Below are 71423 nucleotides of genomic sequence, written 5' to 3' on the forward strand. Positions count from 1 at the left end.
AAAAAAGATACTGCCCTACTCTTCTTTCTCTCTCTTTTCCGGTGTTAGGGCCGTAAATGCCCCCACAGTAATAGACTGAGATCATGGAAGAACTAAGCCTGGGGGAGCCCATTCCATGCTGCTGAGACACATGACCCAGTTTTGGACAATGCTGAAGTGCTGGGTGACCACTGCTCAGGTCAGCAGGACTTCAGAGGCAGGGGACAGTGGGGGGACCGTGGGAGGTAAGTCCTGCTGGGGGTGGGAAACACCCTCCCAGTGTGCATGGCAGGGTAGAGCAGAGGATGTCAATAGAACACTCTCTAAAACAACTTTTCTTTTAACTAAAAAAAAATTTTTTTTTTTAGTTTCAACTTCTCCCCCTTCTATTTGATCTCTTGCTTCCAGGAGAGCCCCCATCTTTCTTCCCCTTCCTTCCTTATTTCTTGCACCCATGGAAGGCATGTTGAAGAGGTGAGCAGGGACCCATTCTGTTTTGACACTCACAGGTAAAGCGGGATCAGAGGCATGGTTAAGAGACAGAGATGAGAGGAGGGACATTACGAGCATCACCCAGGCCAGAGCAGACCATGTGTCAGGCCTGCGTGGTCAGGAGGACCCGAAACGGAGTCATCTGGTGCTTGCTGCTCTACCATCGGATCCTACCTACAGGCTGCACCTGGTCTGCATTTCTCACAGGATGGACACCTCCCACCACAGTAAAGGGACATTGTTACACTTTTTGCCAAAGATGACAGAGAAGCTGGGGTCTGCTCTGTTGGGGTCCCCTGACACACGGTCATGGTACGACCAGGAGTTAGGGGCTCAAGGTTTGGAGCATGTTGGGATTCCCGGTGAGGCATCCACAATTGTCAGAGGGCCAAGTTTGTATGTCACCTGCTTCACGCCTCTCCTCCCCACACACTTGACCTTGTAAATGCTGCATCTATAAAATCTCAGACTTGGAAAGAACCTTAATAGGCTAAATGCTCTCCATTGTGTCTTTCTAATTTGTGATGGTTTGCCTTCCTCTTGGACACTAATGGCTGGAGCTCACCGTTTCTAGAGGTAGCTCATTCCGTAGGTAGTCAATTCATAATTAGAATGTTCTCTCTTACAGTGATTTCTAAGCCCTATACCCGTATCTTCTGCGCATTAGTCTTAGCTTTGCCCTTTGAAGACACACAAAATAAATTCACACACTTTTTTTCTCTGCATGCAGCTATCCGATCATCCTAAATTTTCTTTCCTTCAGGCAAATGCCTGGAATACTCCTGCCATTTCTCCAAGCTGAGCTTCCAGACCCGTCATCAGACAGGCATATCTCATGGGTGTATGGGCCATACCTTGTACTGGGCACCCCCACTCCCCAGACTGTCCCAACACTCTCCGGGAGTGAAGGATGTCTACTTCAAAGACCCACATCAGAGATACAGCCCGAAGCTTGTTGACTGGTGGGATAGCTTCAGTCCATTCTCAAAGAAACTGCCCTCCTCCGGTCAACCCAAATGCTAACATTTTTAAAAATTATGATAAAAGACACGTAACATGAAATTTATTGCCTTGGCCATTTTTCAGTGTGCGGTTTGGTGGCATTAAGCACATTCATGTGACTGTGCCACCCCCATCCGCATCAACCATCCTCAGGACTGTTTATCTCGCCGAACTGAAACTCCGCCTTATTAAACGCTAACTCCCCATTCCCCTTTCTTCCCAGCCCCTGGCAAACACAATTCACTCTACTTCCTGTCTCTGTCAATTTGACTACTCTAGATTTCTCATGGAAGTGGAATCATACAGTTTTCATCCTTCTGCGATCGACTATGTCACCTGACAAAGTGTCCACAAGTTCAATTTACATTGTAGCATGCATCAAAATTTCATTCTCTTTTAATGCTGAAAAATACTCCATTGTAAGTTCATACTACGTTTTGCTAATCCATTCATCTGTTGATGGACACTTGGGTGCCTCCTCACCTTGACTATTGTGGAGAACGCTGTGAACCTGGATGCAAAATGCCTCTTCAAGTTCTACCTCCAATTCTCTTGGGTATAAACCCAGGAAAGGAACTGTGAGCGCTATTTTGTACTTGCTGCTGATGCGCTGGGTTTCCCTAGCACTGTGTTTGTGAATTTCACTTTTTGAAAGTGAAAGACTTTCCTATGGAGTTACCATTTCTACAAATTGTTCTCATCATCTTACCCTGTTGAGAGAATTAAACCTATTCACAGAAACTGCTTGCCATTTATGCCTAATTATCATCCGGCACAATAGTGATCATTTACATCATTATCTCTATGTCTGATTAACTTGCAAGGCTCTGTGCCAAGCACAAGATTTGTTTCTCACAAAGCTTGGTCACTTGTCTCCAAATTATGTCAATTAACGTGAGCACCAAAGCAGAAGGCAGTTCCATGCCTCTCGCATCCAACACACCCCCTTCCCAGCCCACCCTTGATCCCCTCTTGCGAATCCTCACCCTTTCCTCTGTGTTTTCTTCCATATTCCGAATTTTTTCTGAGAAATGCATGGGTTGACCTCTTCCATGCTCAAGTGGTGGGGGGGGTGTCAGAGACGTCAGCTCGCACTCACATGGTCACAGGAGGGAAGTAGCCAGTCGACAGAAGGCCTAGGCTGCACATTGCCTAGATTGCTAATTTCTCTGATGACAGGTGAACAACGTGCCCAGAGCAGTGGGCCGAGAAGAGGAAGGGAGGCAGCCAACCTCAGTCCTCAAGATTCAGGTCCACTTTGAAAGCCAAAACTACAGAAATACTTGCACTCCTCAGCCCACCCCCACCTCTAGGCTCCAGTCGACGGTAACATATGATTTAAAAGTATTTGGGTTTTGGAGGGGCGAGGAGTGGGAGGTTGGGTGAGCCTGGTGGTGGGTATTAAGGAGGGCACGGATTGCATGGAACACTGGGTGTGGTGCATAAAAAATGAATTCTGGAACACTGAAAAGAAATTTTAAAAATAAATAAAAACTAAAAAAAAAAAAGTATTTGGGATTCCTTGGCCCAGTTGTAGTATGGACCCGGGACAGAGTCTAAGTCAGAGAAGTGAAATACAGGAGGCAATGGCAAAGTCATCTGAAGAACCCTTCTAATGATTTGTCAGGCTCAGCATAATCCAGATGCCTACTGTTCCAGGCTGTCTGTCAGTAAACAGCTGCCTCAGAACTCACTGGCTGAAAATAGCAACCGTGTTATTATAGCTCATGAGTTAGGTCCGGTTTAGCTGGAAGAATCTCAAATATGTAAAATATTTGTATTTTGCACTGTAAAATATAATAGTATTTGACAAATAGATCGACTGCATGGAAAAAAATTTCTGCAGAATATTTGAAAACTATAAAAATGTACACGAAATAAAAGTCACCTATGTACTCCACTATCACTCAAAGACGACTTTTGGGAGCCAGCTGATGTATCTGAGACTCTGTACATAAAACTGTGTATCTTCAATACATAAGCACGTAGGCTTCAGTATTCTTCAGATCCATCTTTCACAGCTGTATATCTATGCTGTAGAGACACCATAATTTATTTAACCAATCCCGTACTTGAAACATTTTAATTGTTCCCGATGCTTACTCATTTCATAATATACACATGCATACGTATTGCATATATAATAATATCCATGTATTATTTATGAATAGCCTGTCTATAAATCTTTACCCGATTATTTTTTTCTTAGGACACATCATGGAATCACCTTGAAGCACAAACGCTTCAAGGCTCTGGGAATGTATTGCCATATTGCCTTTCCAGAAGGGTGCCCCTGTTTTCACTCTCCTCCACGGTCAGGTGGCTCACTGACTCTGTCACCTTAAAAGAAACACTTGGGAAAGCTGAATTTCTTCTGTTCGTTGGCACACTGGGAACTTGCTTCCCTCTTCACGTTTTAAACAGCGAGAGTTCAGAAAGGTGACTTTCCCAAACTCTACTTTACTCTCAGATTCTTTTGCGGGGTTGGGGGTGTAGATCTCTATGACCCAAGGTGCCTTCCAACCCTGCGGTTTTGATATTTTCACCATCACCGTTGGCACCACATCGCTAGAGGCTTGGGCCAATAGGCAGACGAAGGAGGGATTCCAGAGCTCGCTATTTGGTAATACAGGCCCGGATTAAGACAAAATAGGTGGGAGGTGTGGGTGGGAGCAGAGGCTGGGACAGCCAGCGCGCTACCGGGTCACACCCGGCCCCGCGTCCGCCGGGCTTCGGTTACAGAAGCCGGGAGGGAGCAGGAGGTGCCTGAGGCGGCGGCGACCCCCGCCCACTCCGCGGGACCACGCGATGGGTGGGGGCGCCCGGGCCGCGCGCTCAGTCCGGGCTGTCCGGCCAAGTTTGCCTCGCGGTCTCAGCCGACTCTCGGGTTACCTGAGCCGGCACCCACGTCAGCGCCACATCATCAGGGCCTTTTATATTGCGGGGAAGCAGGAAAAGAAGGAAGAAAAACCTCTCCCGGGCGAGCCAATCGCAGGCAGACGCCGCCGCCGGGGAGCGCGAGGGGCGCGCGTGGGGAGTGGGCGCGGGCCGGGGGCGGGGCCGGGCCGTCTGGGGCGGGGCCGAGCGGCGGCGGGGCGGGGCCGAGCGGCGGCGGGTGGCGGGCCGCGCGCGGGCCGGTCTGCGGCGTGGGCCTCGGCTGTGGTGGTGGCGGCGGCGGCGGCGGCGGCGGCCGGGGGGGAAGATGCTGCAGTCCCTGGCCGGCAGCTCGTGCGTGCGCCTGGTGGAGCGGCACCGCTCGGCCTGGTGCTTCGGCTTCCTGGTGCTCGGCTACCTGCTCTACCTGGTGTTCGGCGCCGTGGTCTTCTCGTCGGTCGAGCTGCCCTACGAGGACCTGCTGCGCCAGGAGCTGCGCAAGCTGAAGCGGCGCTTCCTGGAGGAGCACGAGTGCCTGTCGGAGCAGCAGCTCGAGCAGTTCCTGGGCCGCGTGCTGGAGGCCAGCAACTACGGCGTGTCAGTGCTCAGCAACGCCTCGGGCAACTGGAACTGGGACTTCACCTCCGCGCTCTTCTTCGCCAGCACCGTGCTCTCCACCACAGGTAGAGGGAGGCCCGGCGCCCCGGCCCCTCCCCCGGGCCCCCGCGGCGCGCACCGCGGGCTCCGGAGCCGGAAACCCGCGCGGCGGCCACCGAACGCGCCTTGGGTGTCGCCACGCGTAACTCCGGGGAGTGGTCCCTAAAGCCTTCGGCCGGGGTGTCTAGGGGGACTTCAGGGCCCGCGTCCGGTTTTCCGCGGTTCCCTGCCCCTGCCTGTTGGGTGGGGATCTGGAGCATCCCGGCCGCCGCGCGGCGGGGCGAGGGGATGCTGGAGCCCGTCCACCGCTCCGAGTGCGCGCACGGTCCTCCGCCCCCACCCCGCAGGGCCGAGGCTGAGCTCAGGGGTCACCTTCCGGAGGGTGCCCCGTCCCGGTGATGCATAGATTTCTCGCCTCTTTGCTCTTTGGGGAGCGGTTGTAGGGGTGGCCGGATGACATCACCCTGCTCTTCGCGGGTGACCTCTGAGCGGACTGGCTGATCCGGTTTCTTTTCGGAGTCGGAGGAGGGGTGCGGGAAGGGAGCATCCGATCGCCTCGGGTCTGGCGAAATGGGGGCACCCTGATTCAGCAGTTTTTTCAACTTCAGGTGTGCGAGGCCGCCCTTAAACTTCGCAGCGACACTTCCCCGCCCGGCTCACCCCGTAGGACGCTCAGGAGTGGAGGAGCGTCCTGGGGTGCGGGCGCGGTCGGCGCGTGCCCCGGGGCGCCCTTACTGTGCGGGATTAGATGAATGAAGGCTGGATTTTCCCGGCGGCTAAGCGAGGCGCACCCACCTGGTTGGAGATATTTATAAACTGGTATTTGAGCCCTGGAAAGTCTATCAAAGAACGTTCAGCGAAGTCCCCTTTTTTATCCAGGAGATGGAATCTTTCAGCCGTCCGTCTTGGCTGGAACAAGGTCACGCACTTCCTAGTTACCTGGGCAGTCCTGGAATCCGGACCCCGGGTGACCCCTGCTAGGATACCGGGCCCGCCCCACCCCCACCTCCCGAGCAGGTGAATCAACTTTGTGTGGCAACAATTCTTCCTTCACTCCACCCGCTCGGCGCCTCCCAGGGTTTATTTGTAATGCCCTTTGGGCTAAACCCGGTTGAGTGTTTTGGTAATAAGTGGTACTAATAGTACACTTGCCATATAAATCCTGTAAAACAACGATTTGGAAGTCTGGGGTGCATTACCAAACTGCCGTGAACAATTCTAGCTTGCTTTGTGATATTCTAGAGACTGTGTTAAGCTTCGCGCTAATCAAGAATGCTATCTTTCCCACTTTGCCAACACCATTCTTTTTTTATTTTGACAAGGGCTGCCTCCATTGTCTTTGTCGGGCTCCCATCCTCCCATCATTTAAGTCACCATGCTTTTCCTTTGAAGTACATTTGTTCTTAATCGAAAATCATTCTCTGCGGCACTGCCCCCTCCCCGCCCCCCCCCCGCCCCCCCCCTACAGAAGGTCTTAGAACTGGGTCACAATGTTGAGTAAACGTTATCACTTCTAGTGTTTTCTAAGTATTGGTATTTTAAAGGCAGAATCAGGATAAGAACAATATTAAGTGTTTGCTTTCACTGGGTGGGATTTTTTCCATGACTGACACAGCTCATGCCTAATCTCATCACATTAAATTAAATACAATTAAAGCCATTGAAATCTCAAAAATAGGAGTTTACATCTTGAATAGAGAGTTACTTCCCAGGTTCCCTCTCCTCCCTTTTTGAAAATTAGGAAAACTGCAGGTCCTGGGTTTTTTTTTTTGTTGTTGTTGTTGTTTAAAGTGGGGATAGATGTCTTATTATTGGTATTCAGATTACATTGTAGTTCCCAGGAAAGTCTGTTTTCACGCAAAACAAGAGTTCACTTAGGAAATCTGTGCAGGGGGCACTTAAGGATACACTAGATAAAAGATGTGCCTCTTGGTTTGTAAAGTCAGCAAATCAGTGAATTGTTGTCATTGGTAGAATTGACTTGATTAATTCAAATAGAGTTCCAGTAAGCTTCAGAATTTTCTACATTTTTGTGTTGACCCAGGATCTGGCACATTTTGATGTCCCAGGTGGTAGCAGCACACGGGTGTGGTGGCACGGGGTCAGACGGTTTGTCGAATGAAGCCAGTCTGCTTCATTACTAGAAAAATCTTTTCTGGAAAAATACCAGACAACTTGAAGCGGAATTGTGGCCCATGCTTCGCTTTCAGAGAGCTCTAAGGCATGTTGTGGTTCTGTTTGTTTAACTCTTCCAGCGCTGCCGATGGCAAATCTCTGAGCTCATTGTCCCCCAGTCTCTCAGTACAGTCAGCCCTGGCTTGCCCAGAGCCTTAACGGTGGGCATCACAGAGTTGCTGTTCTTAGTAGAAATCGCTGTAACACAGGAACGTGAATGGGCTTAGGCCAGAATGTTCTCATCTCAGAGAGTACCAGCTCCCATTCCTGTGAGGAACTGGTCGAGTCTTGTGGCCTCTTTGGAAGAAGACTTAGGTTGGTGATTCAGGGATGTTGACTTGAATCTCTGCTCCACAAGGACCCCGTGAATGATTTCAAACAACCAAATGTCTCTTTACTTCTCTTGGATTAAAAAAAGATACAGCAACACGGACATGGGATCTGTGTGGGGATGGGAGGGGAAAGTGCAAATACCCTTTTACCTTTCCAGAGGGAAGAGCTGTATAAAAACAAAAGGAGGCATTATAGACTGAGGTATTTCCCATATAACTTTGATACTCCGGTTTTGTTTTTTGCTTTTTCTTTTCTTTTGTTTTGTCTTTTTCAAGGATGAAGGGACATGTAGGTGACACTTGGGAAGTAAGAAATAATGAGGAACAATTTGTCATGTCTGTGTACTGTACGTTTGCTTCTTTGTTCATCCCCTTAAGCAGGGTTCTGTCATGCTGATGTTTGGTAAAAATAGAGTTTTGTGGGCAGGTGACTCTCAGGTGGCTCTTCCTTGTGCTGTGTTGTAAGTAGGGGTCCAAGATAGCTTGGTCTCGGTTATTGTCCGCTGTCAGCTAGGTGCCTTGTATCAGTGATGAAGTTCTAGAACCTAGGTGAGGTTCGGTGGGCTGAGGTCCGGAGCCGATGACCAAGAAAGAATTCTTGAGACATCTTTGGTGCAAAATGGTGGTTTATTAGAGCGCGGGGACAGGACCCGCGGGCAGACGGAGATGCTGCCCCGTTATCCTGAGGAGTGGCTGATTATATACACAGGAGTTGGGTAGGTAAGGACAAAGGGGGTGATGTTAGTCTCTAAGGAATTTTGGAAGCAAGGTCTCCAGGACCTTGAGGGGCTAGCTATTGTTGGGAGAAAGGTTATTATTACTAGTAGTAAAAATCTTCTTGTGAGACCCTTTAGATGTATATCAATGGGCCGTATGCTGGGGAATGATTCTCGACACTATCTTGGAGATCTAGAGATAAAGTTTCACATTTCTCCTATCAAGTGTCCTTGTTAGTGAGATTTGGGTTTAGAAGAAATTTAACTTTGTTTAGGGCTTGAGGAACTGAGTTATTTGCCTCTGGAAATTGTGCTATTGATAAGGTAACTTATTTGTTGTAAATCTCTAGGACATTGGTAAACCAAGGGAGACGCCTGTCTTGCAGGATTGTGATCTCTGCAAGTTAACTATTTGTTTCTCGCTTATGGAAGTCAGGGGTGCCTGAGGAATGTCACACACATTACCGAGGGGAGTGGGTGGAGAGGGGGTGCAAGGTGCCAGCTTTTGCTTTGTCATCAGCCAGCCTCCTGCTCCCTCATCAGCCTTATCCCTTTTTACCAAGAGAGGTTTCAGAACTCTTAAGCGCTCAGAGGGATGCCTGGCTGGCTTAGCTGGTTAAGTGACCAACTCTTGATGAACTCAGCTCCGGTCTTGATCTCAAGGTGGTGAGTTCAAGCCCGGCGTTCCCCGCATGGGGCTCTGTGCTGGGTGTAGAGCCTACTTAAAAAATAAATAAAAATAGGGGCGCCTGGGTGGCTCAGTGGGTTAAGCTGCTGCCTTCGGCTCAGGTCATGATCCCAGGTCCTGGGTTCGAGCCCCACATCAGGCTTTCTGCTCAGCAGGGAGCCTGCTTCCTCCTCTCTCTCTGCCTGCCTCTCTGCCTACTTGTGATTTCTCTCTGTCAAATAAATAAATAAAATCTTTAAAAAAAAAAATAAAAATAAATAAATAAATAAATAAAAATAAAGCGCTGAGGAAAGGAACTCAATCTGGCTTATTTTGCATGGCCTTTGGTTCAGTTAGGCAGGGAGCTGCTACAGCATTGGCTGTTTTCAGGAAAGAGAAGTTGGGAGAAAGAAATGGGGGTGCCAAGTTGACCCTGAGTTTTCAAACTCTTTTCATTAGGAGAAATGGGTTACTGTTTGCAGCAAATCCACATGGAACTTTTGGAAGCTAATAGCGGTGGGCAGATGATGGTTTCTGGGCCACATCTTTACAGTGGCAGAGTTGAGTCTTTGTGACAGAAACCACGTGTGTCCACAAAACCTAAACGTTTCACTGCTTGGCCCTTTGCAGAAAAAGTTTGCCCAACCCCGCTTTTAGAATGAGACTTGGAAGGAGCTCTGAGTCAGGGGTGCTCAGTGCTCCGCTTCCTTTTGGAAAATTTTCTAGAAGACCGTTTAGCATCTGAGACTTCCTTGTGCTGTTTTTTCAGGGGCATGAAGTTTTTAAATTAGTTGCTACCATCCCAACCACTTCCAAAGCCAAAATGATTATCATAGGATGACTGCCCCTACCCCCTTTTATAAATACAAAGCCACACCTCAGGTTAGAATTGCCTCATCTAAAGTGGGTGGCAGATGTTGTGTTGTATGTGGAACAGAAATGCCAAGAAACAGACAAGCATACTATCAGCTGGAAGAAATCTGAAATCCCTCGTGCCCAAGTTTGCGTTCCTTATTCGGAGGAAAGCCTTAGGGCTTGGTTTTGAGCCTTTATATCTAATTCTAACAAATTTAGTCATCTGGTTTTGAAGCCCCCAACAGATTCAAGAAGGGAACAGCTATGGGCAGGCCTAAGGGAAAGGTTGCGAAAAGACAAACACTTCAAAAATCAGAAAAATGAAGTGATATTTTGAAAAACCAACTTGCATTGAACACTTTATGTAAACACCTGTCTCGAGGTATCGGTGTCGTTATCCTCACTTCAGAGGCCGCAGCTAAAACTTAGGTTGAGTGACCTTACCTACGTCAAAGAACTAGAAATGGAGTAGCCTTGATTTGAATCCCGATGTATCTGGGTTAAGAGGTTGAAATTTGCATGGTGTCTAGCAATAGGAGGTTGTTATGGGCTGAGTGCATCTCCAGAACTCGTATGGTGAAGTCCTCACCCCTGTACTTCAAAATGGGACAGTGGCAGCGCCTGGGTGGCTTAGTCATTAGGCATCTGCCTTCGGCTCAGGTCATGATCTCAGGGTCCTGGGATGGAGTCCTGCATGGGGGGTGGGGGTGGGAGGGGTCCTTGCTCAGCCGGGAGCTGCTTCTCTCTCTGCCTTTCTCCCTGCTTGTGTGTTCTCTCTCAAATTTAAAAAAAAAAAATGTGATTGTATATTTGGAGATAGGGCCTTTAAAGAAGTGATTAAGCTAAAATGAAGACACAATGTGAAGGCTTCATCTGCAAGACAAAGACGGAGGTCTCAGAAGACACCAAACCTGCAAACACCTTAATCTTGAACTTCCGGCCTCCAGAACCTTGAGAAAATAAATTTCTGTTATCCAGGCCCCCTAGGCTGTGGTACTTTTTTATGGAAGCCCCAGTAAATGAACACAGAAGTGCTGTTTTGTGTGGGGTTTTTTGTTGTTGTTGTTGAACTGAAACAGACAAAAACAAATAAAGGAGCACAAGAAACAGCATTTTTTATTTTTTAATTTTTAAAATTTTTTTAAAGATTTTATTTATTTGAGACGGAGAGGGAGAGAGCAGGAGTGCTGGGGAGGAGCAGGGGAAGAGGGAGAAGTAGACTCCCCACTGAGCAGGGAGCCTGATGTGGGACTCAATCCTAGGACCCTGAGATCACAACCTGAGCTGAAGGCAGACACTTAACCCACTGAGCCTCCATGGCGCCCTAAGAAACAAAATGTTTATGTCTTTGCTATTGCAACCAACAGCTTCATATGCACGAATTAGACATCGTTATTTGAAAACACAGCAGAATAATTGATAACCCTGAATTATCAAGAATAATATTTCAGTATGTCTCTATTTAAGAAGGCAGAGAAATGTGTAATAAATCCTAGAAACATTTCCACCTAGTGATAGACCATGTCCTGGTGCTCACTATATAAGCCCATCCCTGTCTATAAAACATCAGTTCTTTAGCATTTTGAAGGTTTTTTTTTTTTAAACTATAAATTTGCTGTTATCTATGCCTATTTTATGACCTTTGGAACATACTGTTGCCATTATAAATGACAATAACGCGAAAGAAATTACGCATTTGTTTTTATGACTTAACTGTAAATCTTGTCAAGAATGTAATTTTCTATGGTCCCAGTAACCTAGTGGGAAATCTGGTGCCTTTCAGGGCAAGCTGTTTTATGACGCTGCTCCTTGGACTGCTGTTGGTGGGGAGAGCATCTGCCCTCCCAACGCAGAAGAGGACGCTAAGTTTGGAGTGTGTGAAATTGTCGGTGCCTGATTGTTTTGACCCATACAGTGATTTCATGTGGTTCAACTACCTACAAGTTGGTTTCGGGGACAGAGAGACTGTCTATATCCTACCCTCTCTTTGGCATAGAATTGTGCTGTGCTAGATTTTATTCTCAAGAGACATCATTTGATCCCAGCTGGAGCCAAATGCATGGGGTACTGGGATGTCTGACTTCTCTGCTGACTGTGCCACGATCACGTTGGGTGTGTTCTCTAGTCTCCCAGACTCCGTTCATGCTCTGACATCTTTATTCAATCTTGGCAGATCCTTGTCCACAGAGTTGGTGGGCACTCTCTGTGGGTGCAGGGCCAAACCCCTGACCCAAGGTTAAAATGAAGACTGGGGTGAAGATGGGCGCCTGGGTGGCTCAGTAGGTTAAGTCTCTCTGTCTAAGGCTCAGGTCATGATCTCAGGGTCCTGGGATCGAGTCCCGCATTGGGCTCTCTGCTCAGTGGGGAGCCTGCTCCCACCCCCCGCCTACTTGTGATCTCTGTCAAATAAATAAATAAATAAATATTAAAAAAAAAAAAAAGACTGGGGTGAAGGGGGATTTGGAGGCATAGAGGAGATCGAGCTGGAAGGACTGTGATTCTGTCCCTGGGCATGAGTCAGACCAGCAGTTGCGCATTTTCTAGTTGTATTCATGTTCCGTTCTTTAATCTGTGAAACAGAATCAGATCTTATACCGAAGAGATTAATTGAGCTGTGTTTGACATGGGCAGTGTTTCCTCACCAGCTACTGTCTGCCTGCTTCTGGGGTCAGATTCTAACTGTTTGCATGGGGTACTCTGGCCAAGGTGGACTTGCTTTGTGAAATGAAAGTGTGCGTTCTGAAGCCTGTGTGGCTTTAGCTGTTGGTACCAGGCGATGAACTTTCAGGCAGAAAGCTGCCCAGGGACTCAGTGACCAGGTAATGTGTAGAGTCAATATGAACCTGGCTGTGGGGGCGGAGCTGAGAAGACAAAAACATGCAATAAAAAAATGCTTTGATTTCAGAATGTGGTCAGTGGGTTGCACATTAGAAATAAGAACTGAAGAACAGACTTGTCGAATCGCTATGTTGTGCACCTTTAGTAATGTAATGCTGTCAGTGTCGTGTGTCAGCTGCACCTCAACGAAAAGGAAGGCAAGAAGGAAAGGAAAGGGAAGGAGGAAAAAGAAGGGTGGGAGGCCGAATTATCAGGCTTGTGTCCTGTTAATGCTTAGGTGGCACAGGGGCCCAAGTTAAGCTGTTTACTCAAGGTGACACCTGTCGTCCAAGTGTGCACTGAGGAGGGGAGTGGAGGGGGCCGTGGGGGGGGCGCTCGTATCCCAGGGAAGAGTGCTGCCCTAGGGAAGGCTGAGCTGGGCACCCACAGGGTGGGGGCTGCGCAGAGGTGGGCTCTGCTTCCTGTCTTCCCAGGGAGGGGGGGTCCCTGCTCTTTCTCTTCTGCCTGCTGGTCCCCATGACATCCGGGACATCACCTTATATTGAAATATCCCATTCTTCCTATTAGAGCACTTAGGAAGGACCTTGGATGGAAATGATTCGTTTTCATGTCTGTCTCCCCGAAAGAGAGGTTTCGAGAATGAGTGCTGTCTTGGCCTCACGCTGCTTTCCTGGCACTCAGTAGGATGTCAGTAAGTACAGAGGAGGGCATGTTTCTTCCCGTGTCTGAATCTATGTCCTCTTCGGTAAAAGGAGGACATTTCTAAAGCCCTTCCTGGTTTTCAGGAGACCTTAGATCTGATTTCATTGTCTTGATAAGGAAACAGGCTCACGTTGCTCCAGTGGCTCCTGTATTTCTGTAAAGATAGCCCTATCTGAGGGCCTTGTGTACACACGTACACTGTGGAAGGCCCTGAGTAATCTGCAAAAAGGAGAGAGGCACGCATTCTTGAACAAATATTTTTTGAGCACTTAGGCTCAGGAGGAAGGACGTACGGTAAATAAGATGACTAAGTGGGAGATGACTAAGTGGGAGATCATCGAAGACACATCTTGGTCTCTGCCCTGTTGTTCCCGGCACAGAGCTTCTAAAACCTTTGTAAGTTCCCGATTGGAGCACCAGGAGAGCCTTCTGTTCTATAAGGCAGCTCTCCCTTGCTCCGGGATGGGGGCTGGTCACCAGACAGACTGAGCCATGATGAGAAGCTTGGAATTTCCAGCCCCACTCTCATCAGCCCGAGAGGGGAGAGGAGCTGGAAACGCGGCTAAGCCTCTGTTGTGTCATCATCAGGGAGCCTCCATAAATAAATATCCTCCATAAATATCCCAATAGCTCGGGGTTCAGGGAGCTCCTAGGTTGGCGAACAGATCCGCACTAGGAGATGGACACACCTCCAGCTCCACAGGGACAGAAGCTCCTGCACTTGGGACCCTCCCAGCCTCGCCTTCCCTACCTCTCTCCCTCTGGCTATTCCTGAGCTACATCCTTTTATGATAAACTGGTGACCCAGTGACCAGACAGTTTTCCTGAGCTCTGTGAGCTGCTCTAGCAAATTAACTGATCCCAGTGCAGGGATCACGGAAACTCGGATCCGCGGCGGCCAAGTCAGAAGCACAGCTGACCACCCAGACTTGACAGGCGTCTGAAGTGGGATGGTCCTGTGGGACAGAGCCCTTCACCTGCGGGACCTGACATGGCCTCCAAGTGGACAGCGTCAGAATGGGGTCGAATTGCAGGGAGCCAGCCTACCACTGTCTGGAGAACTGTTCTAGAACAGAGTCCCCGCATTGGAGGTGTGGCTAGAAAGCCATCGTGACTGGCACTGAGTAAGACAGCATGTGACAAGGTCAAAGAGAAGAGAAGGGGGCAGATGGAGCAGCATGTCCTCGGCCACTGCAAAACTTTGGGCTTTTCTCTGAATGAGGTGGAAAGTCCCTGGAGAGTTTGCGGGAAAGGGTAATGTGATCGGACCCAGTGTTCTACCACGGTCACTCAGGCCAGTATTGGGGGACAAGGTGGAAGCTGTGGCCCAAAGTGAGACATTTGCAGTGCCCCAGATGAGGCCCGTGGGTGGCTTTTAGAGCAGGTGGTGGAAGTAAGTGGGGAGAGGTGGTCAGATTTCAGATACACATGGATGGTGGAACCAACGGGGTTTGCTGATGGACTGGATAGGAGATGTTGGGAAAAGAATTATCAAGACTGAGTGCAAGGTTTTTGGTCTGAGTCCTGCCAGGACACAGAGAAGGCCAGGGGAGGAGCAGGTTTTGGCTGGAGGATCTGGAGCTCAGCCGTGGGCACGTCAGACTTGAGGTCGCTACTGGGTATTTGGGGTCCACACGAGGCTGCACTGACTCTGACGTGGCCTCATGAGGCAGGCTCGTCCTGTAACAGCTGTGATGTCAGTTTACATCCCGTACACCATTTATCCGACGGCCGAGTTTAAGAAAGCTCTTGAGGGGTGATATCTGAGCTTGGCCTTGAAATCCTGCGTCCATAGGTAGAGATGAAGGAAAAGTGTTCCAGATGGATCAGGCAAATTTTCTGGGTCGAGTTGCCATTTGATGAACACTAAATATATAGTAATTTTATACACACACACACACACATATACACACAAAAATATATATATTTAAAATATAGTCATTTAAAACACTTCAACTTCCAGGAGGAGAAAGAGTATCTAAATTTCTAAATTACTATTATGTAAGTCTGTTTGGAAAACTGGGGGGGTGGATGGAAGAGAAGTATTTGCTTCTTTTTTTGTTAAATTTAACAACAGGATATTTAGTATTTGACATAATAGTTCAGTTTAAAATTTGCCTTAGATATAGTCCAAAGAATAACAGTAAATAAGTATCTTCCGTGCATTTTTTTTAGGAGCAGCTAACATTAATTACCAAGAAATCAACATAGGTCTTTTCTGTTTTTAGGGAATAAATAAGAAAAACATAATTTTTTTTCCCCACGAAGGACTGATCTAAGCATTTTATCAGGAGGTCTGTCAGCTTCAAAAAGACACATTTACAGTTTGTAACAGATGGTGAAAAGATCACGTGACTCTGCAAACCACCTGAGTACTTTTCATCTCTCCGGTTTGGCTTTAAGTTTGCTGGATTACCGTTTGAAATGATCCCCTTCCAATAACATGGCTCCCAGGTACTCAATTGAGGATCTGACGTGTGTGCCTTTCGGGTCCCAAATGCCCTATTTTTGATGTCGCCTGCGCCTGTGACCAACAGGAGGGAGAGCCGACCGTTTGACGCCAGAACTGGAAGGTTAAAATGCTCCTGTAGCTAAAATTCTTTAAATGTTTGAACACTGGTTACCCGGGTGTTCAATTATTTAAGGACTGTGGTTCGGGGATTAGGTTAATTCAAGGCACCGGAGAAACTGTCCAGCTTTGGCCGCCTGTCCCAGGGCCTCCCCGAGTTCTGAGCTGGGGAGGAGACCCCGCCTCGTGACCTATCTACCCCCCAGCCTACCTGCCCCCGAGGGTCGACAGGAGCCCCGCCCACGGGCAGCCTGCACAGGTGCACCTCTCCGAGGGAGGGGGCGGAGGCGGGAGGGGGCGGAGGCGGCCTGAGCTTACACCCCAGAGCAGCCGGGAGGAGCCCTGCTGTGCCCTGCTGTGCGGAGCGGACCAGCAATCTGTCATCCGCGAGGCTGGGCCCACGGTGCAACTCTGCAATGCATTACAGGTTTAAAAATTGAACCAACAAAGGTAGAAAGAACAAAACTAAAATTACAAAAGAAAAAAAGAAAAGGCAAAGTGCTGTTGGTTGGTAGTTTCTGGAATGTGACCTAAATCTGCATTTGTTCTTCCAGCAGCTCTGGCCAAACACCTATGATTGGTGAAGGTAATCCCAATGAGGCTGAAGAGACAGGTTTGCCCCTGAACTTGCTTGTCCGTTTTCCTTCCTCCACCGTCGCCCAGCTGCGTGTCCTGGGTGCTGATGTGCCCTGGTGGTCCTCCCCTCCCCTGGCCAGCCTGTGTCCTGCTCCCCGGGGGCTGGCGGGGCTGTGTATGTCTGGGGAAGCTGCTTCTGCCATCCTGCGCTGTCACTGCTCGGTGTCCTAGCCCCTGCACACAGCCGCTGAGGGCAGGAACGGCACAGAGCAGTGTCCCCTCGTAACCAGGGGGGTGGAGGGGTGGATTTCCCCTCAGGAGCCAGGGAATGCTGCCGTCGAGTAGGATGGTCATGATACCAGACTGAACTAGTCCTGAAAAGTACGGCCTGACTGAGTGAAAAGTGAGAATCGTGACTTCTTTTTTAGGGGACAGGTTACAGCCCTATATAGACTAAGTCAGATGTCGCTTAGAAATGTTTTCTGGGGAACTTGAAGAAATATGGCCCAGGGACGTAAGTGCAGGCTGGTACACACCAGAGGTGCAAAAGCATCGGCCTATGGACTGAGGGGGCAGCATCAGCCTATGGACTGGGGGAGCTGGGTTCCCTCCCCGCGAGTCGTTAGCCACACACACTCGCTGGTAAGGTCTGTAGAGTTCAGTCGTTTCGTCTCGATTTGATGAAAGGGCCGAGAAAGATCCTCTGTGGTCTCTAAGCTTCTGTGGCTCTAGTGTCTGGAAGGTGCACTTGCCTGCCCGGTGCCCAGCAGGTGAGGACACATACAAAGCGCTGGGAAGGGATAAGCCCTGACCTTGAAAAGCCTGCAGACCGGCGGCGACGACTAAACCATCAAACGCAGGGAGAGCTCATGGCTGAGTTGACTGGGGCCCTGGCAGCAGCTCTAGGATTTTGAGGGGTCGACCCGTGTGGGGTGCTCCCTGCTGGCCAGCGGCAGCCAGGAGGCGTAGAGGTGGAGGCAGAGGGCTGCGACCACAGGAAGCTCTGGATCAGCGAGGGCAGGGAGCCACGTAGCTCCCGACCCACGCTGTGACAGTGCGGCTGTCTGCCACCCGGCTGGAAACAGGGAAAGCTGGAGTCGGGTGTCCTGGCTCCCAGGCTTTGGGCTCCGTGGCTCACCCACGAGCCGCCCGGCCTGCAGAGGAGTGAGCAAGGACAGGGCAAGAACGGCCCAGAGGACAGCAGAGCATGAAGGCAGAGTTGCAGGGGTGAGGTGGGGAGAGCCAAGGGCAGACCTCCCACAGGACGCCTGGGCAGGCATAACCGGGACCTCCTGGGCCTTGAGGTGCGGTGGGATAAGAGAGATGACCCCGAGCTAGCAGAGCAGGACATTCTCAGCCAGAACCCCGAGCCTCACCCTGAGGCCCGGGTGAGAAGCCAAGTTGTTGCTGGAAATGGGACTGTAAGTTCTTTCTAGGTGTGTATGTGGCAGGGAACATGGAAGGGAACAAGCACCAGTTCTGTCCCCCTTCCCCTCCTCACACATGCATGGCTGACCAGATGCCCGGCTTTGGGTGGGCTTCTGGGGGCCCCGGGGAGCCGTGGGGAGCTGGGTCCTCTGCCCTGCTTTCTCAGGGACTCGGCCAGGAGATGATAGAAGCCCTTGAGGCTGTGGCTATGGACGTGATTTGTAATTAGGATTTCAGTTCGTTACAAATGGGCATTGCTGAGTAGTTTGAGAAAGTTCTAGTAGACTAGCCATTGCCTATATCATGCTCTTGCTGTTCATCTGCTCTAAGTCAGTTCTTCTTTGACCTGCTGAAATCCCCATCGTAGCCCAGTGCCCGAGTAGCCAGACTGTAACTTAGTGAATATTTTGGGGTTCAAAGAGCACATATTGTAAATATAGTTCTTTGCATTTTGTAATTGCTCAAGGTAATTTCCTAGTGCATGGGACCCAGGATAAGGATGTGTGGTTTCTCTTTAATCTTTAGGATTTTTATTTTTTTGCCTAAGGCTGTCCAGTATTCCAGGTCTGTTCTGACTTCATGGAGAAACTGGGATAATGAAACTGCTGTAGCACACTCAGAAATGCTTTGAGCAAAGGGCACCACTTAGCGTACCTTTTTTTTTTTTTTTAATTGGGGGGAGTGGCCGAGGGAGAGGGAGAGAATCTTAAACAGGGTCCATGTCCACCGTGGAGCCCAGTGTGGGGCTCGATCTCACGACCCTGAGATCATGCCCCCAAGCTGAAATCAAGAGTTGGACGCTTGACCAACTGAGCCACGCAGGCGCCCCTAGCATAAATCCTTAAATTTACAATCTTATTTTCTTTCTCATTAGATGTGGTGTTGTTGTTGTTGTTGTTTTAACTGCACACACATTCATACCTACAGAATTTTCTTTCTCCCTTGTCACCTTATTTGAATGGTGTAGACTCAAGAACTAGGTCCATATTGAACCGACACGTACATAGGTGGTTCTTTTAGCCAAGGTTTTTGCCCAAAGGACCTGAGAAATGGACCAGTACGTGATCTAGTTCATAAGCAAATCTGAGACGTAGACCAGTACGGGGCCTTGTTTGACGAGCAAAGCAAAGTGAGTCAGATTTTTTTAATCTCTTCAAAACCTGCCATCTGAGCTCTGAGCATCGGTTTTAGTAAATCTTGGGGTCAGACACGCCCCCCCCCACTCCAAGGCCTGTGGGTCATGTGCACTCTCAGAGCAATAGAGAATCTCATAGAAGACTGATACAGATGAACTTTGGTATTTCCAAAAGACTTAACTTGAAACAATTAGAGTAGATTATACCCATAGTAACGCCACCCTTCCTTCCATTCTAGCATGCTTTCTTGAGAATGGAGACCTGGCCCTGAGAATTAGGCATCATGTGTAGTCTGTTGTATTTATATGTCTGGTTGGTAACTAGTAATTCTAATAGGCGTGATAGTTATTGACGATCAGTGTGCTTCCTGTGTACTGGGGTACAGAGTGAGACTATTTATTTGTTTCCACTCATTTCAGATGAGGCTGGGCTAGAGTCTAGCTGTGTGTTCCTAAAGAAACATCCTTGATGTTCTCACACGTTGGGCTTTTTCCTACATTCGCTCTCATGAAATGCCCATAGGGTCTACCTTTTCCCCAGCAGGTCGTGCCCCATTTCCCGTTAAATGGAGAGGTAGAGAGAGTTGTGCCTTCTAGAAGCTTTAGCAACAAAGACTGTCTTCTGGTTTGGTGCCCTTTGGTTGGGGCTGGAGGAACGGCTGCCCTGGTCCCTACAGAGCCCCCGGCCCTAAGAGGCACCAGGGACCTCCCCCAGACCAAACCAGGCAGTGTCTGCCCAAGACGCCACGACAGAAGTCCCCCTCGTTCTCTGCTGCTGCGTGTGTGTGCCGCTGGCTCTTTCCAGAAGGAAAACTCTGCTCTGTGTTCTGCTTGGTGTGAAAATGACATTTGGCTGAAGAGCCTCTTAGCAGGGGTGACTTCGTGCTCTGCCCATTCAGTTCAGGGAATGTTCTCTCCCTTCCTCAAAGGCTGCTGCCCAAAGGAATGATTCCTTTCCTGATGTGAAGACTTCTCGTGGACAGAGTTGCCCTGTTTTCTCCTTTTCTTCTCCCCGCCGCCCCCACCAAACATACCAACTCTAATTTGAAGCTAATACGTTTTGACGTGCAAACAACCAAATTACCAGGTGATGTCACAGAGGACGTTGTAGTCGTCATTTTGACCAGGTAGGGGGATAAGTCCAGTTAATGGACAAGAGGCTTGAAGGGTGCATTTTTTCATAATGCTACCAGTCCTGGATTTTTATCCTTTTTCCGAGATCAGTGCAGACTCTGCTGCTGGCTCTCCCGGCAATGCTGTGTTCCCTCCATGCTGCTTGGACTTCGTCAGGGGTCTGGTCCATGATTCCAGTAATTACTACCACTAGCTGACCACATGCTGCGTGCCAGCCACCAGACATGCTTCGTGGTCCTTCACTTAACTGGGGACCTCTGTTGTCCATGTGCCGATCTCAAGGGCACGGCCACGCTTTTCTGATTATCCTGGGTTTGTGCCCCTTCCCAGAAGGCGCCCCGGGTGCACTTCCTGGCCGGCCTCTCTGCTTTGCCTCTGGCGTTTCCCCCTCATCAAGCTCCCTTGCAAGTCAGCTCTCAGAACTTCCTTGGGGACAGCTTCTCAACTCTGAAGCAGCCTTTTCCTCTAAAGACGGGAGCCAGGAGACTGTACTTTCTCTTCCCAGAAATGCTAAGAAAGCTGGCTTCCCAGTGTCTCGTGTCCACCTGCTCTGCGGCCAGGCTTCCTGGAGGAGGCTTCCTGTGGGTCCTGTAGAGGCTAGGTTAGCCGTTGTTAGCTTTGGTTTGATCCCAAAGTCATCTCTGCGAAAATGGTACTGATGAATGAGTGAATTGTACGACAGTAGCGGTGAGATCCCTGAGAAGCAGGGCTGGAGAGCCTTGTAGCAAATGCTGGTTCATCCCCTGACCCTTAGAAATCTACCTTATATTCGACAGACTTGTCATTTGCACCCTTCTGGCAGGTATGAAACAGTAAAAGTATGTTACAAAAAACCTGACATTTTTAAGAAGAAAACATCATTAGAGTGTAGATTTTAGGGCATTTCCCCAGGGCATTTCCCTGTAGGTCAGTACATTAATAAAGCCAGATTAGCATAATTGTACTTGGGAAATGTTGCTAACCCATTTAAACCTCATGTTTGTTTTTCTGACGAATTCGAGAAATATTCTTGTATCTAAGAATACTTGACTTTATACGCTCCTTCAACTGCCAGTTTTGTAAGAGAGAATTTAGAGTCCTATTTGCTCTTTCTCTGTAGAAGAATAAATTGTGGTGCTAATTTGTCCAAAATCTTGACTAACAACCTGTAAAATAGTAAATTAGCATTTAGAGACGGTCTGAAAAGGAGACGACGAGTTTTGATCATTTCCAGGGTCTAAAATGCCATGGTTTGTTTTTTGGGGGATTTTTTGGTTTGTTGTTGAGGTTTGGGGAGATGATTGGAAAGGAGGGGTACAAGAGGCCCATGACTGAATTGTTAATGGTAGGCGCTGAGGGAGAACCATTGTGGCTTTTAGGAGGGGCTGGTGGGGGGACATGTTAGAATACTCCTCTGTCCACAGCAGAACAGTAGTCCCATTTGTTTCACAGACTCTCTTCTGGGTGCGAGAAATCGTGACAACAGGTGTTTGGCCCTGACAATGAGTCATATAAAGAGGGGACAGTAAGAAATAACACTCCAGAAGAATATTTGCATTTTGATACCGCTTAGAGACTTTCCAGCTGCTCTCACTACCGTTCCTTTCTTGGATTGTCCGGTGTGGACAGCAGAGCAGACCTCCGTCCACTGGGTTTTACAGCTGTGAAACTGACCAGAGACCACGAGGGTCTTGTTTGACCGGAAGCAGCTGGGGAGTGGCAGAATAGGGACTCAAGCCCAAGTGCTCTGACAGTCCTGGGAGGACTTTGAGGGAGTCAGACAGATTTTGAGAGAGTTGAGTAGGTGTGGTGGCCGGGTGTTCAGTAGAAATAAGGCTCGTGGGATGGTGATGGCCACAGCTGCCCATGGTGACATGACTCTGTGAGGGGCCTCGGGTTCCGATCTGGTATAAGGATCACCGGAAAACTCTCCTGGGGCTGATGAACCTGTACTTATGCCTCCTTCAGATCAATTAATGAAAAGCTGAAGGAAAATCAAGCTCATGATCTCCTGGGAGTAGACAGATGCCTGATTCAGCTCACACATCTGCATATGAAGTGGTCATTTCATCCAGATGGAACCCTTTAAATAGGGAAGGAAACAATTGTTTCCTCCCAAAGTGAAACTGACATATTATCACCTTCATTGCTACTCCAGTTGGCCCAACTCCAAAAAGAGAAGGTGTGAATGTAGGTAGTCTTCTGGCCTAACCTGTCCGTTGTATAGGCCATCGCTTTAAGATGGAATTATCTTGAGGTGGGGGGAGGGAGCAGGGGGAGGGAGCAGTAGGCAGAGCGCAGAGGAGTTTTAGGATGGTGAAGTTACTCTGTATGATAGTGTGATGATGGATGCATGTGGCTGTGATTTGTCCAAACCCATTGATCGTACAGCAGCAAGACTGAGCCCCAAGAGAAACTGTGGGCTCTCTGTGATGACGCTGTGTCACCGTGGGTCCAGCATTTATAATAGATGCCCCACAGCAGAGGGGGTGGTGATGAGGGGGGAGGCTGTGGAGGAGTGGGGGTAGGAGGTATATGGGAACTCTCTGTACCTTCTGCTCCATTTTGCTGTGAATCTAGAACTGCTCTAAAAAACCAAAATCTTTTCCAAAACTGTAGTTCTCATGATAGCTGACAGGTAAATACCCATTTTTCCCCCTCTATTTCAGGAGCCATTTTAATATGATTAATAGCAATTATCAGCCTTTGAGTGGAAAAAAAATCTTTTCCATAGAAATGTTTTACAGGTATATGGGCACAGGTGGGAGTAGGCCTCTAGACCCCTGAGGGTGTGTTCAGCCTAGCATGCTCAATAACTAATGACATCTGACCAAAACAAAAGCCATATTTAGTGTTCATTCAAGCCACAAATATTTTTTGAATTCCCGCTGTGAGCCGACCTCTGCTAGGCTTTAAATATGGGATTAAACAGAGCAAATGTACTCCTTGCCCAAAGGGAACCTGGCTCCAAGACCATCACATTTTTGTTGCTTTTCGTGCTTTTAAGTGGTTGAATAAAATAGGAAGTTTGAGCCAGTAGAACATCACAGCTTTGTGTATTTTACTTGAAATTTTGGTACTTCTTCCCATGTGATGTGGTGAGTAATAAGTCAGTGAGGCACCAAACCTAGTAACTGGGGTTTTTGTTAAAGATTAAGCGATGGATTTGATTCTGCCAAGTGGAATTCATTTACTCTCTCATTCACTCATGCATTCTTTAGTACTTGTATAAAACACTTTTCAGACACCTCTTTTGTGCGGGGCACATTTTTAGGTGCTGAGAAACATCAGGGAACAATGTAGACCACAATTCCCACTGTGGAATCTAGTTCCTAGAAGGGAAGAATGACGATATTAGCAATATAAGTAAATAAAATATATGCTAAGGGAAAAAATAAAGCAGGGAAGGGTGAAGTAAGGTTTAAATGAGAGGATCATTGATATTTTACTTAAGGTGGCTTATGCAGGCTTCTCTGAGTTAGGCAGCTTTTGAATAAAGACCTGAAGTCCATGAATAAGCCAGCCAGATGGATAGTTGAGGAAAGACCATTCCGGGCAGCAGGGACAGCTTGTGCAAAGGCCCTGAGTCAGGAGTATGCCTCTCATGGAGCTCGAAGGCCAATGTGACTGGAGCTGGGTGAATAGCAGGGTATAATTGCCAGTGAAGGTCAAGAGATGTGATGTGGGGGTCATATCCTACAGGACCATATGGACCATAATAAGGACTTTGGGTCTCACTATGAGTGAGAGACTGAGTACCACCTGAGGATTTGAAGCAGAAGAGTAAGACTTGTTTTCTAGGGTCGCTCTGCTGCTATTTGGGGAACAGAGTATAGGAGGCTGGACAGATCAGGCAGACCCGTTGGTAGACCATTAATGTGGTCTTCAGAGAGATTTCCATGGCTTAGACCACAAGAGTAGAGCAGGGATGGTGAGAATCAGATAGATTCTGGACATCCTTTAGTGGTAGAACAGGATTTAATGGTAAAACAGGATTTAGAGGTAAAACAGGATTTAATGATGGATTAGACATAGGTGAAAGCAAGGAACCAAGAAGAGAGAGCATGACTGTAGGGTTTTCAGCATGAACCACAGTGAGATGGAGGTGCCACAGACTAAGAGGGGACAAACCCAGAGAAGGAGGTTGGGAGGTGGTGAAGGAGACCCAGGAGCTCTCCTGGAGACGTGGTAAGTTTAGATGCCTGGGGGGAATGGGCAGCCAAATGAAGACACTGAAACGATGGTTGGATGTGTGGGTCTGGGCAGTGCAGCATCACAGGTCAGAAAGAGGAGGGATTGATTGAGAAGCTGGGAACGCGATCAGTGAGGTCATGGGAAAGCCAGGTGACCACCATGACCCAGAGGCCAAGCAATCAGTAATGGAAACATTGAGACCTGTGGGTGGCTCAGTTGGTTAAGCATCTGCCTTCGGCTCAGTCATGATCCCAGGGTCCTTAGACTGAGCCCCTCTTTGGGCTCCCTGCTCAGTGGGCACCCTGCTTCTCCCTTTGCCTGCTGCTCCCCCTGCTTATGCACGCTCTCTCTTTCTGACAAATAAATAAAACCTTACAAAGAAAATAATGGAGACATTGAGAGGAGGCATGCATGAGCGGCGTCAGATGCCACCAGTGGGTCAGCATGTGAAGGCCGAGACTGCCATGAAGATTTAGCAAGGGCCAGGTCCTGGCTTGGTGGGGGTAAAAGCCCAGTCTGAGTTAGATTCCGAAGCAAATGAGAGTGTCCTTTGGGAGGTGGGTTAGTAAATAAGCTGTGGTCCATCCAGAATGAAGTATTACTCACCACTAAAGAGAAACGCTCAGCAAAGCCTTGGAGAGACTTGGAGGAACCTTCAGTGCCTGTTGCTAAGGGAAGCGAGGCAGGCTGGAGGCTGCGTACTAGATAGGATTGCAACTGTAACATCCTGGAAAAAGCAAAACTTACGGGGACAGTAAAAAAACACAGTTACTAGGGGTGGGGTGTGGGGGGTGTGAGTGAGCGGAGCACAGAGGAGTTTTAGGGCAGTGAAACCAATCTTCGTGGCACTCCCATGGTGCATACATGTCATTATCCATTTGTCTAAACCCACAGACCATAGGGCACCAAGAATGAAGCCCAGTGTCAACTACAGACACTCTGGGTGAGGATCGTGTGTCCATGTGGTTTCATCCACTGTCACAGATGTACCCCGGGAGCGCTCCTGGCGGGGGGGGCTGTGCCTGTGTGGGCAGATGGTGTATGGGAACTCTGTGTACCTTCTGCTCAGTTTTGCTGTGAAACGAAAACGGGTCTAAAAAATAAAGTCTATTTAGGGCGCCTGGGTGGCTCAGTGGGTTAGGCCGCTGCCTTCGGCTCAGGTCATGATCTCAGGGTCCTGGGATCGAGTCCCACATCGGGCTCTCTGCTCAGCAAGAAGCCTGCTTCCCTCTCTCTCTCTCTCTGCCTGCCTCTCCGTCTACTTGTGATCTCTCTCTGTCAAATAAATAAATAAAATCTTTAAAAAAAAAAATAAAGTCTATTTAAAAAAAAGAGAGAGAGAGAGAGAGGTGATGAACTGAAGGCAGGAGGTCAGTACTGGTTTCTAAGGAACAGAAAAATCGGTGGCATCTGGGAAGGAAGTGGCCGACGGGAGAAGGATCGTTGTGTTTATATGAGACAGGAGAGTTAACAACGTTTATGGAAGTCATGCTGACGTCCTGGCCTGGGTCCTGGGCTGGGTGAGTGGGTCTGGGGCCTCATGCTCCCGGGGAGAGCTGGCGTCAGAAACTCAAGAGAAAGGCTGGGGTCTTTGTCACAGGTACAGGGATGGGCCAGCGCGTTCTTGTGCGAGCTCTTGTGTGTGGGTTTGTTTTCTCGGTGGGAGGACAACATAAGGAGACGTGGATACAAAAGGCGTTTGAAAACGCACCGAACTACCTCACCAGTTTTTCTGCCCATCTCTCAGTGTTCACCATCATTGCTTCCAAGCTGGCCTCTGAGCTCTTTCAAATCAAGGTTTCCATTTTGCGGCACGTGTTCCTCTTTCTTTAAACACAGAATGACCGCGCTTTCGAGTGGGATCTTCCTGACGGTGGCGTGTTTCCCAGGGCCTGGCCAGTGATGAGATTTTCATCGGTATGAAACCTACACCATAGGAATTCTTTTTTTTTAGAACGTCATGTCTTTTTTGGGAGCCTCTGGATTAAAAGTAAATGCAATTCAGTCGTTTGAGGTGCAAGAAATTCATCTTATATTTCGGATGGTTCTATTTATTGGGCAGATTAGACTCAACATTTAAGGCCCTTAAGAGCAGGGGCTGTAGAGTCTCAACATGTGTAGGGGAGGGGAGAGGTAGTGTGAGTGCCAAGTATGATATTTTATATTTATCATGCAAATTCCAGAAATTAGTGCTTGATGGAATGTTCAGGAAGACAAAATCGTAAAGGATTATCTGCCCTCCCCGAACCAGAGAAGCCAGACTCTCTCCCATGATGGGTTTACTTTTTCCTTGGGTTATTTATCTGAAGGGAGTACTGCTTTTCAAAGCTAGTATAGTACTGGTTTGGATATCCACCGCTGTTAGCTGACACGTCTTACGTAGTAGAACAAAGCCCATGGTGTGTCTGATTGACGTGCTTGAAGTGGGGGGAATCCCTGTGTGCCTCCACTGCCTCCTGACTCTGCAGCATGCCTGCCCTAAGCAAGAGAGTTCACAACCGCTGTTTCCTGATGTCACACAAAGCTGTGGGTTAGGAGAAGAGAAAAAGTGACTCTGTTCTCTCTCTGGTGTGTATGTGTGTGTTTGATGATCAATTTCAAAAAACAAAAGAAAAGAAGGGACCAGCTCTAGAAACAATGGTTCAGCACACACACGAGAATGCTTCCTGTTCCTTAGATGGGACCAAAGCCCTGTGGGATACGCTGTCGTGCAGCAGCTCTGTGACGATTCCGGAGCCTGCTGGCCCCTGAGCCTCCTCCAGTGAGGGTCTCCTGACGGTCCCTTCTGGCCGGCTGCCCGATGGCACAGGTGCGGGGCGGGGGGACCCAGCTGGGGCAGCACCCAGTGGGATGCGTACTCCAGCTCTGCAGCCACGGGCTCGATGACTAAGTCGAGCCATGCTCGGTAGCGTTGTATGCCAGAGAGGGATATTTTTGGAAAGGGAGGGATTCACATGACTCCTCCAAGCAGCTTGTGCTGCCTACGTGTGGCTCGATGGGGGTGCATGTGTGTCCACAGAAGTGGCTGTAGGTTTTTCCCGCTACCCAAGGGTAACGGCCCACAGAACAAATGATGCCACTCACTGTTTGGGAAAGGACACCGTAAGCCCGGTGATAATTAGTTTCCTCGGACCAGAAGGCTTCAGAAGCCTTCTCCCCTCAGTTTTGCACCCACGTGTGTATCGCGCATGGCTGTTGTCTCCACGACTGGGCTCAAGTCTTGAGGCACCAAGAGAAGAGATGAATATACAGGATTTGAGTTGAATATGCAGGATTAGCATTTTGCATTCATGGGACCCTGAATCTGGACCAGAGCAAAGAGTGGGCTGACCCTCCTCTTCCTCTCTTCTGTAGAGCGTTTTTTTGTTTTTTTTTTTTTTGTTTTTTTTTGCATTTTTTAAGATGCTCTCTTCCTGTTTCCACATCTTTATTTTTCACAAGATAAGAGGAGCGTGGCTCTGGTCCTTTTTCTTTGAAGAACCTGCAGCATGTGAAGAATCCAGAAGCCTTTGGTGCCTCATGGGTGTGGCCTAGAGACCTGAACATCACAGCCAACACAGTCAAACTCTACTCCTGCTTTTTGGGCTTAGATACGGTTTTGTGTTGCCTAGTGGGACCATCAAACTTCCTGCTCACTTATCTGCCAAGAATCTTTAAAGTTAGAAGAATCTAACGTCTGACAAAGCACTGAACATTCTCTGTGTGTTTGGGTCGAATACCTGATCTTCCTCCCCAGGGAATCCAGAGAGGGGTCTCCATGCTTTTTAAGCTCTCCGGTTTTTTAAAAAACAGCAGGCTATCAGTCATCCCGTGAATCTGACACTATGGTTTGTTCGCATGTTAGCTTGGTTTCAGTTTGGATTTTCACGTTGTACTCCTGGATTTTATCCTGAAAACTCCTTTCTGCAAAGCGGTACTGAATGCTGATTCCGTCCTACACGTGGTCCAGGTTGGAATGTACCTGATCAAGGGCCTCAGCAGGGCTCTTCCTGCCTCATTCTTGCTTTATGCCATTGCTAACCTGGAGTTTTGGGGATGGGTGGAAAAGAGAGATTACAAATTAAGCATATGTTGTGGGTCACCGCTATTACTTCAGTGTTCTCATTTTTCCAGTGAAGCTCTGCAAAGGGGACCTCACACATGTATCCAAAGAGAGAGCTGAGTTGCAAATTCTCGTCTCCAAACAGAAAGACTGTAATCCCCCAAGTGTGTGGGAAGCAGCAGTGAGAGAAAGCCATATGATACTTGTTTGAGGCGTTAAACATTTTTGGTAACATTTAAGTAAATTGGAAACTAGTTCTTTGATAAAATATAACCTTTTTTTTTTTTTTTTTTTTGGCACCACGGGTAGATTCTACAAGGCCTGGAAACACTTATAAGAAATCGCAATTGCAGGATATCCATGTGGGCTTAACTCAGACCTATTTATTGTAGGCTGATCAGGTAAAGAATAATGGCATAATGGGCCTTCTTGTTGCTGAACTGTCTTAGGGACCTTTGGGAAGCCCAGCCTTGCTTTTGACCTAGTGATTAGCTTAAATTCAACAGACTCATCATATTGCTAATTTCATCTCCATTGAAAGAGAAAACAGACAGGGAAGTCATTAATTATAGCTACATGTTAGTGATAAAATGAATTGGCCTCAACAGTTAGGTTCTGTTCACGTGAACTAATTTCCCCATGCTGGAAATCTGGTTACATTTTACATATGTATTTTTCATCTCTTGGAGAGGTACCCCGTACATTGTTCCAAAGGAGGTGGTTTTCTGGGAAAATGTTGAAAATAAAGGTCAGGTCTGTCTGGTGTCTGCTGGTAACAGCCTTTTAGGACTGCTTTTCTTCTGAGCAGTGCCCCCAGCCTCTCGTCACTGTGTGAGCTTGCCACCTGCCAGGCTCTGTGCTGGGTTCCAGAGTTAGAGAAATAAGCCAAGAGCACCAGGGGTCAAGTGTATCTTAAAGACACATGTAAACTGATCATGATGATACAAGTCACTGTGTCAGTTAAGGTTGCTTTCAGCTCTGGCCAACCAAAGTTCCAGTTTATAGTGGCTTACATTGATGGGGGTACAGTTTTCCTCTGGCTATAAGGTCTGGCTGTGAGCAGTTGCTGGAGTTGGTCTAACTGCTCAGCCTGGCTGGTCCCTTCATCCCAGGGGGTTTTCACACTCATGCCGTGCCCCGAGAGTCCCAGGATGGGCACTCAGCTCCAGATAATGCTGTCTGAAACAAAGGCAGGAAGAAACAAAGCTTTCCTTGGACCAGCTTCCCTCTAGTGGATTCCCACTCATAGCTCCTTAGCCGGGTCTCTGTCTGACAGTCAGCTCCCGGCTTCTGGGGCAGCAAGGAAGGGAAGTGTACAGCTTCTGGGTCCGGGGGTGTCACCTGCTATGGAAGCCCATCCAGAGACCTATGGCTGAGGGGCGAGAGATGGCAGTGGGGGGGGGGGGATGGGCAGAGCAGGAAGAAAGCGAGCAGGAGCTCTTTGTACAGGGTCATGATAAAGGCCTCATCTAAGCCTCACGGGGGTGATAGAGAAGAAGGAATAAATTGGGGAAATTCTTCCAAAGTCAGTGGCTCTTGGTGTTCGCTGGAATGTTAGGGGGGAGGCCCAAAGAGTTGGAGGTTTCTCCTAAGGCAGCTGGTGGGTGGACAGTGGAGCTCTTCTCTAACCTAGAGAATGCAGGTGCGGCAGCTGCCCCGTCCGTCTGGGTGCTGGGTTAGAGGTAGCTGTGGTCCGTCTGGGGGGGCGGGAATGGAGGGCTGGGTTTGATGAGAGAGGTGGGGGCTTGGAGTAAGTATGGATCGGGGACTTCGGGTTTGGGGGCGGGGGGGGCACATGTAAGTATTTTTTGAAATTTAACGGCTTGTTGGGAGTTCTGGGGTTGGAGAATGGCCCCCTCGCTGCACGCTGACTGGAAATCATGTCTCTATGAATTCAGTTCTACTTTTCCTTCTATGGTGCACCATTTTCTCTGATGAGTTCCTATTTTTAACGCTTTTCCCAGAGTGAGTTCCCTTGAACACTGCCCTTCCTCCCTTGCTGGGCTTCGTTTTCCTGGTCCACAGTCCCCAGAGAGCTATGCTGCATTTCACATTTCTTTCCAATTAAACTCACCGTCTCAGGGGGTTTTATGATGCTCCCCAAGCAGAAAGCCTCCTGATTCACACGGCCAACAAATTTGTAGTAAGGGCGGCAAGGCAGCTCTTCTAGGCGCGTAAGCATACAGCAGTGAACAAGATGAACAAGGGCCTTGTCTCCATTTTGGCCGGGGAGGCAGTCAGCACAAAACTGAGTAAGATGATGTTCGGAAACTGCAGTAGGGTGGTGGGCATCAGTGACTGTGAGGGGATGGAGTTGCTTCAGAGAGAGCGACCTGGGAGTCTGCTCTTGAGGTAGTGATACTGAGTCTGAGACCAGAATGAGGAGGAGGTACCAGTCCTGAAAGTCTGGGGGGAGCAGCACGTGCAAAGGCCCTGGGGTTGGGGTTGGACTTTCTGAAGAGTGCATACAAGGTGTCTCTACAGGGTAGTATGTGAGGGAGATAGTAGTGGGAAAATTTGGTCACAGAATTTAGTCAAGAGCCAAATCCTATAGAGCCTTAGAAAACATAGCGAGGAATTTAAGTTCACATTCTCTTTCTAGCACTTGCAATGAAAAGTTGTTGGAGCAATTTGATCTAATAATTTTCATTATTAAAAAATACAGTGTTGGGGCACCTGGGTGGCACAGTGGATTAAAGCCTCTGCCTTTGGCTCAGGTCATGATCTCAGGGTCCTGGGATCGAGCCCCGCATCAGACTCTCTGCTCAGCAGGAAGCTTGTTTCCCTTCCTCTCTCTCTGCCTGCTTCTCTGCCTACTTGTGATCTCTGTCTCTCTGTCAAATAAATAAATAAAAACTAAAAATAAATAAATAAATGTTTTTAAAAAATACAGTGTTGTAGTGGATTGGTGGCAGCCCCCCAAGTTTGTGGCGATGTCCTAACCCCTGAACCTTATTTGGAAAAGGGTCCCTGCAGATATAATGAAGAATCTTTTTTTTTTTCCTTCAGATTTTTGTTTATTTATTTGTCAAAGAGAGGGAGCACAAGTGGGGGAGTGGCAGGTAGAGGGAGCAGCAGACTCCCGGCTGAGCAGGGAGCCCGATGCAGGACTGGATCCCAGGACCCTGACCCAAAGGCAGACGCTTCACTGACTGAGCCCCCCGGGCACCCTTGTTAGTACTGACTGTAAAAGCAGGATTTTAAGGAATAAAGAAAGTCTAGGACTTCCTCAGAGGTTGTCTAGATGAAAAGCTATTAATGTCCACATTTCAAAGTCTCGACGCTTTTACTTTTTATTATAATAATTACGAAACCTGTAAAATTAAAGAATTGTGTAATGAGGACTCCCTCTACCCACAGGCCAGCTGTCCGCATTCAGTTCTGCCGTCCTGTTTCATCTGTCCCACATGCCTCCCCCACCTTTTTATTTTTTCCTAGCGTATTAGTCCATTTTTTCAAGGCGGTGCTGGGGTGACATGGCCGCCAAGTCTTGGTGGCTTCCAGTAACAAAGGTCCCTGTCCTTGTTGAGTGCAGGTGGCGCTGCCCCCCACCTTTACTCTGGGGCTAAGGCAGAAAGGTGGGCTTCCACCTGCGCAAGTCTGCAGAGAAAAGGCTATTTTGAGTCACTCTCCGGGCATTTGACAGGAATTCAACCCTGCTCATACCAAGTCTGGACATTTAAATAAGGACCTGAGCTTAGGATTCCTGCCCTGAGTTTCCACTTTGCTTTTCCTGGGGCACCTTTGAAAGTAACCACTTAGAGGGGAGCCTGGGTGGCTCGGATGGTTAAGCGGCTGACTCTTGGTTTCAGCTCAGGTCCTGATGTCGGGGTTATGAGATCGAGCCCCATGTCAGGCTGGGCATGGAGCCTGCTTGACATTCTCTCTCCCTTTCCCTTTGTCCCTCACTCCCCCGCTCATGCGCATGCGCTCTCTCTCTCTCTCTCTCTCTCTCTCTCTCTCGCTCCCTCTCTAAAATAAACAAACTGACCGACTGACTGACCAACCAACCACTTAGAGTCTGACCCCATAAAAAAAAATGAAAAGTTAGGGACCTCTGCTTGCTACCTTGCTTTATGTCCCTCTCTCCCTCACGACCTGGGATGAAGGACTGCCCTACCCCTGGCTTAGTCCCCCTGCCCGTTTCCGGCATCTGTAGGCAATAAATCTTGTGACTTCACGTCCTTTTGTGTGAGTGTATTGAAACTGTGCCTTCCACCAAAACGACTCTGTGGTGTTTGCTTCCCCAGGGAGGAGCTCGGATGCTGAGGGAGCGCCCTGCCAGCCCCAAAGGGGCGGCTTGTGGCCCCTCAGTCTGTAAATCATGATCTGTATATATTCTGAATCTAATACACCAGCTGCTGGCCTCCCAGCACAAAGACCCCACTCATGGTTGTTTCTGAAGGGGAGCCTGCCCGGATTGGGCCATAACCCAGAGCCCCAAGCAGCAAGATAACGTAGAGGGAAAGGTCTGTCAGTTGTCGGACACTCAGAAGGAATAAAGTGTTGTGTTTCAACACCTGGAGAATGTGGTTAATGCTCTTATCGATGAATCCTCCCTCTAGGGGCTGAAATTTCTAATCAGGAATGGTGGAGGGAAATTGAGTTCATTATTTGAAAGACTAACTAGGGGGTACGCCTGGGTGGCTCAGTGGGTTAAGCCTCTGCCTTTGGCTCGGGTCATGATCCCAGGGTCCTGGGCTCGAGCCCCGCATCAGGCTCTCTGCTCAGTGGGGAGCCTGCTTCCTCTTCTCTCTCTCTGCCTGCCTCTCTGCCTACTTGTGATCTGTCTGTCAAATAAATAAAATGTTAAAAAAAAAAAAAAGACTGATTAGTAATCTCTTCTCCTCAGTCTCAGCAAGTACCTGAACAACTAGACTAGAGAGGTCGTTCATTCGCCTAAGGAGTCCTAGGGGTGTTTTGCATGGGTAAGAGTAGGAGGTCAAGTTATGTAGACCAACTAGAGATGTCCAGATGTCGTTTGTCTGCTCTTGCTTGGAGCGGGTAGAAGATCTTTGTGCGCCCAGCAAATGGGTATTCCTCACAATGGTGTTTAAGGCCTAGGACTCAGTCTTGTTCTGTGCTCTGCCACTTAAGGAAGGACCTGAGTATTTCATCACCTGATTTTTCAGCTGCCAGAAGGGAGTTGACTGCAGCTTCAAGAACAGTGTTGCATCTGACTCTGGCAAACCTTTCAACGAAAGACTTGCTCAAGATCTAAAGGAGAAAGGGTTGGAATTGCCCCCGAGTTTATAACCTGTTGTATAACTATTCTGTGCCTCTTTCTGGTGTAATGTGCCACACCCAGTAGAGGAACTTTGTGGGAGGGGACCTGCAGTTTTCCCTGTCTTTGGTCATTGGAATCTGCTGGTGTCTCCCCATGAAAATGGGACTGTGGTGAACGGCCACCATATTGGATCAGTTTACATTGGAGGGAACCAGAACCTGAAAGGGAGTCTAGATATTCCTCTGGGGTCATTAGTAGACCGCCCCCCCCCCCCAGTTGTGGAGTGGCCACAAAGTTCCTGTATCCGATTGTTCCCTAAGTGCTATTGTTAGGTCTCTGGTCACTCTCAGGAACTGCTTCAACCGTCAGTGTGGAAGAAGTGGTCTTGAAGGATGTGAGGAGAATTAACATGTGTGCAGAGAACAGAGGTGAGAGTGCAGACAGTTTTTAACCAGCGTGCCTAGAAAGAGTGTGACCCACCAGAAAGAACAGACTTACTGTCAAGATGATTCCATTAGCGATGTCTTTTGGCATCAAAAGAGGAGTTTGGGGGCACCTGGGTGGCTCCGTGGGTTAAAGCCTCTGCCTTCAGCTCGGGTCATGATCTCAGGGTCCTGGGATCGAGCCCCGCATGTGCTCTCTGCTCAGCGAGGAGCCTGCTTCCCTCCCTCTCTCTCTGCCTGCCTCTCTGCCTACATGTGATCTCTTTCTCTCTGTCAAAAAATAAATAAAACCTTTAAAAAAAAAAAAAAAGAGGAGTTTGCCTTCCCTGCACTTTGGACATACCAGCGTCTGTGCTAATTGCTTCACATGGATTATTTTATGTAAACCTCGTTGACCCCTCCATGGGGGTAGGAAGTATGACTCATATGTGACAGATGAGGAAAATATAGACACAAAGTTTCCCGGGGCCTCACAGTGAGTAGGGAGCAAAGCCTGGGCTCAGTCTAGGAAATCGGATTCCTCCTGTTCCCGAAGCTCTGCTGAGTTTACACGTGTGGCCTTTGTTTGCACCTTTTTCCTGGTGTTCTCAGAGTTCGAGCCTCAGAGTCTTTACGTTCTGATGCAAAAGGGAAAAAAAAAATTGGCTTTATTTCAGGAACCTCTCCCTCTAAAAAATGCGGAGATTTTCCCATCAAGCCAGGTGGACACCTGTGTTTTCCTTCCAGAGCCCCTAGGACCCTTGGAACATCACTGTTTTGAGACCCTATAAAGAGAGGCATGGAAACGTGGTTGGATTCAGCAGATGTCTAGATGTCCCCCACCCCTTTTCACCAGGTGGCAGTTGGGGACCACTGTGGCTTCTACTAATCTGAAGTCAAGCTTTGGGCCAGGCAAGATCTCCATTGATGATACGCAGGGGTGGGAGGCGGAAATTCAGCCTCAAGTAAATGGTGTGTCTTCTTGTCATCCAGCATTTTCTCTATTACCTTTTGAGCCTGTCTTCCACAGGGCAAGGTGCCCAACTGTTCCCAGGGCAAAAGAAATTGAAATCCTGAGCTGTCTGCCCAGCATCCGTGTCTGGGGAGAAATGCCGACAACATGAAGCTTAAAAGCCTGTTCTGAAAGTGCATCACTGGGAGGCCTTTCCAATAGGATCTCTTTTAAACCCCATGGTCATCATGGCTGTGGGATGATTATGTCAAACCTGAAGGCAAACCTGAGCAAAGTGGCAGGTGGAAGAAAAACCACTTCAGTTAATAGATCGGGAAGCCTTGTCTGAAATATTGGGGCTCTAGGAAAAACTGGACCCATTGTTCTGTTGCTTTCTTCAGCTTCTCTTGGTTGTCCTGCTGCCAGAATTCCTAAGAAATGGCCAGAAGTGGGTGGGAGGAGAAATAAAATTAAATAACGAAAAACACAGACTAGAATCTAACAGGTGCTTCTTTGGCTGTGCCATTTTCCATAGCGATCAGACTTTGAGTCTGTTTTCACTGTCTCTGCAGGTGTCCCAGCGGTGAAACAGTGGGTCCGTGTGTGACAGACAGGTGGGTGGGAGTGTGTACCCGAGCCCGTGTGCCGACCCCTCCGCAGGGGGCGCAGAGGGACTGCTGTCCGGGGTGTGCGTGCCCAGTAGCAGCTGGTATGGAAACGCTGGGCCCGTCCACGGCGTTGTCTCCTCTGCAGCAGGTGCTCATGTCTTCGGGAGGTGATGGGGCCTGCGGTCACTGCGAGGATGGATAAGCCCTCTGACTTCTGTAATCGGGACCAGAAGATCAGAAATGATTTCACTTAGATGAAATTTCGAAAGTGGAAAGAAATCTTGGGAGTAACCTCAAGGCAAAGGCAACCGTGAATCAGAAAACGGGAGTGTCAGGTCCAGCAGGGATCAGGACAAGTCAGTGTTCTGTCCCCGTAGCCTGGCTCTGGCCTGGAGCCACTGGGTCACCAGGGCTGGGGAGTTTCTGGAGGTCCCAGCGTAAGGTAGCCGAGCGCTGCCATCATTGTCCTAGGTCTCATCTTCTTAGAAGGTTCCTTTCCTTGGAAACATCCAGGGATTTCTCCAGTTTTTATTCAAGGTAATTGGGGAATTGGCCGCCACCCCCTTTCTGTTCTCCCTTGTTCCTCCTCGCCACAGCCGCTGGGCCCTGACTAAAAAGATCGGTAAACACAGGGTTCAGCTTGCCTCCCTTGCCTGCTTGAACTTCGCTAAACTAATTACAGTTTCCTTTCCTGTAAAAGAGGGACTTGCCTGCCGATCTCTGAGGGTTGCCCCTGCCCACCGCCTGGGGCCTCACCCACCAGCCGCCCTCCTTTTCTCTCTGGAACACTCTGCTCAGGTCTTCAGGCGAAGCCAGAGCTAACAAGTAACGAACACCGGGAGACCGTAAAGGTTCTAGGAGTTCAGAGCATCGAAGGGGTAGTTATCCACGGGCCATGTGCTGCGCCCCTCCTGCAATGCTGCCGGGCACATCTCCCCACGCCTATCCCCAGTCCACTGGACTCTTCCCGGGGTGCTTATTTCAACAGGCCCTGGAGGCTCGCTGTTGCTTCTGCGCATGCCTGTCCAGAACCAGCCTCCTGCTTTATTCTGTCTTTTTATTTTGATGCTTTGACCTTTTGGAGCCTTGCTGCTCCTGAAGGAACCCCCCTTCCCAGGGTCAACCAGTCCTAGAGAAATCAGGGCTTACCTGTGAGCCCACCTTCCAGATACAACCCGACCAACCCAGAGCGCACACCCCCAAGCTCCTCCTTTCTCGGCCTCTCACCCTCCGAGCTATCGTCCCACTGCCCTGGTGACCCCAAGGCCAGATGCTGGACAATGAGGGACAACATCTGTGCCCCAATGCTGAAACTTCTCACACCAGCTGGCATACCCTGCCTTGCCTATTCCTTCCCGTAGAAACCACAAGAAATGCCACTGCTTGGAATTCTGGGAAAGCTGTACTGAAAATGTGACATAATTTGGTTATAGCCTCTTATTGGGTAGTTGGTCATGAGCTCGCTTTTCCTGCCTCTAGGAACCTAACGAAGACCGTAAGTCACAGTGCTCAACAGATGGTATAGTTGGACAAGCTGGTGGAGGCAGGTGGGGATGATTACCTGCTTTTTTCCATAGGGAACATGTATAATTATGACAATTCGCAAAAAACGCCCTTGGCCGACTATTTCCAGTCTACTCCTGTGACATAGAGTATCTTCCCGCGAATGTTCCAGATTAAAACTGAACGATGTGGTTAGGCTCACGTGGTAAGACAAGGTGGGTGGGAAGCCGGGCTGTCCGGCTGGTGCTGGCCTGATCAGGAATGGCAGAAAGGAGGATGGATAGTTTGAAAATAGTGCACTCCTTTCCCTCCTCATTTCAGTTTTGTGAAGCAGGGCTTCATGGGGGATCTTGGCTTTCAAGAATTACTCAGGCTAGTATGAGAGAGGACATTGCGGGGATATATGTCCTTAAAGATGACAGAGAGGGGCGTCTGGGTGGGATAGTCAGTTAAGCATCCAGTTCTTGGTTTTGGCTCAGGTCATGATCTCGGGATGGTGAGATCCAGCCCCGTGTTGGGCTCTGCGCTCAATGCAGAGTCTGCTTGGGTTTCTTTCTCTCCCTCTCCATCTGCCCCTCTCTCTCATGCTCACTCTCTCTCCCTCTCAAATAAATAATAAATAAATAAATAAATTTTTAAAAATTACGAAAGTAAATTTTAAACGATGGAGAGACAGTATTATTTATTTATTTGGGACATAGAATGAAAAAGTACACATTTCAGAGTTGCAGGAAATGGATAATGCTTCGGAAAGAAAGCGTCCATAATAGGAGTTCCTAAGTTGGCCAGACTCCTCACCTGAAGTTTTAAAATGAGAAAAATGAAATATTTTTGGTTGAGTACTTCGGCACATTCAGCAACAGGTAGAATACAACGAAAAATTGCCTATTGAGTCAGAATCATTGGAACAAAAGGACTTGTTCATATGTGAAAGATTCTATGTCGACTCTAGAAGGCCAAGAGAAAAAACATGGTGGTGTTCCCAGCACTATTAGCAAAAACCGTACCCACATAAAAGTGGGCCCAGGTGATAGGAGGTGGGTAGGAGAGCCGGCAGGACAGAGGGCCAGTCTGCATACTGTATGCTTGCGCCAGAAAGTAAGCGCCGTTGTGCAAATACCACTTAGGAGCTGGGTGTGCGGACTCCTGGAGATGGCCTCTGCTGGGAGCTGGTGGTTTTCTCACCTTCCTAAACAACTTCCATTATAAGCAAAGTGAGAGAAGCTGGACGTAACCTGTCCTGTCCACGACCCAGATGGAAGCGATGAACAGAGTTCACCCACATGCGAGTCTTTGGAAAATGTTGCAGTAAAACACGGAACTACAAAGGCCTGTTGTGTGGGGGGTGTCTGGAAGGTAACCACGTACTGAAACCTTGGAACAAAAATTTATTGCAAAGAAAAGACACAATGAAAATAGCAAAGTCGGTGTGACCAGAAGACTCTTCATTGCCAGACAGTGCATTTGTGGCCCTCCTGTGTGTTGGATGGCACCATGGTTGGAGAGCCAGGAGAGCCTCACAGTAGAGGAGGACAGGATTTCCTCCCCATCAGGGGCTCACAGCTCAGTGGGAGAGGGATAAGTAATAAGCGGAAGCCCAGGATTGCAAATTACACTCTGTTTTACAGGAGAGGAAACATTGTAATTTATTTCAATATCTCTACTGGCCTTAGTCTTCAGAGGTTGAGATTCTGTTGTAGATGGTTTTTAAGCAGGTATCAAGCAAACTGACTGGGAAGTATATATGTTGTACTAGATCATGCTAAATAATATAAATAAATGACAGTATGTGTTATATGGGCAGGACCACAACCAGAGGCGTAGCAACCAACTGCCCCTCTCTGAGAAACATGTGTGGGAAGAAGTTGCCCGTCGGTGACTTGCTCTAATGACCTGAGTAGGAGCCCACAAAGGTTTTCTGTCTTGGACTTTGTTCAGGAGGACTTAAATACCAGAAAAACCGGAAGGCCCAGGTTCAGCAAAGAACACCAGCTATGTAAGGTTTACTACTCTTTTGCAACATTCTTTGTGGTTTGTAATGGATTTTAATAGAAGGTTTTAAAATAGGAGCTTTACTTTGTGATTCCTCTGGGGGTTCAATTGACTGCACTTGAGTAAATTATTCACCACTTCATTAAAATTCAGTAGCACTGAAGGCTGATACACTCAGGGCTGTCCATTGCAAAAGAAATGCTGGGCGCTCTGCGTAGGGGCTAGTTTTCCCAGTCTGGCCCGCACTGGAAGTATAGGCAATACCAATGGAATGTAAATTTAACACTTTTATTTCCCATTAACCAAAATTATCTATGTAACCTCAGGAGAAAAAACAGGCTTTCAGTGAGTCATCTACACGTTGGTGATTTTAAATCTCTTAGTGGGAGCATATTACTGGCTTTATGCATTTTGATAATGCATTACTGCGAAGAGGGGGAGTTTGACTTCTTTGCTAGTTTGAATGCCTTTTGTTTCTTTTTGTTGTCTCATTGCTGAGGCTAGGACTTCTAGTACTATGTTGAACAATAGTGGAGAGAGTGGACATCCCTGTTGTATTCCTGATCTTAATGGGAAAGCTCTTAGTCTTTCCCCAATGAGAATGATATTCGCTGTGGGCTTTTTGTAGATGGTTTTTATGATATTGAGGAATGTTCCCTCTATCCCTATACTCTGAAGAGTTTTAATCAGGAACGGATGTTGTATTTTTCAAATGTTTTCTGCATCAGTTGAGAGGATCATATGGTTCTTGTCTTTTTTTTTTTTTTTTTAAGATTATTTATTTATTTATTTGACAGAGAGAGAGATCACAAGCAGGCAGAGAGGCAGGCAGAGAGAGAGGAGGAAGCAGGCTCTCCGCCGAGGAGAGAGCCCGATGCGGGGCTCGATCCCAGGACCCTGAGATCATGACCTGAGCCGAAGGCAGCGGCTTAACCCACTGAGCCACCCAGGCGCCCCTGGTTCTTGTCTTTTATTGATGCTCTCTACCCGTTGATTGACTTGTGAATATTGAACCACCCTTGCGTCTCAGGCATAAAACCCACTTAGTTGTGGTGAATAATCCTTTTAATGTCCTGTTGGATCCTATTAGCTAGGATCTTGTTGAGTATTTTGGCTCCCATGTTCATTGGGGATATTGGTTGAATACCCACCATTTGCATTGACGTGGATGGAACTGGAGGGGATTATGTTAAGTGACGTTCGTCAAGCAGAGAAAGACAATTATCGTATGGTCTCACTCCTTTTTGGAACATAAGCAATAGCACAGAGGACCACAGGGGGAGGGAGGGAAATCCAAAGGGGGAGAAATCTGAGAGGGAGATGAACCTTGAGAAACTGTGGAACCCGAGAAACAATCTGGGGATTTCAGGGAGGAGAGGGTGGGGGGGTGGCAGGGTGGTGGGTATTGAGGAAGGCATGTACTGTGATGAGCCCTGGGTGTTATACTTAACTAATGAATCACTGAACACCACATCAAGGACTAATTATGTACTATACAGTGGCTACCTGAACATAATAAATAAAAAATTTTTTAAAAAGACATTACTGCAGGGGACAGGCTTAGAGCCTCGTCATGATTATCTGCATTGCTCAGAGATAAGATTTTAGTCAATGAAGAGTCAGTTAGCACTCTAATGGAAAGAGCTTTGTCATTTGAGAGTAGAAATTATATCCTAAAATATTTTAAAACTGGACATTTACTTTTTTTTCCTAGTAGAACTGAAATCATGTCATTTATTGGAACAGATGGCACAAAAGAGGTGGGCTGCCAGGAAATTGGTGTGTTCTACTTTTAGAAAAAAAAAAAATATATATATATATATATAAAACAGTACCAACAAGCATAATGAAGTTATGGACTTATGGGCTTTTGCCGAATCTGGCTGATTCAACTCCTCTCCAAAATTCCCACCCCAGTGGAAGGCCTCCCTGGCTTCCCTGCTTGAGTTCTATGGTCTCCTCGTACTTTGACACCAACTTCGTGATCGCTTTCCAGTGGCTTCGTCACGGTCAAGTGCAATGTCCTTTCCAGAGATCTCTGACCTCGAGAACATCCCTCCTGATGTCTCTCCTCTCCCCTGGCTCCTGCTACATGGCTGCTTTACTTGGGCCTCGTGGTCACGAGCTGCATTTCTCCTGCTTCCTTCTGCAGTGGGAACAGCATTGGCCCCGCCGTCTCCATCCTTCCTGTTCTCCCAGTGCTCCTTGCCTTGCCCACTTCTCTGGCAGCCGTGCCCAGAGCCTGGCACGGTACGGCGGGAGCAGCTGGGTGGGCGCGGCTGCTCAAAACAACCGTTCTGAACCCCTTTCAAGAATCTAAGATTCCAGGATCTCATCCCGGAAAGAGGCACATGGGGCTGTGCGCGCTACAGACAATCGCGGCAGGTTTCTGGGACTCTGGAGCACATTCATCAGCCGAGGGCCTCCCTGGCCGGCAGATAACCCCCGACTGTTGTGTGGACACTGTGCCTGGGAATCCCTGGGGAGGCCTTCCCTGACCACCTGTCCCTGGGCCCTACCCCACGAACTGCCATAAAGCCAAGAAAATGGGGATCCACAGGGGAAGGGTTTTCAGAGTTGTTTATTTTGAAGGAGGCTCTGCTGGAGAAATCTGGTTTAGAAATCACATTTTAATCCTAATCACATATGTGAGCCTTCTTCAGAATCCAGTTTCTCTCTCTCTTTCTCTCTCTCTCTCTCTCTCTCTCACACACACACACACACACACACACACACACACACACACACAGGCATTTTGTGCCTTCTTCCTGAACTGACTTGTTCAGGCGTGTTAGGCCTTTTGGGGTGAAGTGCTCGTGAAATTTTAAACATCGTTGTCCGAGCTGCAGCCACCTGGCTTCTCTCTTGCTGGCACTTGTTGGATGAAGTCTGGGGAATGGCTTAATTTGGGGATGATTCAGACCTGGTGGAAAGTCAGACAGACGTACGTCCGGATCATGGGGGCCTAACGTGTTTTTTAAATGTTTGTTTGGGGGAACTTATGACATCTTGGAGCCTTTGGAAATGACAAGGGGGGGAAGTTACAGTTTCTGAATATGCTGTTAGCCAGATAGCTGAGCGAGTACAAGAAAGGCTCAGTCCCCTGGCTTGGTGTGCCTTAATCTTCGTTTTCCTTTGGCGACGTCTGCGGCTTCCTGGCGTCTCCTTCAGATGCCCATAATCCAGCCGCCCCTCTTAGAACATTGCATGAGCGGTTTGTTGTGGAGGCAGGTGTAGACTGGTGTTTGGTACTAACGAGGGTCCCCGGGGGGCGGGGGGGGGTGTGAGGGCAAGGGGGCATCAGCCTGGGGGGGAGGAGGCGTGTCCTCTGATGTGTTTGCCTGGCTGGTCTCAAGACAGTGTTTCTGTCTCAGCCTGACAGTGGGTTCAAAACCAGGCTCGGATGTGAGGGGAAGAGCCTGTCCGATTTTGCCAAGGGCAGTGACATCCTTTGTGCAGTGTTCCCGTCGAGACTTTAGAGTATCAGACCTGAGCTCCGACTCTTTGCCTAGGTTTGAAGGGGTTGGGGCGGACGGCAGGCAGGCACGAGTTGACAGAGGGGTACTGTGCCCCCCCCTTCCTCCTCACCTCAGTTTACCTCCTCCCCATGCAGGTTATGGCCACACCGTGCCCCTGTCGGATGGAGGAAAGGCCTTCTGCATCATCTACTCGGTCATCGGCATTCCGTTCACCCTCCTGTTCCTGACGGCGGTGGTCCAGCGTGTCATCATCCACGTCACCCGCAGGCCTGTCCTTTACTTCCACATCCGCTGGGGTTTCTCCAAGCAGGTGGTGGCCATCGTCCACGCCGTCCTCCTCGGCTTTGTCACCGTGTCCTGCTTCTTCTTCATCCCAGCGGCCGTGTTCTCCATCCTGGAGGACGACTGGAACTTCCTTGAGTCCTTTTATTTTTGTTTCATTTCCCTGAGCACCATCGGCCTAGGGGACTACGTCCCTGGAGAAGGCTACAATCAGAAGTTCAGAGAGCTCTATAAGATTGGGATCACATGTGAGTATCGGGGACCCCGGACCCCATCCCCTTTGGCCTCTCCTTGCTGCTCCATGCCCCACCTCACCTTCCAATGAATAGTGTCATTCATAAAAGCCCTGATTGATAAATTTTCAAGCTCTTTGTGCAAAACTCTTACTGCCGAGTCTTATTTTTTCCAGGTACCTTAGAACTGCTGATCAATTTCCTACTAACGACTAATGCTATTACTGATCAATTTCTTACCAATAAGGTAATAGGCATTGTAAATTACAGTGTAAAAATGCACCGCCTAGAATATACCGGATTGCCAGCTTTTAATTAAAAAAATTTTCCTGCTTTTATTAAATATTTTAAGTTCCAGAAAACTAGGGCTAGGATGTAGCCTGTTCCTATTAATCATGTTCTTTAGTTTGCCAAGAAAATTTTAAAAGAGTTGCGTATCTCACTTGTCCATCTGGTTCTTTTTCAAAGAAGTTAGAATATATGTTAACAATTTTCAGAATTTTGGATGTGGACAGTAGGCATTCAAATTCAGATGGCCAGTAGTTTATAATTTTTAAACATTTTTTAAAAATTGGATGTCGATATCGAGAACTTAGAAACCCATTTTCAAGAAACTCTTCATTTTTGCATAATAATACGCACACAGTCTTCCTTTCTCCCGTCTCAAGAATTTTTCAAGATTCAGCTCATGTAACGTTTCCGAGGAGGTCACAGGAGGGACTCAGGCAGTCAGATGCTGTGTCCTGGCCCTGTCTTGTCGTCATAAACTGACAACATGCTTAATTGAATTATGTATATTTTAACACCTATATTAAACCAGGGGCTCACCCAGGACAGAGACCCCAGTCATGAACCCCAGTGCTCTGAACAGTGCCCGGCTAACACACAAGTTCCAGAAATGCTTACCAAATAGTTACAAGCACGAGCTCCAATTTCCTGTAGTTACCATAATTCTTTGTACTGTCCCCCGCATATTTGAGCACTGGCTCTACAGTAAACTAACCAGGCCTCTGTTTTTCACTGTTCCGACTGCCTCCAGTTGGGGGACGTTATAAACAACACTGTAGTAAATATTTGTATATGCTTATATTTTTTCTACTTGGATATCTATCCAAGAAGTGGGATTGCTGGCCCAAAGTGAATATCCCTTTCTTGGGACTCACAGAACATGCCAACCCTGCCCTTTGCAAACGGTGTTCCGGGCGTACACTCTCAGCATAGCGATCCAAGCACAACGGTTTCGCCCCTCCCAGGTGGTGGGCCAGCAGCCTGCGCGCTGTTTTTGTGGTAGATTTAGTAGCTCCTATAAACGTTAGCTCAACTTTTTTTTCATGTTTTAGGTAAACAATTACCTCCTTATTTTAAGGTAGTATTTTTAGGACTTCAAGAAGTTGAATGTTTCTGCGATTGCGTTTGCTAGGGCTGCTTGTCTCTTGTGTTCACTGTTGTCTCATAAATTCTGCCCCACTGTCGAACTCCCTCAATTTTTCGTATAATGCTAAATCCTTGCCCATCATCTTAACACTTGTTACTGTGTGAACCAGCTTGTTTTAGGTGGTCTACGTAGCATATGTGCTGAAGAGAGCAAATGAATATTCCAAAAGTGTATTAGATTATGAATAGGATAAAATCCTACTGCTTTTGCCTGAAATCCCCGAGGATATTTTTGTCAGTGTTCAAGGGCTTGACTAAACACTGGATAAAGGAAAAGGAAGGGAATTGTCAACTCGTCCAACAACGTCATTGCTATTTCTTATTTTTAAGATTTATTTATTTATCTTAGCGCACGCACCTTTGCACAAGCCAGGGTGGGAGAGGGAGAGAGAGAATCCCAAGCAGACCCCCACCGAGCAGGGAGCTGATGTGGGGCTTCATCCCAGGACCCTGAGGTCATGACCTGAGTTGAAACCAAGAGTCAGATGCTTAACTGCCCGAGCCACCCAGCATCCCTGTTATTGCTCTTACAAAAATACACCATGTTATCATGAAGACTTAATAGCCAGGCTCTCAGGATGCTAGAGCTGTGTCTCTGCATTCTTGAAACAATCAGCCTCCTTGTTCCTATTATGCTGCTCATTCTAGCTGGTTCACTTATTTTCTGAAAATCCTCTGCAAGCATTTTACCACTGGGCCATGAAATTGGGATTTTTGTTATTTTTAGTTTTTATTTTCACTTCGTTGTCCTTGCCATGATGAACTTCTTATTTCCTAGAAACTGATTTTAAATGTGTTGGAACTCACTCAAAGTCACCACTGTCCCATCACTGAATTCAAGGAACAACACATGACCTGAATCCACAGGTTATCTTCTATTTCGGAGTAAGAAGCTGGTGGAGTTAATCAGTGAGTGGTCCACATGCCCCCAAAATGACTGTCCCATCATGGGCAGCTTAGTGGGCAGTTGGATCCCGGTCGGGTGCGAATCGCCACACGAAGACCGGTTTCATGTCAGCGTCCATTCTCAGAGGGATTCTTATCTAGCTTCAACTATAATTTCTACTGCAATACTTGTTACTCCTTAGTGGAAAAACTGATGAAAGTATTGAATCCTTAAGAAGGTGGCAAGCTCTGTTCCGAGCCATCATGACAATCAAAAACCTTTGGGACATGTCACTGGCTTTTTTTTTTTTTTTTTTTTTTTTTTTTTTAAGATTTTATGTATTTATTCGAGATAGAGGATGTGAGAGAGTGAGCATGAACTGGGGAGGCAGAGGGAAAGGGAGAAGCAGGTTCCCCGCTGAGCAGGGAGCCCGATGCGGGAATTGATCCCAGGACCCTGGGATCATGACCTGAGCCGAAGGCAGACACCTCACCAACTGAGCCACCCAGGTGCCCCTGATATGTCACTGGCTTTTTGAGAGCCACTGATCATGAAGCAGAGGTGGAGAGCTCTCTCCCTGCATGTTACCCTTGGGGTGCAGGTGAATACAGGATGGTATTTCTCCTTACGATGCCACGTCATCTCCAACTTTTTCTTGTTTTCTCAGAAATTACACCCTGATTCGGAATAATCCCAAGTTTGTAGAACGTTAAGTCATTCTTCATTTTTCTCTGGGTGGTCCCTCTTGGAGCCACAGACCTCAGAACATTCCTAGCGATTCGGAAAGTGGCGGGGAATTAGTTCAACAGCACACTGTCTCTGTCACCACTGAAGTCATCTGTGACTCGGTCCCACTGAGACGCTGTCTTTCTTCTCACCAGGTTACCTCCTCCTTGGCCTCATTGCCATGTTGGTAGTTCTGGAAACCTTCTGTGAGCTCCACGAGCTGAAAAAATTCAGAAAATTGTTCTACGTGAAGAAAGACAAGGACGAGGATCGGGTCCACATCATAGAGCACGACCAGCTGTCCTTCTCCTCCATCGCCGACCAGGCCGCTGGCCCGAAGGAGGATCGGAAGCAGAACGAGCCTTTTGTGGGCCCGCAGTCCTCCGCCCAGCCCGATGGCTCCATGGGCAACTGAGGGCTTTGCTGCCTTGTCCCGGGAGCACCAGGGCCAGGGCAGGGAGAAAGAGCCTTTGTCTCATTGATTTGTATGAGAATGTAGAGGCCAAGATGATCTTTTAACAAATATCTACTGTTTGAAATATTTACAAAAAACAAAACCAAAACACCACAAAAAAACAACATAATGGAATAAAGCAAGCTTTTACTCTGGAGGAGTGATATCTGAGGAAACAGGATACGTACCTATAATTCACATGTGACAAAATTACCTAGACTTTACAAATAGGTAAGGATACGTGAAGAAGGGTGCTGCTGTGGGTAGAAGCTGATTTTATACTTTTGATCGGGGACTTTGGGATTTGTGTTTAAATCATTTTAGCTAAAGGCTAAATAGCAACATTTATATTTAAGAGCAAAAAAAAAAGAGAAGTATAGAGATGTGTTTTATAAATAAGTTTATGTGTACCTGTTTGCATGTGCACATCCCAAATCATTATTTTTATAGAATCTAACTTAAACCTACTATTTACAATGATTAGGCAACCGTTAACTGTGTACACACAAGTATAATAAACCTGTTTGTATCTTGTATATACGGTTTAGCCACTGGGTCCCAGCATCCTTCTTAACCCAAGATTGTAGATATTTTTCCTTTTGATTTCTCTTTGTACTCAAGAATCCAGTCACTGCAATAAAATAAGGGAACAATACACTTGAGAGTGAGTTACTCTAGGATTCTGCTACAAGAAATGTTTCCACCCTTTGTAAGAGTACGATAACCTGTGTCTCACGTGTTCGTAAGCCTTTCTTCGGAGGGGAACCGCTCACGAAGAATACGGTTTGTAAAAGAAGTTACTTTGTTTTGAAAGTGGGCTGTGATTTGTAGTCACCTGGTCTGCACAGCCCAGGACATGAACCTAGGCACCCGGAACAGATTCTGTCAAATTAATCAGAGAGTTTTTACATTTACAAGCTGAAATCAATAAAAGTCATAGCTGGTCGCAATCCTATGTTTTACTCTATCAAGGAAAGCCTTCCTCTGTGTACACACGATGTTTGTACTCCTTTGCAGAAGCCATTCAGGCAGCATTTAAATGGTGCACACAGGACACTGTTAAGAGTGTTCAAAGACGAAATGAAAAAGACCCTGTGAGATCACTGAGCCTTGGGGAGCTCCCTCAGAAATACCTCTGTGACGTGCCACCCTGGGCACACTGTTACCAGCCTGGTGCTGCTGGCTGCTGGCCTGTCTTTATTGTAGGAAAGCCCGTCTGGCCTCCGAGCAACACAGCCTTAAGAAGGAAGTACCTCGGCTCCAGATACCCCGTGCCGCCCCAGGCCCCCCGGAATGCCATCAGTAGACCCCCCTTTCCCAGTGCTGGAGTCCATACGTGTTCTGTTCCTCTGGATCTGGGTGACGCTGCCCCGTAAACACATTTCTGTGTGCATCCCACGGCGATCGTCTCCACAGTGGGGACTGCTCTTAGGTGGGGGTTGGTGATGGGGTAAGGAATGGACTAGAGACTCTTTAGCAGGAGGGACATGCATCAAGGACACGAAAGGGTCTGGAAAGTTCGAAATGACCACAGCGCAGAGTGTCACAGGATAAAGATCATAGAAGCCATGGGTTTTACACGGGGAGAGTGTGTCTTTATGTTCCGCGCAGGAACAGAATGGATGTGCACGACTAATCGGAGAGGGGGGCACAAAACTCAGAAGGAGAAAGAGCAGAAAGGGAGGGTTCTGAATCAGGAGGTCATCAAGTCCTGCAAGGGTCAAGTTAATTTTCAAAGCGTAATTTTATGAATCTGCAGAGAAGATACTAATCCTTAATGCCCTTCCAGTTGCCTTAGTTGTTTCGAATGGGAAGGGGGGACATGCAGAAATGGAAGCAACTTTTGCCTCCCGCGTCCTGAGGGATGCAAAATGTAAGGCTGAGTATCTTCCCTGTGCTCTGCTTTTCATCCTTGGCCGTTGGGCAGATGCTGCTCTGTGGTCCTGAGGGGGAGCCAGCTGTCAGTCAGAGAACAGAAGCAGAGAAGCAGGACCTGCTGGAGGCAGGAGGAGCCCAGGGCAGCAGGGAAACGACTTTGGAACCTTCTAGCTGAAGGTGAGCGAGGATGAAGCTAGCAGGGAGATCTGGAGTCATGCGTCAAGGATAAGCGCAAGGATCCAACTCTTGGGCAAGGGTGTTCTGGATTGAGTTCTTCTTTTAGGATTTTATTTTCCTTTTTAAAGATTTTATTTATTTGACAGAGTGCACAAGTAGGCAGAAGGGGAAGCAGGCTCCCCACTGAGCAGAGAGCCCGATACGGGACTCGATCCCAGGACCCTGAGATCATGCCCTGAGCTGAAGTCAGAGGCTTTAATCCTCTGAGCCATGCAGGCGCCCTTCTAGATTGAGTTCTTAAGAATCCTTACCAAATGCTCTCAGAGAAGCAGCAGAAAGCTTTGTCTTTCAAGGAGAGGACCTCCGTGTGTGACTTTAAAGTCACATGCGCCCAGCAGGCATCTGGATTTGGGAGCAGCAGGTAGACCCAGTGTGAGCAGGGACCAGTATTGACGGAGGATAAGTTCTCCGTCTCCCAGCGGTCCAAGGCAGTGGAGCGCAAGGGCTGGGAGCAGTCTCCGGAAGAAGCTAAAACAGGAAGTAGAGCAGATGAAGTTGGGCCCAGAGGACTCTGTTTATGAGGCTGGTCTCTGCAGGAATCACCCCCCCAAGGGGTTTAAAAGGTGATTTGTTCAAAAGCCAAAGAGGGCGATGAGTGGCTGGGAGAAGGGGATGTTTTCTGAACAGATGGTATGGTGTGACTTAAGGCAAAAATGGGAATGACTCGATCATTAAGACAGGGGGTTGCTTCTCTTGCCTGAAAAACAGTCGTGCCCATACTCTACAGCCTTCTGGAAGCCTTTCGGAAGGTGAACAGGGAGATGTTTACAAATCTGGCAAAATACTGAAATATTCAATGCAAAGCTTTTTTAACCCTTTAAAATTACCAGTACCTCTTAAAAGCAGCAGGTATTTGCTTAAGGGTTCATTTTAAGTTCGCACAAGCGTGGCCTGGAAGGGAACTGAGGATTCTCTGTCTCTCACTCAGAAGGCAGGGAGCAGAACTTCCTGGCCGACTGAAAACCACCTTACAGCGCTGAACCGGCAATTATACAGAACTAACCATGCATTTGACTCTGCCGGGTACCATTTTCCATCTGTCTCTTTTCACACATACGGTTTTCCCTGTAGTGGTGTATTATTTTCCGAAAGTTCTCCTTGTTGGAAATTTGGTACATCCAAGCCTTTTGTGTGAAGGCAAAACAGGAAATGGTTTGCTGACGACAATTTTCCAGACATCTCACTTATCTAATAGGAGCTGTCAGCAAACTCAGCTTTTGAAAACACAGTAAGGAGCCCAGAAGTAGGTAAAAACGTTTTTACGTATCTTTGCAGCCTGGTGGTGAAGCACATTTAATAGGAAACGAGCCCCTCCTCGCTTCCCTCACTCAGCTTTGCACACGGTTCTAGTAAAATGCTCTCGTTTCCACCCCACTGACAAAGGGGAGCACTTCTACCCAGTTCTCAAATTTTGAGTGAGCGCCCTTCTCATAGTTTTTAAGTGGCAAGATATTAAAAGGCATGGTGCACATTGGCAGTACCTGCTGTGCAGTCATCAGGCAGACCCAAGTCAGCACCGGATCTCCGTTCCCCTAAAAGCATCCACGGTTCCGGCACCGTCCACCTTGGCCTCCTGGGCCACTCAGAGTCTGGGGACAGTTTGCTGCCAGACCACCCTTTGGCATACCTAAAAAAAAAAAAAAAAAAAAATGGCCAAACACTCTTAAGAATTTGACAACTTTCTCCCTTAACTGCAGGCTTTTCCATTCTGAGTGAAACAGCAGGGCACGCTCAGGCCAGCACAGTTGTAAAAGTGTGAATACTTAATGAGGAAAATGGATTTTCCACGTTGGTAAAATTTTGCCCAGCTACCTACCTGTGTGTGGTTTGTGGGTCTGAGGGCCCTGTGCCACCTGCTTTGAGAACCACATGCTAACCTAGCAAGTGCGCTGAGAGGAGCCTAACATGAAGGGCGGACTCAGATGCAGAAGAGAAGAACTGCCTTCTACAGCCCTCCCTGGAGGGGCAAACAGCCCCCCGGACAGCACACTCTTGTTGTTGTTAAGATTTTATGAGAGAGCTTGTGTGCATGAATGGGAGGAGGGGCAGAGGGAGAGGGACAAGCAGACTCCCCTCTGAGCAGGGAGCCCCACGCAGAACTCAATTCCAGGACCCCGGGATCATGACCTGCGCCAAAGGCAGATGCTTAACCGACTGAGCCACCCAGATGCCTCCAGAACACTTTTTTAAAATGTTATTTCAACATTGTGATTTTTATAACAATATTAAACTATTCTTAATATACTCTGTTTAAGGAGATAGAGTAAATGAAGATGTAGTTCCATACAAAATGATTACAATTAGGGGGTTTCTTCTAAAGATTTTATTTTTAAGTAATCTCTACACCCAGCATGGAACTCGAATTCTCAGCCCCGAGATAAGTAGTCACATGCCCCAACGACTGAGCCAGCCAGGCACCCCATGAAGAGACTTGTTTTTCAAATATAACTTCCATTGTCTGAAAAACTCGCTTAGGCTAAATACCTCATTTTCCAACATGAGGTAGCAAGTTCATGAGTGTATAACCTTGCTATCATTTACCTGACTGCTAAAATCTCCTGTAAGTAAATTAGACATTATTTATTTTTAGTTGGAGAAATTGAGCTTTGAGGGTCTTTTTTTTTTTTTTTTTTTTAAGATTTTATTTATTTATTTGACAGAGAGAGATCACAAGCAGATGGAGAGGCAGGCAGAGAGAGAGAGAGAGAGGGAAGCAGGCTTCCTGCTGAGCAGAGAGCCCGATGTGGGACTCGATCCCAGGACCCTGAGATCATGACCTGAGCCGAAGGCAGCGGCTTAACCCACTGAGCCACCCAGGCACCCCTGAGGGTCTTTTTTAATCCTCTCCCATTATTTATATGTTGTGACTATATATGTGTGTGTGTGTGTGTGTGTGTGTGTGTGTGTATAGATCATGCATTTTGTTTATTTATTATTATTTATTATTTATTTCCATTTCCAAGTAATGGCTGGAAAGCCCAAGTCCACTGGCAGTGAGATATTTAACTTACCTACCAGTGAGTCCGTAAGTGCTCAGAGACATAAGCATAATTTACCTGAAACTCTTGCATTACTTTGTTCTTACTCTGTGTAAACATTTTTGCCTTAAATTGCTGCATTAACGTGGGAAGTTTGCCCTTTTTTATGGACTCCCTTGAATAATGAAAGCCTTCCTCTGTGCCCTTGCTACTAACTTGGTACACCACATGGTGACTGCAGTTTTGGACAATGTGACTGTAACACTGGGACCAAGCTTGTTGCCACCCATTAGGCAGTGACCAAGCCAGATTTTAAAGGCCACTGCATAATTTGTGGCATGTGAACTAGTGGTTAGAACTCTGTAATGAAGTAAAACAGTAGACTTTTTTTTTTTTAAATTAATCAGGATCTTATTTTCCCTGGGCTGCTCCCTCTGAATTTGGGGAGCTGAGAAAGAGACCAGGCTGCCCCAGGCATCCCTATCTTGGGGCAGAGAACAGCAGAGCCCCGGGCCGTGCCAGGTGTTGACTCCACATGTCCCTGTTGGTGATGCCTAGGAAAGGGCACTAGCCAGAGAAGGACAAGCCCCATACATCCGTCTTCAGGAACTTGGCTGTGCCACCGAGGACGTATTTCAGATCATTGTGGAGGGACTTTAAGAAAAGAACCAAATAGGGTCACCTGGGTGGCTCAGACAGTTAAGCATCTGCCTTCGGTTCAGGTCATGATTCTGGGGTCCTGGGATCGAGCCCAGTATGGGGCCCTCTGCTCAGCGAGGAACCTGCTTCTCCCTCTCCCTCTGCTCCTTTCCCTTCCCCCTCTCTGTCCCTCTGTTCGTCACCCCTTCCCCCTGCTCTCTCTCTTAATTAACTAAATAAAATCTTCCAAAAAAGGAAGGAAAAAAGGAGAGAGAGGAAGGAAGGAAGGAAAGAAAGAGAGAAAAAAAGAGCCAAATATCTTGCATTTGAAATGGTTTCTTTCTGGCTATAGAGTTTTCTCTATAGAGTTTTCTCAAGTTTTCATGGCTACATCTAAGGCAGAAAGAAAAGAGGCGTTTTATGCATGTTGGGCAGAATACAGGTCAAGTGATCACCCTGGTTGTAAAATGGTAAAATCCTGTGTGTTTATTTCTCTGCGTACAGAGCGTGTGGGAATCCATGTCAATAAATCCCACTCGGAGCTTCCACCTTGCTGGAAAGAGGTACGTGTGAGTGTCATCTCCTGACCATTTTGCTTGTGAGCTAAGGTGAAAGAAGGATGCTACGGAGAGTTTGCTGCATAAGTTATACACTATTGTTATAGCAAAGAAAAAAAAATCCAATGTCAGCTTCCAAAATCATCTGAGAGCCTAGACTTGTTTTGTGTTTTTTTTTTTAATTATAAGTAGTGACTGAAAATTAGTATGATGACCAAACTATAAATAACTAAATATAACACCTATTTTACTTATAGGCAAATAGATAGGATCTCCGATGAGTGTGTGAAAAAGTCAAGATAATTTGACATCATTTGCACACAAGTTTTGGACTCTCCCTACCAGTTTTTTTGCATGTGGCTCAACATTCCCCACCCTCCTCCCCAGATCACCCGTGGGGACCCCAGTCCATGTGAAGAGACTGTGAAGGGGGAGCTCTCTCCTAGTCTGGTTCTTTTTTTGTTTTTATTTTTTTTTTTTTTTTTTTTTTTTTTTTTTTTTTTTTTCAGCATAACAGTATTCATTATTTTTGCACCACACCCAGTGCTCCATGCAATCTGTGCCCTCCACAATACCCACCACCTGGTGCCCCAACCTCCCACCCCCCACCCCTTTAAAATTCCCAGATCGTTTTTCAGAGTCCATAGTCTCTCATGGTTCACCTCCCCTTCCAATTTCCCTCAACTCCCCTCTCCATCTCCCCTTGTCCTCCATGCTATTTGTTATGCTCCACAAATAAGTGAAACCATATGATAATTGACTCTCTCTGCTTGACTTATTTCACTCAGCATAATCTCTTCCAGTCCCGTCCATGTTGCTACAAAACTTGGGTATTCATCCTTTCTTTCATTCTTTCTTTCTTTTTTTTTTTTTTTACAGCTTTATAAACATATATTTTTATCCCCAGGGGTATAGGTATGCGAATCGCCAGGTTTACACACTTCACAACCATAGCACATACCCTCCCCAATATCCATAACCCCACGCCCTCTCCCAACCCCCTCCCCCCATCAACCCTCAGTTTGTTTTGTGAGATTAAGAGTCACTTATGGTTTGTCTCCCTCCCAATCCCATCTTGTTTCATTTACTCTTCTCCTACCCCCTCAACCCCCCATGTTTCATCTCCTCTCCCTCATATCAGGGAGATCATATGATAGTTGTCTTTCTCCGATTGACTTATTTCGCTAAGCATGATACCCTCTAGTTCCATCCATGTCGTCGCAAATGGCAAGATTTCATTTCTTTTGATGGCTGCATAGTATTCCATTGTGTATATATACCACATCTTCTTTATCCATTCGTCTGTAGATGGACATCTAGGTTCTTTCCATAGTTTGGCTATTGTAGACATTGCTGCTATAAACATTCGGGTGCATGTGCCCCTTCGGATCACTATGTTTGTATCTTTAGGGTAAATACCCAGCAGTGCAATTGCAGGGTCATAGGGTAGTTCTATTTTCAACATTTTGAGGAACCTCCATGCTGTTTTCCAGAGTGGTTGCACCAGCTTGCATTCCCACCAACAGTGTAGGAGGGTTCCCCTTTCTCCGCATCCTCGCCAGCATCTGTCATTTCCTGACTTGTTAATTTTAGCCATTCTGACTGGTGTGAGGTGATATCTCATGGTGGTTTTGATTTGTATTTCCCTGATGCCGAGTGATATGGAGCACTTTTTCATGTGTCTGTTGGCCATCTGGATGTCTTCTTTGCAGAAATGTCTGTTCATGTCCTCTGCCCATTTCTTGATTGGATTATTTGTTCTTTGGGTGTTGAGTTTGCTAAGTTCTTTATAGATTTTGGACACTAGCCCTTTATCTGATATGTCATTTGCAAATATCTTCTCCCATTCTGTCAGTTGTCTTTTGGTTTTGTTCACTGTTTCCTTTGCTGTGCAAAAGCTTTTGATCTTGATAAAATCCCAAAAGTTCATTTTTGCCCTTGCTTCCCTTGCCTTTGGTGATGTTCCTAGGAAGATGTTGCTGCGGCTGACGTCGAAGAGGTTGCTGCCTGTGTTCTCCTCGAGGATTTTGATGGATTCCTTTCTCACATTGAGATCCTTCATCCATTTTGAGTCTATTTTCGTGTGTGGTGTAAGGAAATGATCCAATTTCATTTTTCTGCATGTGGCTGTCCAATTTTCCCAACACCATTTATTGAAGAGGCTGTCTTTGTTCCATTGGACATTCTTTCCTGCTTTGTCGAAGATGAGTTGACCATAGAGTTGAGGGTCCATTTCTGGGCTCTCTATTCTGTTCCATTGATCTATGTGTCTGTTTTTGTGCCAGTACCATGCTGTCTTGATGATGACAGCTTTGTAATAGAGCTTGAAGTCCGGAATTGTGATGCCACCAACTTTGGCTTTCTTTTTCAATATTCCTTTGGCTATTCGAGGTCTTTTCTGGTTCCATATAAATTTTAGGATTATTTGTTCCATTTCTTTGAAAAAAATGGATGTTACTTTGATAGGAATTGCATTAAATGTGTAGATTGCTTTAGGTAGCATAGACATTTTCACAATATTTATTCTTCCAATCCAGGAGCATGGAACATTTTTCCATTTCTTTGTGTCTTCCTCAATTTCTTTCATGAGTACTTTATAGTTTTCTGAGTATAGATTCTTAGTCTCTTTGGTTAGGTTTATTCCTAAGTATCTTATAGTTTTGGGTGCAATTGTAAATGGGATGGACTCCTTAATTTCTCTTTCTTCTGTCTTGTTGTTGGTGTAGAGAAATGCAACTGATTTCTGTGCATTGATTTTATATCCTGACACTTTACTGAATTCCTGAACAAGTTCTAGCAGTTTTGGAGTGGAGTCTTTTGGGTTTTCCACATAGAGTATCATATCATCTGCGAAGAGTGATAGTTTGACTTCTTCTTTGCCGATTTGGATGCCTTTAATTTCCTTTTGTTGTCTGATTGCTGAGGCTAGGACTTCTAGTACTATGTTGAATAGCAGTGGTGATAACGGACATCCCTGCCGTGTTCCTGACCTTAGCGGAAAAGCTTTCAGTTTTTCTCCATTGAGAATGATATTTGCGGTGGGTTTTTCATAGATGGCTTTGATAATATTGAGGTATGTGCCGTCTATCCCTACACTTTGAAGAGTTTTGATCAGGAAGGGATGCTGTACTTTGTCAAATGCTTTTTCAGCATCTATGGAGAGTATCATATGGTTCTTGTTCTTTCTTTTATTAATGTGTTGTATCACATTGATTGATTTGCGGATGTTGAACCAGCCTTGCAGCCCTGGAATAAATCCCACTTGGTCGTGGTGAATAATCCTTTTAATGTACTGTTGAATCCTATTGGCTAGTATTTTGGCGAGAATTTTTGCATCTGTGTTCATCAAGGATATTGGTCTGTAGTTCTCTTTTTTGTTGGGATCCTTGTCTGGTTTTGGGATCAAGGTGATGCTGGCCTCATAAAATGAGTTTGGAAGTTTTCCTTCTATTTCTATTTTGTGGAACAGTTTCAGGAGAATAGGAATTAGTTCTTCTTTAAATGTTTGGTAGAATTCCCCCGGGAAGCCGTCTGGCCCTGGGCTTTTGTTTGTTTGGAGATTTTTGATGACTGTTTCAATCTCCTTACTGCTTATGGGTCTGTTCAGGCTTTCTATTTCTTCCTGGTTCAGTTGTGGTAGTTTATATGTCTCTAGGAATGCATCCATTTCTTCCAGATTGTCAAATTTGTTGGCGTAGAGTTGCTCATAGTATGTTCTTATTATTGTCTGTATTTCTTTGGTGTTCGTTGTGATCTCTCCTCTTTCATTCATGATTTTATTTATTTGGGTCTTTTCTCTTTTCTTTTTGATAAGTCTGGCCAGGGGTTTATCAATCTTATTAATTCTTTCAAAGAACCAGCTCCTCGTTTCGTTGATTTGTTCTATTGTTTTTTTGGTTTCTATTTCATTGATTTCTGCTCTGATCTTTATGATTTCTCTTCTCCTGCTGGGTTTAGGGTTTCTTTCTTGTTCTTTCTCCAACTCCTTTAGGTGTAGGGTTAGGTTGTGTACCTGAGATCTTTCTTGTTTCTTGAGAAAGGCTTGTACCGCTATATATTTTCCTCTCAGGACTGCCTTTGTTGTGTCCCACAGATTTTGAACCGTTGTGTTTTCATTATCATTTGTTTCCATGAATTTTTTCAATTCTTCTTTAATTTCCTGGTTGACCCATTCATTCTTTAGAAGGATGCTGTTTAGTCTCCATGTATTTGGGTTCTTTCCAAATTTCCTCTTGTGATTGAGTTCTAGCTTTAGAGCATTGTGGTCTGAAAATATGCAGGGAATGATCCCAATCTTTTGATACCGGTTGAGACTTGATTTAGGACCAAGAATGTGATCTATTCTGGAGAATGTTCCATGTGCACTAGAGAAGAATGTGTATTCTGTTGCTTTGGGATGAAATGTTCTGAATATATCTGTGATGTCCATCTGGTCCAGTGTGTCATTTAAGGCCTTGATTTCCTTGTTGATCTTTTGCTTGGATGATCTGTCCATTTCAGTGAGGGGAGTGTTAAAATCCCCTACTATTATTGTATTCTTGTCGATGTGTTTCTTTGATTTTGTTATTAATTGGTTTATATAGTTGGCTGCTCCCACGTTAGGGGCATAGATATTTAAAATTGTTAGATCTTCTTGTTGGACAGTTCCTTTGAGTATGATATAGTGTCCTTCCTCATCTCTTATTATAGTCTTTGGCTTAAAATCTAATTGATCTGCTATAAGGATTGCCACTCCTGCTTTCTTCTGATGTCCATTAGCATGGTAAATTCTTTTCCACCCCCTCACTTTAAACCTGGAGGTGTCTTCGGGTTTAAGATGAGTTTCTTGTAGGCAACATATAGATGGTTTTTGTTTTTTTATCCATTCTGATACCCTGTGTCTTTTGATTGGGGCATTTAGCCCATTAACATTCAGGGTAAGTATTGAGAGATATGAATTTAGTGCCATTGTATTGCCTGTAAGGTGACTGTTATTGTATATTGTCTCTGTTTCTTTCTGATCTACTACTTTGAGGGTCTCTCTTTGCTTAGAGGACCCCTTTCAATATTTCCTGTAGAGCTGGTTTGGTATTTGCAAATTCTTTCAGTTTTTGTTTGTCCTGGAAGCTTTTAATCTCTCCGTCTATTTTCAATGATAGCCTAGCTGGATATAGTATTCTTGGCTGCATGTTTTTCTCATTTAGTACTCTGAATATATCATGCCAGCTCTTTCTGGCCTGCCAGGTCTCTGTAGATAAGTCTGCTGCCAATCTAATATTTTTACCATTGTACGTTACAGACTTCTTTTCCCGGGCTGCTTTCAGGATCTTTTCTTTGTCACTAAGACTTGTCAATTTTACTATTAGGTGACGGGGTGTGGACCTATTCGTATTGATTTTGAGGGGGGTTCTCTGAACCTCCTGAATTTGGATGCTTGTTCCCTTTGCCATATTGGGGAAATTCTCTCTAATAATTCTCTCCAATATACCTTCTGCTCCCCTCTCTGTTTCCTCTTCTTCTGGAATCCCAATTATTCTAATGTTGTTTCGTCTTATGGTGTCACTTATCTCTCGAATTCTCCCCTCGTGGTCCAGTAGCTGTTTGTCCCTCTTTTGCTCAGCTTCTTTATTCTCTGTCATTTGGTCTTCTATATCGCTAATTCTTTCTTCTGCCTCATTTATCCTAGCAGTGAGAGCCTCCATTTTTGATTGCACCTCATTAATAGCTTTTTTGATTTCAACTTGGTTAGATTTTAGTTCTTTTATTTCTCCAGAAAGGGCTTTTATATCTCCTGAGAGGGTTGCTTTAATATCTTCCATGCCTTTTTCAAGCCCGGCTAGAACCTTGAGAATCGTCATTCTGAACTCTATATCTGACATATTACCAATGTCTGTATTGATTAGGTCCCTAGCCTTTGGTACTGCCTCTTGTTCTTTTTTTTGTTGTGAATTTTTCCGCCTTGTCATTTTGTCCAGATAAGAGTTTATGAAGGAGCAAGTAAAATACTAGAAGGGTGGCAACAACCCCAGGAAAATATGCTTTAGCGAAATCAGAAGAGATCCCGAATTGTGAGGGGGGAGAAAGGGGAAAAAAGGGGTTCAGAAAGAAAGAAAAAAAAAGAAAAAAAAAAAAAAGAAACTATTAAAAAAAAGAAAGCTGATAAAGAAAAAATATAAAAAGAGGAAAAAAATATATATATATTAGATAAACTATTTAAAAAACATTAAAAAAAGAAAACGGTAAAAGTTAAAAAAAATTCAGCAGAAGAAGAGAAAAAGAAAAAAAAATTGAAAAAGAAAAAAAAATTAAATTAACTGCAAGGCTAAAAAATCATGGGGAGAAAGCCATGAGTTCTGTGCTTTGCTTTCTTCTCCTCTGGAATTCCGCCGCTCTCCTTGGTAGGTGTACTTGGTCCTGGCTGGGTTTCCCGTTGATCTTCTGGGGGAGGGGCCCGTTGTAGTGATTCTCAAGCGTCTTTGCCCCAGGCGGAGTTGCACCGCCCTTACCCGGGGCCGTGCTGAGTAATCCGCTGGGGTTCGCTTTCGGGAGCTTTTGTTCCCTGAGCGCTTTCCGTAGAGTCCGGTGGACGGGAATAAAGATGGCGGCCTCCCGGTCTCCGGCCCGGAGGAGCCGAGAGCCCGGGGCCCCACTCCTCAGTGCGCCCTCAGAGAACAGCGCCCAAAGACTCCCGCCACCCTGGCCTCCGGCCACGCTCCGAGCTGACCGAGCCTGAGACCGGTTCAAGGCAACCCCGAGCTGAGAGTCACTCCTCGGCTCTGTCTCTGCAGCCGGCTTCCCCGTTCTAATACCGGTAAGCTCTGCGACACTCAGACACCCCCGATCCTTCTGCGACCCTGCGGGACCTGAGGCCGCGCTGACCCCGCCTGGGCTTCACCCCAGTTAAGCCTCTGGAGCGATGTCCCTCAGCGGAACAGACTTTTAAAAGTCCTGATTTTGCTCCGTTGCTCCGCCGCTCGCCGGGAGCCGGCCCCTCCCCCCGCGGTCTATCTTCCCGTCGCTTTGGATTCACTTCTCCGCCAGTCCTACCTTGCAGAAAGTGGTTGATTTTCTGTTTCTGGAATTGCTGTTCTTCTTCTCTTCAATTTCCCGTTGGATTTGTAGGTGTTTACAATCTTTAGATAAGCTATTTAGCTGATCTCCCGCTACCCGAAGTAGTCTCAGCCTGCTACTTCTCCGCCATCTTGACTCCTCCTTTTTTTGTTTTTTAAGAGTTTATTTATTTATTTGACAGACAGAGATCACAAGTAGGCAGAGAGGCAGGCGGTGGGGGGGCGGGTGGGAAGCAGGCTCCCCGCTGAGCAGAGAACCCGATGTGGGACTCGATCCCAGGACCCTGGTATCATGACCTGAGCCGAAGGCAGAGGCTTTAACCCACTGAGTCACCCAGGCGTCTCTCCCCTAGTCTGGTTCTAAAAAGAACCAGTTCTTGTGGGAGCAGGGGAACCTAAGGGCTGTCTGCAGGTGTGACAGCTCAAGGGTTACAAGGGGGTATTTCTAGTGGTGGAAGGAGACGATGAATGGAAAGGAAGGAACCAGCACCTGGCACTTAGCAGCAAACATTTTCATGACTGTTAGCTGCTACCATGAAAGCCAATTTCAGGGGCACTGGGTGACTCAGTTAGTTAAGCATCTGACTCTGGGTTTCAGCTCCGGACATGATCCCAGGGTCTGGAGATCGAGCCCTGTGTGGGGCTGCACGCTCCAGGGGGCGTCTCCATGAGGATTCTCTCTCCCTTTCCCTCTGTCCCTCTCCCCCCACTCACATGCACTATCTCTCTCCAAAATAATAAATCTTTAAACAAAAACAATTTTAGGCACTTTCCTAAAAGACAAAATGCTACCTAGTGCTGTCAAAGTCGATACATGGTACAGCTTCTCAAGGAATTCACCTGTTTTTTTACATGCAGAATAAGCCACGTCAATTAACAATACGGGGTCATGAAATTCCAGTGCTATGTAGGGTCTGGCAGGTGGAAAATGATCATGAATGCGGAGGAAGTGGTCCCTGGGAGTTGGGGTGGATGGTGTCAAAAATCCAGAAACAGGGAAAATTGAGACCAGATAAGTAAAATCGTATTTAGTCAGAGTTTACTGTGCCTGTAACAACAGTTTGCAAACTGGGAGCTTTCAAACCCAGAGCTGATTCGAAGCTCAGAGGCGTGATGTTACAGAAAGGCTTAGAAAGTGGAAAGGAGGGAGTTGTTTAGCCTTGACAATGAGGGGTCATTACAGTGGAGGGCTCCAACTGGCAGGGGGTTGCTTAAAAGCAGTTATCTCATACCAGTTTAGCAAACAAGTAAATAAAGAAGAACAATTAAAGTACAGGCTGAGAAGGGAAGATGAATTTGGTTGGTGATTATGTTGGGGTTGGTGTAATGCAGACCTTCACACAGATCACATGAGATGACGTGTGCAGAAAACCAGTACGGTGCCTGACATCTGGAAAGGAGGTGCCGAGACACGGAAAATGGTCAAAGTGCCAACTGCTAGAAAGCTCCAAATGGGCAAAAAAAAAAAAAAACACAACAACAACACTGGATTTAGCTACAAGGTAGACATGTTGGCTTTATGAAAGCAGAAGTGGGATAAAGAGATGAGAGGTTTTCAGGGTGGATACCCAGACTGGCAGAGCGCTGGTCCTATCATCTATTACATGGTGAGTTGGATAAACATGTTATTTTAATTTTTAAAAATTTTATTTATTTATTTTCCCTGGGCAGGGGGCAGAGACAGAGGGAGAGGGACAAGCAGACTCCCCACTGAGCACAGAGCCCAGTGCGGGGCTCAGTCCCAGGACCCCGAGATCATGACCTGAGCCTAAGGCAGATGCTTAACCGACTGAGCCCTATTTAAATACTATACATAAATAATCAGAAACAAAAGACATATGCCTACCTGTATCTCCTGAAATATTTAGCCATAATCTAAATATGGGGCACCTGGGTGGCTGAGTGGGTTAAAGCCTCTGCCTTCAGCTCAGGTCATGATCTCAGGGTCCTAGGATCGAGTCCCGCATCGGATTCTCTGCTCAGCAGGGAGCCTGCTTCTGCCTCTCTCTCTGCCTGCCTCTGCCTTCTTGTGATCTCTCTCTCTCTCTCTCTGTCAAATAAATAAATAAATAAAATCTTTAAAAAATACATTTATATATTTTTGCATCCTGCATAGAATTTAAGTTTTATGTACACGTGATATCTAATGCCAATTTATTTTATTCTGATGTGGCTAGAGTCTTAATTTTAGGAGGCTAATTTGGTAAAAATGATGGCTAATTACAGAACCCACTGCATCTACAGCTGTTTTATAGCAATACATTAGACGACACATTTTATTTTTATCTCACCCCATTCACTGGTGAAGGTTATTTGTCAAATGTATCCAATTCCAAAATCATGTCTCTGTCCAAGAGACCCCACAGGCTAAGTGTCAGTGCTGTGACTGCCTCGGTAAACCCAGATTTAGAGGTTGCTCCCCCACCTAGGTCCTGACTTCAGAGGCGGTGTGAGACCTGATCCCAGGGAAGATCATTTTCAAATCAGTTACCACGAGGGAGAGAGTGTCCCACATAATTCTGAAACAACATTCTCTTGCATCTGTTTAAATGCGGCTGTTTATGACCTCCTATGTCCAGGTCATAACAAACAAGCTAACAACTAGGATTTTTTTTTTTTTTTTAACTGGCTCTTGCTGCACAATGATAATCAATGCTTAAACAGTTACGCTGGGACTATGCAGAGACGTTAGTGCTGTCTGAATCATCAAAGAAAGATGAAACTGTCTGCGCTAGAGTAGTTTTGCAGGAACCTTCCTGCGCACTGATGCTTTGATAATGACTGGTCTTAATTACTCCATTAAATTTATATACCATTTCCCAACTGCATCTTCATAAAATAGCAGTACAAATACGCACTCCAGCGAACACTCCTTAAAGTTGGTCGGTAGGGCAATGTTTCTGAGTTTCTTTCTTTTAGTGGATATCTGTAGGTGAACATCCCTGAAAGGAAGACACTGTATTTCCATCTGTAGATACGCCAAGATGTCAGGAGGTGTCTTCTTGCTCCTCTCAAAATTCTAGATCTGTGTGTTGCATGATACCAGACTGGCTACTCATCTCTGAGCATTTGAATTTATCCCTCCTTAGAATGGAATGAGGACCAGTGGTCTCCACATTCATCAGAAACATCATCAATCAAAACGAATTAAATTCCCATCAGATATGTTTATAAGGAGTGGGAATTGATAGAAAAATAAGTTATTTCTTTGGTGAAGTGCAAAGCGAAGGGGGGTTATTGAAAGGTGGTGACATTTAGGTCAGAGGCCCGGCCTTGAAGTAAGGCGGGGATATTCTTATTTTAATTGTTTTGATCTTGAGTGTGAAAATGAAATGTCCCAGTGAGGCCAAATATCCTGGTTACCAAGAAACCCAAGACCTCTGCATTTCAGATTTTATCCCAGAAGCCTGCCTTGGAAAGGATTACAGAGATCAGATGTCCTAACTGGGGACCGAACTGGGAGAAAGTCTGAGGCTGTTCTTTGCCATTTTTTTTCCAAGAAAATTCCCAAGCTTTTCTTTGTCCCTTCACGTCTCTGAGGGGATCAGACTCAACAGGGCGACACGGACCATGCTGTCCTCTCTGTGGTCCTGGCCTGGATCATTCTTTCCCTGATCCGGGCCAGCCTATGATTCCCACTGAGCCTGCAGTTTTGAAAGGACTGAGTTGTTCCTCGCAAAGCAGCCCCTAATGTGAGACAACATATCACGCCAACCCTGAGTTTTCAAATGAATGGAGAGAGAGTGGAAAGAGAATGAGGGATGTTCAAGTGACAACAGGTTGAGCTAAACCAGCACATCCTGAGATTAGGAATCTGGACAAACCTGCTGGGTTACAGGAACAGCCAATGCTGCCAGAAGTAGGTCAGAAACCAGAGGCTTGATGTTGAAAAGGGATGGTGGGACCTAAGTCTTATGAGCAAAAAACCTGAAGCAAAGTCAAGGTCTGTCTCTTCCTTTAAGAGCAAGCAGAGTAGTGACAGAATTCCAGCCAGTCCCGACCAAACAGACTGTTGGCAAGCTGAGCCCAAAGTTGTGGTCTCTGTATAGGGTCAGTAAAAGTACTTAGGTATTTTAGGGGTAGGGTGACCAGTTGCCCCAGTTTACCTGGGACTGATGGTTTCCCTGAGACGTAGGACTTTCGTTGCCAAAACCGAGACAGTCCTGAGAAAAACCTGGAAGGTTGGTCACACAGACTGGACTCATTTGTTCTCTCACAAGCATTCACTGAGATCCTGGATGGTGCCAAGTATATTACACTAAACACTTGCACAACCAAAGGACGCTATCCTTAGAAGCTTGCACTATGGGGGCGCAGAGGCATGGACCCAACAACACCTTGGCTGTAGTGGACACTGTTGGGCTACCCAAGGCCCCTTCCGGGACCGAGGCACTGCCTCCCCCACCCTGTGCCTGCAGTGTCACCAGCTAATGGCCCGCTGCTGAGTCCTTCAACTGTTGTCCTCTGCTGAAAAACGCTGCCTTGCCCAAGGTGGCTTCTCTTCGCTGGAGTTTATCCAATGACAGTCAATGCCAGGTTCAAAGGCCCAGCCCTCTGGCACCGCTGGGGACACATTCCAAGGGCCCTCCTCGCCGCGGCGAGCGCCCTGCAAGCACTCACCAGCACAGGGCTCACAAATGGACTCCAGGGTGTCCGAGCCAGTCTCCCAGGGAAGCTGGCCAGGGACCAGCGACGAATGCGGCAACGGGGCAGGGTCATCGGGAACAAAGATGCAGAGGGCTGTGGCAACCTCTGAGACAGATTTGACCTAGTCAGGGGTCGAGAAGGACCAGGAGTTCACTTACGTGGACAAGGAGGGGCTGACGGTCCAGCCATGGAAGGGACAATAAAGTTGATCACGGGAGATGAGTGTGGCCCCAGCAGGGACAGTAATGGCAGGGTTGGGGGTGGTGTCTGCTAGGAGCTAAGGCTGGAGGGGCAGACCTGAGGGGAAGTGAAGGAGCAGCATCTGTGGCCTATGAGCAGTGACAGGTGACTGAAGGGGACTGAAGGGTTCTAGGCTGGCGAATAGGAGGATCCCGTCCAAGTGCAGGAGGTCAGACTCACTTAGCTGAGAGCTGGGAGAAGGCTGGGAGCCAGTGAGCATGTAGACGCGGGAGCTGTTCTCTTTCTAGCTGGCGTTGTGCGAAGTACAATAAATGACGTCAGGAAACTGGATCAAGTTTTCTGATGGACGCCAGAGGTCTTTCTCCATATAGAACGTGGACGGGCCCCTGGTCGATGAAAAAGCACACGCAGACCAAAAACTGTTTGTTGCCCAAATCACAACTGAAAAAGTCGAGTCAGATCATGTAACGTAGTAGAGCGCAGTGTTCATTGTATGAAAAATGACAAGATCTAAGTCTCCTTATGGATGGTGAGCGCGTCCATGCACTGTATTGTAATTAATGCCCGCGGCATTTCCGTGAGATAGGTCATAGGTCAGTGTCACTGTCTCGGTGGAGGTAAAGATGTTCCAAAACTCCCAAGATAACTTTATCCATAGAAGTAGACGCTGGTGGGGTGTTGGTTGAGCTGACACATTTAGACTTAAGTGATGTTTTGCTTAAAGGCTTCTTTCCATTAGTGTTGATGATGACGTGGCCATCTCCAGGCTGAAGAAACGGGAATTTACCTTATTACATCTTTAGATCTGATTAGCTCTTCCAACTCATCTACCTCCTGGAAACCGAATCAAAGAACTGTTACCTTTTTCTCTCTAAGGGAGGCATTATTCAATTCTCTGAAAAACTCTCTGATCTCTGTACCCTTCATACTTCTCTTTACAGTTAAGTTTCTTTCCAAGAGAAGGCAATAAAACTCTCATAGAATAGCCTTAGAGTATGTTAATTTACCTATTGAAATGTAAGCCTTAGGGCACCTATGTGACACAGCCAGTTGAGCAACTGACTCTTGGTTTTGGCTCAGGTCCTGATCTCAGGGTCGTGGGATCGATCCCCGACATGGGCTCCATGCTCGGCGTGGAGTCTGCTTGGGTTTCTCTCTTCCTCTCCCTCTGCTGCTCCCCCTCCCAAGTAATAAATAAATACATCTTTAACAATAAATAAATTGAAGCCTTCCTTCAGTAAAGGAAAATACAGGTATCTTTTTTTTCCCCCCATGTAACTTGAAGCTCAAAGTATGTTATCAGGTCTACAGATTCATGGCTGCAATGGAGAGGAGCGTGTTGGCTTCCAAGTCACAGCAGCTTCTGTGTGATTCCAGTTTCCTGTCATGGGAGAGGAGGGGTCCCCCTCATCACCACCCTCTGCCTCTCTTCCCAGAATGCTGAGATGTGCCTTTATGAGGTGTTGGAAGATGGGTCACCATGCTCTATTTCAGAAGAAAAACCCAGCATGGCGGAATGGAAGGCTGAAGTTTCTGTCAGCTCTTCAAATCACATTATCTCCATTCGAGGCCAAGATTTGGAATGACCGTGGCATGTGCCTCAGGGTGCTTGATAAGGTGAGCCAGTAACCTGTCCTCCTCATTATCCTGGGAACCTGAAAGCCCTGGGAGCTGTGAACTCACTTTGTTGACAAGCGGAAGAGCCTCCAAAACGGCCTGGTCATTCCTCAGCCCAGGGAGGCAGAGCTGGGACTGTCACACCTACTTTCCTTAACTCAGTGTCTGACCTGAGCTAAAGGAAGTCTAAAGTGGGGGAGGAATCTCATCGTTATTATCAAAATCTAGAGAGACATTTTAGAATCAATGTGTAGACAATATCTGGGCAAGAGATACGCTTGTATTGTAGATACAGGTAAGCCAAAAAGATAAATGTAGGGGAGACGCCAAAGACATTTGGAGCCCTTTGAAATGCTGAGGTGATCCCTCATGACTTCTGCTCACAGCCCTTCAATGCTGACCTCTGCTTAAATTGGCCATAAATTTGATTCATTCATCCCTTCCTTTCTTCCTTCCTTACTTTCTTAAGATTTATTTATTTATTTGAAAGAAGAAAGAGAGAGAGTGCAGGGATGAGAGGCAGAGGGACAGGGAGAGTCTGTTACTCCACATGGAGCACAAAGACTGATGCAGGGCTCAATCTCATAACCCAGAAATCACGACCTGCGCCAAAACCAAGAGCGGGATGCTTAACTGACTGCGCCATCCAGATACCCCCACAAATTTGATTTTTTAAACATAGATGAAGCTCACTTCCTCAACATCTCTGACATGACTTTCTTTTCTCAAGTTTAGACTGTTTCACAACCTCCTGAGGAGGTCTGACACTTTCACAATCACAGGGTGACATAATTTAAAATGAGGCAGAATCTTCAGACGATGGGAGTTCTTTGTAGGCTTTGCCACAGGTTCTGTGGGGGGTCTGAAGCTTAAGTCTAACTAATAAAGCTCCAATTTTCTCATCCCCGGCTTTGCCTTCCCTTCTTGTCCTTTTTTTTTTTAATTGAAATGTATTTGTTGTGTAACATTGTGTAAGTTTAAGGGGTACAATGTGTTGATGTGTCGCCTTTACCTATTACAATATTATTGCCGTTATAGAGTTAGCTAGCTCCTCTATCACACCACATAATTGTCATGTCTTTTTCTGTGGTTGGAATAATTAAGATCTAATCTCTTAGGAAGTAAAAGTAAACTTAGAATTCTGTATCCAGGAAGACATGGGGCTCCTGGGTGGCTCAGTCAGTTAAGCATCTGCCTTCGGCTAAGGTCATGATCCCAGGGTCCTGGGATGGAGCCCTGTGTTGGGCTCCCTGCTCAGTGGGGAGTCTGCTTGCCCTTCTCCCTCTGTCCCTCCCCTCCCCACTTGTGCTTGCTTTCTCTCTGTCAAATAAATAAATAAAATCTCAAAAAAGAAAAAAAAGAATTTGTATCCAGGCAGATTGAATAGAGTATTTTTTCTCCCTATTCTTCTCACTAATTACAACCTTACACATTACATGTAAATGAAACAGAAGACTGAACAGTGGAGCCAGGATGACATGGCAAGTAAACATCATGGGGAGAAAAGAACCGTGGTTCATTTTCATCTATGCCAGCAAAGGCAGATTGTGAAGCTTAGACTTCAGTCCTCATAGGCTAACGTGAGGTACCCCCAATGCTGTCACCCAGGTAATGCAAGAAGAGGGGCTGGGGACGGCATACCAGGAAGTAATGAGACTTCTCTCCCACCCTCTTCCTTCCCCTCCAACAGTATCAGTAGAGCCTGACTTCCCCCTGACTGGTGCCCCTCCCACTTCTGCTGGGATGGTGTCAGAGGAGACTTAGGAGAAGGTCAGGACTTTAGTCACCACCCATGCTAACAGACCACTCGCACAATGGCATCAGTGGAGACCACATGGAAAGCTAGAATTCCCACCCCATCTAGAAGTAACTTTGAGCCCTCTTCCTCTCAGGTGTCAGTGAAGCCAAATGGCAAACCTGAACTTGTACCACCTCCTGTGAGTAACAGGACTGTGTCCCTCACCTTCCCCTGCCTAAGCTGTATCAGAGAAAGCCAATTAAAACAGAAGGTTTAAATAAAATTCACATTTTAGAATACAAAAATGTACAGGTTTTAATTGAAAAACACTCACACCAAGAACTCAGAAGATCTCAAACTGAATGAAAAAAGATTCATCAATGACAACATGACACAGATGTTAGAATTATCTGAAAAAGATGTTACAGCAGCCATCATAAAACTCAGTTAGGAACACACTTGAAACAAATGAAAAAACAAAGTCTCAGCCAAGAGGAGAACTTCCTCTACTTGATAAAAAAGCATATACAAAAAAATTTTAACACCTGCAGCTAGTGGTATGCTTAATAATGAAAAACCAAATACTCCCCTCCTAAGATCGAGAATACCAGGATGTTTGCTATCACCACTTTTATTCATCATAATTCTGGACAACATACTGGTATCCAGTGCAATAAGACAAGAAAAGGAAATAAAATGTATAAGTATCTAAAATGAAAAAAATATAACTGTCTCTATTTGAAGATGACATGTTCTACATAGAAAATCCTAAGGAATCTACCAATACTTTCTAGAACTCACAAGCAAAAGAAGGAAGTTGGACCCTTACCTTGACACCATATACTAAAATTAACTCAAAATGGATAAAAGACTTACATGTAAGAGGTAAAACTATACAAATCTTAGAAGAAAACAGGAAAAGCTTCATGACATTGGACTTGGCAGTTATTTCTTGGCTATAACACCAAAAACACAGGCAACAAACAAATAAATAGATAAACTGGACTTCTTCAAATTAAAGACTTGGGTGCATCAAAAGACACTATCAAGAGAGTGAGAAGGCAACACAGAGAATGGAGAAAATATATACAAAGAACTACAAGTCAATCACAAAAAACCAAACAACCCAATTTTCAAAAAATGGGTAGGGGTTCCTGGCTGGCTCAGTGGGTTTAAGCCTCTGCCTTTGGCTCGGGTCATGATCTCAGGGTCCTGGGATCGAGCCCCGCATCGGGCTCTCTGCTCAGCAGGGAGCCTGCTTTCCTCTCTCTCTCTCTGCCTGCCTCTCTGCCTACTTGTGATTTCTGTCTGTCAAATAAATAAATAAAATCTTTTTAAAAAAAAATAAATAAGTAAAATTTAAAAATGGGTAAAGGACTTGACGAGACATTTCTCCAAGAAGATATGCCAATGAACAACAAGCACATGCAAAGATGATAACTAGGCATTAGGAAGATGCAAGCAAAACCCAATGACATATCACTTCACACCTACTGGGATGCAGTTATTTAAAAAGCAAAAAACTCATAGGAAAAAGCATAGTTGGTGAGGATGTGGAGAAATTGCAGCCCTTGGCAAATTGTAGGTGAGAATGCAAAATGGCATAGTTGATGTAAAATGCAGTAGGGTAGTTGCTCAAAAAAATATGCATGGAATTACCATATGATCCAGTGATTCCACTTCTGCGTTTATACCAAAAGAATTGAAAGCAGGGTCTCTAGAGACATTTTGACATCCACGTTCATAGCAGTATTGATCACAATAGCTAAAAGTGGAAACAACCCAAATATCTATCAACAAAATGTGGTATACACATACAATAAAATATTAATTTTGTTTTTGAAAGGAAAGAAATTCTTCATTCCAGTAAGATGGCAGTTTTAGTTTTAGCTGCATCTCTACAGTATCTTTTCTACTTTAAGAAAATTGAACTTAAGAGGCACCTGGGTGGCTCAGTCAGTTGAGGGTCTGCCTCTTGATTTTGGCTCAGGTCATGGTCTCAGGGTCATGGGATTGAGCCCTGCATTGAGCTCTGTGCTTAGTCCATAATCTGCTTGAGATTCTCTCTCTCCCTCTTCTTCAGTCCCTCCCCTTGCTCAGGTGTGCTCTCTCTCTGTATCTCTCTAAAATAATAAATAAGTAAATAAAATCTTTAAAAAAATAAGAAAAGAAATTGAATTATTTTTAGATTTTATTTATTTATGTATTTATTTGTCAGAGAGAGAGAGAGAGAGAGAGAGAGCACACAGGCAGGCAGAGGTGGAGAGGAAAGCAGGCTCCCTGCCGAGCAAGGAGCCCAATGTGGGACTCGAACCCAGGACCCTGGGATCCTGACCTGAGCCGAAGGCAGTGGCTTAACCTACTGAGCCACCCAGGTATCCCAAGAAATTAAATTTTTTTAAAAAAATTAACCAGTGGTTTGTTTGTCTTCAAAATCCTGGGCAATGATGTAGTTCAATCTAAGGACAGAAGGAAAATGTCCATGTGTTCTGATATTATAGAGGACTTGTCTTTGTAAAATAAAATGATACAGACATCTAGGTTGCTTAAAGAAGGCAACAGGAGAGAAATTCTAACACGTGCTACAACATGGATGAAACTTGACGATGTGCCAAGTGAAATACTTCAGACACACAAGGACAAATATTGTATGATTCCACTTACAGGCTGTACCTACAATGATTGAATTTATAGATAGAGAAAGAGGTTGCCCACAGAGGCAGAGAATGGGGAGTTATTATTTAATTGCTACAGTTTCAGTTTGGCATGAAGAAAAATTTCTGGAGATGGATAGTGGTGATGGTGAATGTACTTAATGCCACTGAGCTATACACATAAATGTGGTTAAAATGATAAATTTTATGTTATGCATATTTTATCACAATAAAAAAAATCTTCTAGAACTAATGAGTTCAGGAAAGTCACAGGGTATAAGATGAACATCAATTGTATTTCTATATACTAACAATGAACATATAAACAACAAAATTTAAAATACAATTCCATTTTTAATCGACTCAAAGTGAATTATTTAGATGTAAATCTAACAAAACATGTACAGAACTTGTATTTTGAAAACTACAAAAGCTAATGAAAGATATTAAAGATGATATAAATAGATGGAGAGACATATCGTGTTCATGGATTGGAAGATCAACATAGTAAAAATGTCAACTTTTCTCAAACTGATACCCAAGTTTAATCCAAATTTTTACCAAACCCCAGACTAACATTTTGCAGATACAGACGAAATCATTCTAAAATTTATATGGAGGGGTGCCTGGGTGGCTCACCAGTTAAAGTATCTGACCCTTGGTTTCCCCTCGGGTCATGATCTC

At 46.5% G+C, this 71423-nt stretch overlaps 1 protein-coding gene across 1 annotated transcript; it reads left to right on the forward strand.

Annotated features, from left to right (window-relative positions):
• The first annotated feature begins 4581 nt into the window (after nt 1-4581).
• On the forward strand, nt 4582-47199 carry KCNK1 (potassium two pore domain channel subfamily K member 1). Its single transcript, XM_047703239.1, has 3 exons — nt 4582-5030; nt 42664-43059; nt 46246-47199. The coding sequence occupies exons 1-3, from the start codon at nt 4676-4678 to the stop codon at nt 46503-46505; spliced, it is 1011 nt and encodes a 336-aa protein (XP_047559195.1). The 5' UTR covers nt 4582-4675; the 3' UTR covers nt 46506-47199.
• The last annotated feature ends 24224 nt before the right edge of the window (nt 47200-71423 follow it).

Source organism: Lutra lutra, chromosome 14 (assembly GCF_902655055.1).
Source record: "Lutra lutra chromosome 14, mLutLut1.2, whole genome shotgun sequence".
Taxonomy (NCBI): Eukaryota; Metazoa; Chordata; class Mammalia; order Carnivora; family Mustelidae; genus Lutra; species Lutra lutra.

Coding starts and splice junctions, on each gene's coding strand:
- KCNK1 (XM_047703239.1), top strand. CDS start 4,676: ATGCTGCAGTCCCTGGCCGGCAGCTCGTGCGTGCGCCTGGTGGAGCGG. Junction 5,031..42,663: donor CACCGTGCTCTCCACCACAG/GTAGAGGGAGGC, acceptor CTCCCCATGCAG/GTTATGGCCACACCGTGCCC. Junction 43,060..46,245: donor CTATAAGATTGGGATCACAT/GTGAGTATCGGG, acceptor TCTTCTCACCAG/GTTACCTCCTCCTTGGCCTC.